General features: G+C 38.9%; 1 protein-coding gene and 3 non-coding genes across 5 annotated transcripts; 1 reads left to right on the top strand and 3 right to left on the bottom strand.

Moving 5' to 3' along the window:
- Positions 1-1,615: 1,615 nt before the first annotated feature.
- Positions 1,616-1,719, bottom strand: LOC148562384 (small nucleolar RNA R71). The gene has a single exon (XR_015887088.1). It is a non-coding gene; the product is annotated as a small nucleolar RNA R71 (small nucleolar RNA).
- Positions 1,720-41,744: 40,025 nt separating this feature from the next.
- Positions 41,745-41,852, top strand: LOC148562383 (small nucleolar RNA R71). The gene has a single exon (XR_015887691.1). It is a non-coding gene; the product is annotated as a small nucleolar RNA R71 (small nucleolar RNA).
- Positions 41,853-61,804: 19,952 nt separating this feature from the next.
- On the bottom strand, positions 61,805-61,911 carry LOC148562382 (small nucleolar RNA R71). The gene has a single exon (XR_015886436.1). It is a non-coding gene; the product is annotated as a small nucleolar RNA R71 (small nucleolar RNA).
- A 2,148-nt stretch (positions 61,912-64,059) lies between these two features.
- Positions 64,060-70,029, bottom strand: LOC110264082 (putative protein S-acyltransferase 1). Of its 2 annotated transcripts, XR_002349816.2 has the most exons (8): positions 69,430-70,029; positions 68,068-68,247; positions 67,669-67,974; positions 66,563-66,784; positions 65,576-66,049; positions 65,025-65,078; positions 64,772-64,910; positions 64,060-64,292 (listed from the first exon to the last, which is right to left on the bottom strand). XR_002349816.2 is itself a non-coding variant. In XM_088489383.1 (6 exons), the coding sequence occupies exons 1-5, from the start codon at positions 69,535-69,537 to the stop codon at positions 65,609-65,611; spliced, it is 1,257 nt and encodes a 418-aa protein (XP_088345509.1). In that variant the 5' UTR covers positions 69,538-70,029; the 3' UTR covers positions 64,567-65,078; positions 65,576-65,608. The 2 variants fall into 2 exon arrangements, 1 of the variants encoding a protein (XP_088345509.1); XM_088489383.1 differs by lacking the exon at positions 64,060-64,292 and having other exon boundaries at positions 64,567-65,078.
- Positions 70,030-72,089: the final 2,060 nt, after the last annotated feature.

Raw genomic sequence — 72,089 nt, 5'->3', positions numbered from 1 at the left:
GAGTAATTAGGAAAATATTTGATTTTGTTTTAGATTTTAATTTGTTTTTGAAATTTGAATTTGAATTCTGTTTTAGCTAGGTTAGTATTTAGGGAAGAGGGTTTTAACCTCTTCGGTACTTGGTCACTTTGCAATTTTAATTTCTTAATGATTTCAAGAACAAGCATGAGTTTCTAATTCTCCTCGGTTAAGGTTAGGAGCTCTGTTAGTCTATGGATTAATGCAATAACTTTTTCTATTTCTAATTTATGCAATTGATTCTTCTTTAAGAAATGGTTTTCGTTCTTCATCTCAAAGGGTTGGAATATGTTGGGAAACAATTCCTCTATGACTTGAATTTTTTTAATCTTTTAGAAAATTGATTAATTGAATTAAGCTTGAAAACCTCTTCTCATAATTTGTAAGTTTTGAAATTAGATTGATAAGTGACATAGAATCAACTAGGTTAAACTCTTATGAATTGTGTGGTTTTTTTCTTCAACTCTTTTCTTGATTAAGTGACTAAGGGATTACTATTTAATTAGGGTAAAGAGAAATTGAATCACCAAGGATTGGGGTTTAATTACTAATGATTTTCCATAAAAGAATCATTGCATGATTAGAATAGAAAGTGAATAGTATTGATACAAACAACTAACATCTCTGAAACCTTAGCTTTCTCAATCATATTATCTTGTTCATGCTCACTGTTTGTTTCTGTTTTGCCTTGTTTAGTTTCTGTTTATGTTCAAAAGCCTTCAAAATCCTAATTTGATTGTCTGACTAGATTAATCAACTGATTTTGCTTACTTAACTCGTTAATCCTCGTGGGATCGACCCTCATTTACCTAAGGTTACTACTTGATACGACCCAGTGCACTTGCCGGTGTTTTGTAGATTGTAAAAATTTGGCATCAAGTTTTTGGTGCCGTTAATGGGATTAATTGTGGATAACCAACTGACAATCAATTGATTACTTAGATTAGACCTTTTAAATTTTGTTTATTTACTGTTTTGCTTTTTATTTCCCCTCTGAGAATTCCCTTCGGTATTGTGAAGGGAGTTCCAATTTGATTTCCTTGTTGTTTTTGTCTATGCAGAAAAACAGGGATAAAGAACCGCTTCAGTACGATCCTGAAATTGAAAGAACTCTTCAACAGCAGAGAAAACAAGCTAGAAATCAATTCGTTGAAGAAGAGACAGAAGAAGTGGTTGAGGAAGAATTATCTGAGCCACATATGGCAGAGAATAATAATGCTAATCCACCAAGGAGAACTCTCGGATAATACATTAATCCTAATCCAGATAGTTGTAGAAGCAGTATCATTGCACTTACTGTCTGAGCCAACAATTTTGAATTGAAGCCACAACTTGTCATATTGGTTCAACAGAATTGCCAATTCAGTGGAAGCCCACAGGAGGATCCGAATTTGTTTATTTCTAACTTTCTGCAAATTTGTGATACGGTCAAGACAAATGGTGTCTCGGCTGAGGTTTATCGTTTGTTGCTCTTTCCTTTTACTGTAAGGGATCGGGCTAAGCAGTGGTTAGAGAATCAGCGCAAGGAGAGCATAGCTACATGGGAGGATTTGGTCACTAAGTTTCTAAACAAATTTTTCTACCACAGAGGCTTACTAAGCTCAGAACTGATATTCATACCTTCAGATAGCAAGAAGGAGAATCCCTATATGAAGATTGGGAGAGGCTTAAAGAGATGCTCAGAAAGTGCCCTGATGATATGTTTGCTGACTAGGTCCAGCTTCAGATATTTTATGATGGGATCACTCCCACCTCACGGATGGCACTGGACACTTCAACTGGAGGATCTTTATATATGAAGAAAACCATTGAGGAAGCACAAGAATTGATTAAGATGGTGGCCAACAATCAATATCTTCATGGAGTTAGGTGCTTTGGATACTCTATTAGCTCAAAATAAGATTATGTCCTAACAAATGAATGCAATTACTCAACACCTAGGAGGAATACAAGTCTCGGCAGTAAGCTCTCAAGAGAATTCTTATGGTATGAGTAATGGATTTTCTGAAGGTAAAGGAATGGAGTATGGACAATCCTCTCTAGAGCAAGTGAATTAAATGGGCAATCCTTTAAGACAACCTCAGAATGACCCCCTACTCTAACACCTTTACTCCTGGGTGGAGAAACCACGCAAACTTTGGGTGGGAAAACCAAAATCAGAGACCAAACCAGTTTAACAACACCCACTAACCCCATCAGTTTAATAACAACCAATAGAATACCTTTAGCCATCACAACACCAGTAACCTCTCTTTAAACCATTCCCACTGATGAGCGGATAATTTATACGCTTTTTGGCATTGTTTTTAGGTAGTTTTCAGTATGTTTTAATTACTTTTTAATATATTTTTATTAGTTTTTATTAAAAATTCACATTTCTGAACTTTACTATGAGTTTGTGTGTTTTTCTATGATTTCAGGTATTTTCTGGCTGAAATTGAGGGACCTGAGCAAAAATCTGATTCAGAGGTTGAAAAAGGACTGCAGATGCTGTTAGATTCTGACCTCCCTGCACTCTAAGTGAATTTTCTGGAGCTACAGATGCCCAATTGGAGTGCTCTCAATTGCGTTGGAAAGTAGACATCCTGGACTTTCCAGCAATATATAATAGTTCATACTTTTCCCGAGATTTGATGGCCCAAACTGGCGTTCCAAGTCAGCATAAAAATTCTGGCGTCAAAACGCCAGAATTGGCATAAAAGCTGGAGTTAAACGCCCAAACTAGCACCCAAGCTGGCGTTTAACTCCAAGAAAAGTCTCTACATGTGAAAGGTTCAATTCTCAGCCCAAGCACACACCAAGTGGACCCGGAAGTGGATTTCTGTATCATTTACTTATTTCTGTAAACCCTAGGTCACTAGTTCTCTATAAATAGGACCTTTTGCTATTGTATTTTCATCTTGGAATCTTTCAATCAATCTTTTAATCATGCTTTGATGATTGAACCCTCTTTGGGAGGCTGGCCTCACGGCCATGCCTAGACCTTTTGTTCTTATGTATTTTCAACGGTGGAGTTTCTACACACCATAGATTAAGGTGTGGAGCTCTGCTGTTCTTCATGAATTAATGCAAAGTACTATTGTTTTTCTATTCAACTCAAGCCTATTTCTTCTCTAAGATATTCATTCGCACTCAAAAACATGATGAATGTGATGATTATGTGACACTCATCACCATTCTCACCTATGAACGCGTGCCTGACAACCAATTCCGATCTACATGCAAACAAGCTTGAATGTGTATCTCTTGGGTTTCTAATCTAAGATTAAAACCTTCGTGGTATAGGCTAGAATTATTGGAAGCCATTCCTGAGATCTGAAAAGTATAAACCTTATCTGTGGTATTCCGAGTAGGATCTGGGAAGGGATGACTGTGACGAGCTTCAAACTCGCGAGTGTTGGGGCGTAGTGACAGACGTAAAAGGATCAATGGATCCTATTCCAACATGATCGAGAACCGACAGATGATTAGCCGTGCAGTGACAGCGCATTTGGACCATTTTCACTGAGAGGACGGGAGGTAGCCATTGACAACGGTGAAAGCCAACATACAGCTTGCCATGGAAAGGAGTATGAATGATTGAATGAAGGCAATAGGAAAGCAGAGATTCAGAAGGAACAAAGCATCTTCATGCGCTTATCTGAAATTCTCACCAATGAATCACATAAGTATCTCTATCTTATTTTCTGTTTTATTCATCTTTTAATTATCAATTCTCCATAACCATTTAAATCTGCCTGACTGAGATTTACAAGATGACCATAGCTTGCTTCAAGCCGACAATCTCCGTGGGATCGAACCTTACTCACATAAGGTTTATTACTTGGAAGACCCAGTGCACTTGCTGGTCAGCTGCACGGAGTTGTGTGAAAAGTGTGCGATCACAATTCCGTGTACCAAGTTTTTGGTGTCATTGCCGGGGATTGTTCGAGTTTGGACAACTGACGGTTCATCTTGTTGCTTAGATTAGGTAACTTTGTTTTATTTTTATTCTTCAGAATTTTTAAGAATGAATTCTAGAGTTTCAGATGATGTTTTTATCATCACAAAAGCTGATTGATTCTCATCAATTTGGCTGTTGTATGTAATATCCTGCTGAAGCTTGGCTAGCCATGTCTAATCTTTTTAGACTGAAGCTTTAGACTAACATTGCATGATTCTTGGAATTCTTATTAAGAATTTTGAAATCTTTATTTTCTTTTCCAATTAATTTTTGAAAAATTACAAAAAAAATTTATAAAATCATAAAACCAAAAATAATCTATGTTTCCTGTTTGAGTCCAGTGTCAATTTTTAAGTTTGGTGTCCTGCATGTTTTATTTAATTTCTTGCAATTTTCGAATATATGCATTATGTTCTTCATTAATCTTCAAGTTATTCTTGATGATTTCCTTGCTCTGATCTTTAAATTCTCTTGTCTTGTGTGTTTTGTTGTTTTTCATATGCATTCTCAATTTGTTAGTATCTCTAATATGAAAATTTATAAGTTTGGTGTCTTGCATGCATTATTTGTTTTGATCTTGATTTTTCATGATTAGTTTCATTTTATTGTTTCTCATCATTAAAAATTCAAAAATTTTCAAAATTATGTCTTTTCAAGTCAATAATACAGAGAATTGAAGATTCAGAACATGCAGCAGAGGAATTACACAGAAAAAGTTGGGCATTCAAAATGCCCAGTGAGGAAGGAAAACTGGCATTTAAACGCCAGCCAGGGTACCTGGCTGGGCGTTAAACGCCCAAAAGGGTAATATTTTGGGCGTTAAACTCCAGAATGGATACCATTCTGGGCGTTTAAAGCCAGGATGGCACATGAGGGAAGATTTTGTTTTCAATTCAAATCTTTTTCAAATTTTCATAATTTTTCAAAATCAAATCTTTTTCAGATCATATCTTTTCAATCATATCTTTTCAAAATCAAATTCTTTCCATTTTTTTAGTATTTTCGAAAATCCTTGCTACAATTAATGATTTAATTCAAAATTTTCAAGTTGTTACTTGCCTATTAAGAAATGATCAAATTTTAAATTCTAGAATCATGTCTTTCAATTTCTTGTTAGTCAAGTAATCAACTTTAATTTTAAAAATTTCTTTTAAATTGATTTTCAATCATATCTTCTCAATCACATCTTTTTCAAAATAATTTTCAATCATATCTTTTTTTTTTTGTTTCTGATTTCAAAATCTTTTTCAAAATCACTTAACACTTTCTCAATTTTAATTTTCGAAAATCATCAATCAATTTTTTTCAAAATTTCTTTTAATTATTTAAAAATCTTTCAAAATTTAATTTCAAAAAATTCTTTTCCCCTTTCTCTCCTTCTTCTATTTAAGGGACTAGCACTCTTCCTCAATGTGCAATTCGGACTCCCTCTCTCTATAAGTTTGAATTCTCTCCTTTCTACCTCCTCTTTCTATTCTTCTTTTCCTCTGACATCTTAAGGAATCTATATACTGTGACATAGAGGATTTCATACTTTCTTCTTCTCTCTTTCATATGAGCAGGAGCAAGGACAAAGGCATTCTTGTTGAAGCTGATCCTGAACCTGAAAGGACCTTGAAGAGAAAGCTAAGAGAAGCTAAAGCACAAGTCTCTGGAGAGGACCTAACAGAAATTTTCAAACAAGAAGAAGCCATGGCAGCCGAAAACAACAACAATGCCAACAATGCAGGGAAGGTGCTTGGTGACTTTACTGCACCTACTCCCGACTTCTATGGGAGAAGCATCTCTATCCCTGCCATTGGAGCAAACAACTTTGAGTTGACGCCTCAATTAGTTTCTCTAATGCAACAGAATTGCAAGTTTCATGGACTTCTATTAGAAGATCCTCATCAGTTCTTAGCTGAATTCTTGCAAATTTGTGACACTGTCAAGACCAATGGGGTTGACCCTGAGGTCTACAGACTTATGCTCTTCCCTTTTGCTGTAAGAGACAGAGCTAGGATATGGTTGGATTCACAACCTAAGGAAAGCATGAACTCTTGGGAAAAGCTGGTCAGTGCTTTTCTGGCCAAATTCTTTCCACCTCAAAAATTGAGTAAGCTAAGAGTGGAGGTTCAGACTTTCAGACAGAAGGAAGGTGAATCCCTCTATGAAGCTTGGGAAAGATACAAGCAATTGATCAGAAGGTGTCCTTCTGACATGTTTTCTGAATGGAGCATCATAGGTATTGTTCCGGGGGTTACCTGAAACTGGAGGTCAATCTCGGATGAGATCTTCTGTACTAGTCGGAGATGGCGTGTCCGGCTGGCTGGTGGCGGCCAGAGCTGTTGTGTCTGACTTGTTGGACTTGCTGCACTGCTGATCTTTGGTCACCGGAGGGTGGGGGGGTACCTGCAAGAGACTCCGATGCTTAAGTTAGCACGGGTATTACGTAGGTTTTTTGTAGAATTAGAGTATGAGTTATACCTGGGTGCTCCAGCGTATTTATAGTAGTTGTAGAGTGACATTTTTAGATAAGATAAGTTAGTTATCTTATCTTATCTTATCTTTTGGCGAGGTCAGCTTATCTTCAATGGAACCACCCTTATCTCTATAGGCTTGGACTGCCTTTGGATCTGGGTTGTATTCCTTGAGTTGGGCCTATTTTTCGGGCTTTCCTGTCGATTTGGCCGAGTTCTTTTGGGAAGAGGTCGGATAGTCTGACCTAAAGAGGTCGTTCGCTTTGTTGCCGATCATCCCGGGTCGGATAGCTCGACCCAGGGTATGAACAGTGCCCCTGCTCGAGCTCGGTCTTTCTTTTGGAGGTCGAGTCTTGGTTTTAGGACTTCGATCCTTCTCGGGTGAATCCGAACTCGAGTATTTTGTCGACTTCCTCTTTTGTAGAACCTTTTTGAATGTAGAACATTTTCCTCTAAAAGCGCGCGCTTTTGTATTAGCGCCTTGTTATGGGGAACGTGCGAGGGTTTAATGCCCCAATTAATTTGGCATTAATTGCCCCGTTTCCCTTAACTTTTTTATTTTTGAACTTTACACTCAGGAAACGGTTTCTCTTCTTCACTCTTTCTTCGTAACTTCTCCCTTTACTCTCTCGCTTTCTGTTTCTGGCTTGGAGTCCATAGCTCCTTCCTACGACGCTTGCTTTGTTGCTGTTTTCGTGGAAGAGGGGTGATTTTGGATTTCGCCTTCCGTTTTTCTGCTTTCTTTTGCAGCTTTTCTCCCATTTTTCAGGTTTGGTTCTTCTTCCTTCCTTCCTTTACGCCATTTATTTTGAGAAAGTTTTGATTTTGGTTGGAGAAAGTTTGGATCTTTTTGCCTTTGCTTATGCCTGATCGTGGTGTGTTATGTAGTTTCTTTGCCTCTTTGCATGATTTTTCGCTTTTCCTGTTGCTTGCTATTTTTAGGGCTTCTGCCTGTTGTTAGTTCTTTTGGTTTCGAAGCTTTGAGTGATAATTTTGTTTGATCCTAAAAAAGGAAGTATCTTTGACGCTTTCTACTTGTCGTGCTTTGATGTTTGGGGATGCATGCTTGTTCTTTACTGATAGACTGTAGGAAGATAGTGGTTTTGATGACTTTCTGTGCTTTTTGCGTTTTGTCTTTCTCCTATGAAAATGCTCACTGTTTGAGGTCTTCTATTCTTGTTTGAGAGATGCTGGAATGTAAGCGGTAGTTTTTTCCTGAAACGGTGCTTTGTTACTGCCTCCAAAGGATGCCCCAGGACTTTGGTTTGAGTCTTGGGGTTTTCCTTTCCTTTTTGTTCTTCTGTATCATATTGGTCGAGTTGTTTCACCCTTTGTCCGAGATGCTTTTTAGTAATCCATTCTTCTTTTCTTATTGTAGGATTAGTTGGTCTCATGTCTTCTCGCAATAACGTTGTAGAGATGTCTTCCCAGGTTCCTGAGGGCATGGCCGATTGGGTGGACTCAATGGTTCTTATGTGTGTCTCTTTGGTTGATTCCGAGTTTTGTGCGTAGCTTAGGCAGTTTCATAGGGTCTGTAGTAGTGCAGGTGATGAAAAGAATTATGAACTTGTCCCTCCCTCTTCTGAAGAGAGAGTTTGTTTCTCTACTCGGGTTGTTAGAGATCGCCCTTATTTCTATGCTTATGACTTCTTCTTTGGTCAGCTGGGTATCACCCTCCCTTTTACTGAATTTGAGACCAACCTGTTATGGTCCTGTAATGTTGCTCCCTCTCAACTTCACCCTAATTCCTGGGGTTTCATGAAAATTTTTCAATTGTTGTGTGATGGTTTCGGTATTCCTGCCTCGCAATCTCTCTTCTTCTATCTATTTGTCTTGACGAAGCCTGGAATAGTAAAAAAGAAGGCAGCTTGGATCTCCTTTCGATCTTCCCAGGGGAAGAAGGTCTTCTCCATGTTTGACAAATCGTTTCGCGATTTTAAAAATTACTTTTTCAAGGTCCAAGCTGTTGAAGGAGCTTGGCCCTTTTTTCTGGATGAAAATGATGAGCCCGCCTTTCCCTTGGAATGGCAAAAAGATGTGAGAGTGTCCAGATACACGTGGGAGATGTTGGATGAAACTGAGCAAGCTTTTGTGACCGTCTTGGAAGAACACTGGGGTCAACCTCCCCATCTTGATACAAAGAAATTTTTAACCAATCCTTCTCTTCTTCAAACCGAGTTGGGTATTTTGCGTTCCTGATTTTCCCTTTATTATCTGTTTATATTGCTTGTAAATGCCTTTCCGACTTGCAGCTTAATTTCTTACTGTTGTGTTTTATTTGCAGAGGCAATGAAGAATAATGAATCTATGAAGGCTTTTAAAAGAGCACAGAAGGCGACTGCTGCTAAAAACATCTAGACCAAGGCGGCCGGGGAGGGATCTTCCCAAGTGCATGTGAAGCCGTCCATGCCGAGTTCTCCTGGGGCGAGGAAGGTGATCCCCACTCCCTGAGTTCGTCTGGCTGACCCTCCACCAACTTCTGGCGCTCCTTCTGGCGCTCCTTCCAATAAGAAACAAAAAACGGCTGAGCCTTTCAACTTTGATGCTCCCGACTTCAATGTGATCGAATTCGTGGATCAGCAAATCGGTCCCTACGGTGCTCTTCCTATGGACGATGTGTCTATCCTTCGCCATCTGGAATTTATGGCCCAAAACAGTATAAAAATGGCGTATATGGGGGCTGCTTTGTACCGAACTGCTCAGAATATTCCTCTCCATGCCACCAAAGAGTTTATGGAGGAGGCGAAGCAGGAGTTCGACCGGATGAAGGGCCTTAAAGAGGAGCTTGAGGTAAAGGTTGCCAAGTTAGAGAAGGATTTGGAGAACGAGAAGGCGAATTCTCTTGCTTTGGCAGCTTCTGTGCGGCTGGCAGAGGACACGGTACTGATGCATAAGGATAGCTACGTTACGTCTTATAGGGAGGTGATGCGTTTGAGGGGGGAGCTGGAGAGTGCCCGGGAAGATTACTCTGAGCTTCAGGGTCATCTCGTTGGCAGTGTGACTGCTGCTTACGAAAACCTGAAGAAACAAGTTCGGGTTATTGCTCCCGAGGCCGACCTTACCCTCTTCAGCCTGGATAACATTGTCAGGGATGGCAAGATTGTCCCTGATGACAAGGATGATGATGTTGAACCTCCCCCTGTGTCCTCTGCCAAAGTGTCGACTTCTTCAGCTCCTCCGATTGTAGCCGATCCGGATTGCCAGATTCTGAACCGTGAGGAAGGAACTGTGGATGCTGTGCCTATTCAGACTCGCCCTCCTTCTCCCCCTAATGATGCTGCCAAGAAGGCTCCCGATGTTTGCTGATTTCTCTCTGAACATTTGTGTAGCTGGTCCGGCTTGTGGGCTTTTAAACTCTTTATTGTTTTGTTAACTATTGACACTTTCTAGTCACTTGCCTAGCAACTTTTATTTTGGAAAACAAAGGTATCTTTCTAGCTTTTTGAGGTAGATTTTGGTGGCCTCTGAAGCTTTCTAACTTTTGTAGGTTATATCACGCTTTTTTGCATTTAACTTGGTATCTCTTCTGGTTTTTGAGTGTTGAAATCTTGCGGCTCGGCCTCTTTGGATTGCTTTGTACTTATTGTTTGTAGCTTGGATCCTTTGAGGTTGTGGTTGTGTGGGTCCAACTTGTTTTTCGGTTTTCTCGCTTTTGCTTGTATCTTTAGCACTTTCATAACCGATTTCTTTACGTTAGTCCTCTTTCCAGTTATTTTTGTAGTCCTCTTTTTTGAATCTTTGCCAGATCTCTTTTTAAGGACTACTTTTATAACTTGGTTTTTGTAGGAGGCCGACTTCTTTACGTCGTTCTCTTCTAAGTTATTTTTGTAATCCTCTTTTTTGGACCTTTGTCAGGTCTCTTTCAGGGATTACTTTTATAACTTGTTTTGTAGGAGGCCGACTTCTTTACGTCGTTCTCTTCTAAGTTATTTTTGTAATCCTCTTTTTTGGACCTTTGCCAGGTCTCTTTCAGGGATTACTTTTATAACTTGTTTTGTAGGAGGCCGACTTCTTTACGTCGTCCTCTTCTAAGTTATTTTTGTAATCCTCTTTTTTGGACCTTTGTCAGGTCTCTTTCAGGGATTACTTTTATAACTTGTTTTGTAGGAGGCCGACTTCTTTACGTCGTCCTCTTCTAAGTTATTTTTGTAATCCTCTTTCTTGGACCTTTGTCAGGTCTCTTTCAGGGATTTTTATAACTTGTTTTGTAGGAGGCCGACTTCTTTACGTCGTCCTCTTCTAAGTTATTTTTGTAATCCTCTTTCTTGGACCTTTGTCAGGTCTCTTTCAGGGATTACTTTTATAATTTGTTCATTGTAGGAAACCGACTTCGTTATGTCGGTCTCTTCTAAGTTATTTTGTAATCCTCTTTCTTGGATCTTTATCAGATCTCTTTCCGGGATTACTTCTATAACTTTTTCATTTTGGGCTGACTTTGTTATGTCGGGCCCTTCTAAGTTAAAGTAATCCTCTTTAATAGGGTTGGCTAGACCTCTTTCCAGGGTTTACTTGTAACTTGGGTTGACTTGGTCCGACTTCTTTACGTCGGCCAGTCTTTAAGTTATTATTTAGCAATCCATAAGACCTCGTCAGGTTCTTTTTCGGATCACTTTCGATAACTTCTTACATTATTCTGTGTTCATCTTTGCCGATTTGTAGAAGGTGGTTGCTATCTTTAGATCGTCTTTTAGGTGAATCGCGTTTTCACCTTTATCGGACGATTGTCTTTATCGTGATCGTGCAGTGAAGTTGCTTTTCACTTTATGCCGATCTGTTGCTTTATAATCGGACGATGAATGCTTCAGATTAATGCGTCTTGAAAACTTGTAGAATATCTAAAATATATTTTATTAAAGGAAAGTGCAAATATATACATGTGGGAATTTTTCATCCCTTTAAGTCGGATAGTGTATGAGTCTCAACTTGGTGCCTCATTAAAAAACCTTTTCAGGAAAAAGAGTGCATCCGGTAGTGAGATCTTTACTTTTTTTAGCTGTAGTACCTTCTTAGGTTGCAGGCGTGCCATGATCTGGGAAGCTCTCGTCCATCGAGTTCGGACAGTCTGTAGTAGCCCTTCCCAAGTACTTCCACGACTCGGTAGGGTCCTTTCCAGTTTGCTGCCAACTTTCCTTCTCCTGATCGAGTTGTTCCAATAACATTTCGGATTAGGATAAGATCATTTTCTGCGAAACTTTTCGGCACTACCCTTTGATTATATCTGGAAGCCATTCGACGCTTTAGTGCTTCTTCCCTGATCCGAGCTCTTTCTTGGATTTCAGGTAGTAGGTCGAACTCTTCCCTTTGAAGTTGGGAATTTGCTCCCTCATTATAATGAACCACTCTAGGCGATCTTTCCTCAATCTCTACTGAAATCATTGCCTCTATTCCGTATGCTAACCGGAAGGGGGATTCCTTTGTGGTGGAGTGTGGCGTCGTTTGATACGCCCATAGAACTTGTGGAAGCTCTTCTGCCCAAGCTCCCTTTGCGTCTTGTAATCTCCGTTTTAACTCGGCCAATATGACTTTGTTGGCAGCTTCAGCCTGTCCATTGGCTTGCGGATGTTCCACAGAGGTGTACTGGTGCTTTATGTTTAAGTCGGCTACTAACTTTCTGAAGCCTGCATCTGTGAATTGAGTGCCATTGTCTGTGGTGATGGAGTGTGGAACCCCGAACCTTGTGACAATATTTCTATATAGGAATTTCCAGCTTCTTTGAGCAGTGGCGTTGGTTAGGGGCTCTGCCTCGATCCACTTTGTGAAATAGTCTACCCCTACTATGAGGAATTTAACTTGTCCTGATCCCTGGGAGAAGGGTCCGAGAAGATCAAGTCCCCATTTTACAAACGGCCAAGGCGAAGTTACACTGATGAGCTCTTATGGCGGGGCGATGTGAAAGTTGGCATGTTTCTGACATGGTGGGCATGTCTTTACAAGTTCTGTAGCTTCTTTCTGTAGAGTTGGTCAATACAATCCCGCCCGGAGTACTTTTTTGGCGAGAGCTCGTGCTCCGAGATGATTGCCGCAAATGCCGCCGTGTACTTCTTCTAGCACTTCCTTTGTGTTGTTGGTCGGCACACATTTTAGTAATGGTATTGAGATCCCTCTTTTGTACAGGATGTTGTTTATGATAGTGTAGTACTGTGCCTCCCTTTTTAACCTCTTTGCCTCCTTTTCTTCTGTGGGGAGTGTTTCTATTTTGAGGTAGTTAATTATGGGGGTCATCCATCCTTGGTCCTGACTTGTTACGGCTAGGACTTTTTCCTCTTCCAAGATTGATGGGTTCTGTAGCATTTCCTGGATGAGGCTTCTATTGTTGCCTCCTGGTTTGGTGCTGGCTAGTTTCGAGAGTGCGTCAGCTCGGGTATTTTGTTCGCGGGGTATGTGGCGGATCTTATATTCTCCGAGTTGTCCGAGTTGTTCTTTGGTTTTATCCAAATACTTTTTCATGGTGGGATCTTTGGCTTGGTAGCTCCCTGTTATCTGTGAGGTGACTACTTGTGAATCGCTGTAAATGTTGAGTTTTTGAGCTCCAACCTCTTTAGCCAGCTTCAAACCAGCTAATAATGCTTCATATTCCGCCTGATTGTTTGAGGCCGGGAACCCGAATTTAAGGGAGAGCTCAACTTGGGTTCCTTGGTTGCTTTCTATTATCACACCTGCGCCGCTTCCAGTCTTATTTGAAGAACCGTCCACATAGAGATTCCATTCTGTGGGGATTTCTGGGGCATCTGTGAATTCTGCGATGAAGTCGGCCAGATATTGTGATTTGATGGCCGTCCGAGCTTCATATTGGAGGTCGAACTCGGATAACTCGATTACCCATTGTAAAATTTTGCCTGCTAAATCTGTTTTCTGCAATATTCCTTTTATGGGCTGGTTAGTTCGAACCTTAATTGTGTGAGCCTGGAAGTACAGGCGAAGTCGTCGAGATGTTAGAACGAGAGTATAGGCAAACTTTTCTATTTTCTGGTAGTTCAACTCGGATCCCTGTAGCGCTTTACTAATGAAGTAGACGGGTTGTTGCCCATTTTCATCTTCTCTGACTAGTGCTGAGGCTATTGCCCGGCTTTCTACTGCGAGATATAATATGAGCGGTTCTCCTTTTCGTGGCCGAGATAGGATAGGTGGCCGTCCTAAGAAATCCTTGAAGTCTTGGAAGGCTTGTTCACATTCTGTTGTCCATTCGAACTGCTTTCCCTTTCTTAAAGTAGCATAAAAGGGGAGAGATCTTATCGCTGATCCTGCTAAGAACCTAGATAGGACGGCCAATCTCCCGTTGAGTTGCTGTACTTCTTTGACACAGGTTGGGCTTTTCATGTTGAGTATGGCTTGACATTTATCCGGATTTGCTTTAATTCCTCTTTGTGTGAGCATGAAACCTAAAAATATGCCCGCTTCTACTGCAAAGGTGCATTTTGCGGGATTGAGTCGCATGTCATGCTTCCTTATAGTGTCAAACACTTGAGCCAGGTCGGATAACAATGTCTCTTCACTTTGTGTCTTTATCAACATGTCATCCACATAGACTTCCATGATTTTCCCGATGTGATCTGAGAAGACTTTATTCATTAGCCTTTGATAAGTAGCTCCCGCATTCTTGAGACCGAAAGGCATCACAATGTAGCAGTAGTTTGCTTTCGGCGTTAAAAATGAGGTCTTTTCTTGATCTGGTGGATACATGGGGATTTGGTTGTATCCCAAATATGCGTCCATAAATGAGAGGTATCTTTATCCAGAGGAAGCATCGACCAGAGCGTCGATACTTGGAAGTGGGTAAGGATCTTTTGGGCAGGCTTTGTTGAGATCGGTGTAATCGGTGCACATTCGCCACTTCCCATTTGATTTTCTCACCAAGACGACGTTGGCTAGCCATAGTGGGTACTTGACCTCTCTTATGAATCCTGCCTCTAGTAATGCTTGTACCTGTTATTCCACAGCTTGGGATCACTCTGGCCCAAGTTTTCTTCGGCTTTGCTGTATCGGCCGAGATCCTGGATAGACCGCCAACTTGTGGCACATTAGCTTGGGGTCTATGCCTGGCATGTCTGCGGCTTTCCATGCGAAGAGATCGACATTATCTCGTAAGATTTGTACCAGTAATTATTTTGAGTCTCCTCTCAGGATTGTTCCGATATTAGTCGTTTTGTCCGAGGTGTCTCCGATCTGAACCTTCTCTATCTCACCTTCTGGCTGCAGACGGTGCTCTTCTCGTCTCTGAACTCCGCCAAGCTCAATTGTGTGGAATTCTTCTCCTCTGCCTCTGAGGTTTAGACTTTCGTTATAACAGCGGCGTGCCATCTTTTGATCTGCTTTTATTGTGGCTATCCCCTCTGTAGTTGGAAATTTCATGCATAGATGTGGAGTCGAGACTATTGCCCCGAGTTGATTTAGTGTGGTCTGACCTATTAGAGCATTGTAGGCTGAACTCACGTCGACCACAATGTAGTCTATTTTGAGTGTTCTGGATTGGTTCCCTTTTTCGAAGGTTGTATGTAGTGATACGTATCCTAATGGTTGTACCGGGGTATCTCCCAGTCCGAATAGACTGTTCGGGTATCCCTTAAGCTCCTTGTCTTCTAGGCCGAGCTTGTCGAAGGCAGTTTTGAATAAGATGTCGGCGGAGCTCCCTTGGTCTATTAATGTGCGGTGCAGATTGGCATTTGCCAGTATGATGGTGATGACCATGGGGTCGTCGTGTCCCGAGATGATACCGGATGTTGGGTGTTTCTTCCTTTCCCTCGACATGATATACTTCTTTGAGATATCTTTTGCGGGATGACTTGGAGATTCCTCCCCCTGCGAATCCGCCGTGTATCATGTGGACGTGTCTTTCCGGTGTACGAGGTGATCGCGCGGTTCGTCCGATATCTTCATCCCTTGGTGTCTTTCTTTGGTCGTCATCTCGGGTGGCTAGAAACCGATCTAGTTTTCCTTCCTTCACCAATTTTTCTATGATGTTTTTTAGATTGAAGCACTTGTTGGTGGAGTGCTCTCACACTCGATGATATTCGCAATATTCATTCCGGTTTCCTCCTCCTCTTTTGCCTTTGAGTGGTCGAGCTGGGGGTATTTTCTCCGTATGGCAGACTTTTTTATATACGTCGACTAGGGATGCCCTGAGGGGTGTAATTGTGGTATTTTTTGATTTTCTCTCCTTGTCGATCTTCTTTCCTTTTGGATTCCTTGTCTTTATCTCGGTAGGGGACCCCGGATTTTGAGGTTTCTCCTAACCGAGCGTTTTCTTCCATGTTGATGTATTTTTCTGCTCGCTCCTGCACTTCGTCTAAGGAGGTAGGGTACTTCTTTGATATGGATTGGCTAAAAGGTCCTTCTCGTAGGCCATTGATGAGTCCCATGATGGCGGCCTCTGTTGGCAAGCTTTGTATGTCCATGCATGTTTTGTTGAATCTTTCCATGTAGTTGCGGAGGCTCTCCCGATCTCCTTGCTTGATCCCTAGTAAACTGGGGGCGTGTTTGGTCTTATCTTTTTGGATGGAGAATCTGGCTAGAAATTTTTTGGCTAGGTCGTCAAAGTTTGAGATGGACTTTGGAGGTAGGTTGTCGAACCATCTGATTGCTGTCTTCATGAGAGTTGTTGGAAAAGCTTTGCAACGAACGACGTCTGAGGCATCGGTGAGGTACATTCTGCTTCTGAAATTGCTGAGATGATGGTTGGGATCTATGGTACCATCATACAAAATCATATCCGGGAGTTTGAAGTCTTTGGAGATTTTGGTTTTCATGATTTTCCTAGTGAATGGATCTTGCTCTTTGTGTGAACTTTCCTCGGGAGTTGTTCTGAGGGTTACCTGAAACTGGAGGTCGATCTTGGTTGAGATCCTCTGTACGGATCGGTATCGACGTGTCTGGCTGGTGGGAGACGGCCGGAGCTGTCGTGTCCGACTTGTTGATCTAGATACACTGCTGATCCTTCGTCACCGGAGGGTGGGGGGTACCTGCAAGAGACTCCAATGCTTAAGTTAGCATGGGTATTAAACAGGTTTTTAGTAGAATCAGAGTATGAGTTATACCTGGGTGCTCCAGTGTATTTATAGTAGTTGTAGAGTGACCTTTCTAGATAAGATAAGTTAGTTATCTTATCTTATCTTTATCTTTGAGTTGAGATTAGCTTATCTTTAAGGGAACCGCCCTTATCTCTATAGGCTTGGACGGCCTTTGGATTTGGGTCGTGTTCCTCTTCTTGGGCCCTTTATGGGCTTTCCTGTCGATTTGGCCGAGTTCTTTAAGAAGAAGTCAGTCCGCTTGACCTGAAGAGGTCGTTCGCTTTGTCGTTAATCATCCCAGGTCGGATAGCTCGACCCAGAGTATGAACAGTGCCCCTGCTTGAGCTCGGTCTTCTTTGTCGAGGTCGAGTCCTTGACTTCGGTCCTTCTCGTAGCGAAGCCGAACTCAAGCATTTTGTCGACTCCTTTTTGTAGCAGCTTTTGAATGTAGAACGTTTTTCTCTAAAAGCGCGCACTTTTATATCAGCGCTTTTTTTTGGGAACGCAAGCGGTTTTAATATCCGCTTTTAATTGGCATTTAATTGCCCCCACTCTCTCTTGGCTTTTATTTTGAATTTCTTGATCAAAAAAGGTTTCTCTTTTTCGCTTCTTCTTTGTAACTTCTCCTTTACTTTCTCACTTTCAACTTTCTTCTTTGATTTTTCTGAAGCCTCCGCCTGTAGCTTTCGCGTTTCAGCCCAGCGACGTTGCTTTGTGACTTTGCTTTTTCGTGGGGGAAGGGGTGATTCTGGATTTTGCCTTCCGCTTTTCTGCTTTTCTTTGCAGCTTTCTCTCATTTTCCCAGGTTTGGTTCTTCTTTCTTCCTCTCTCTACGCCATTTTTGTGTCTGTTTTGAGAAAGTTTTTATCTTAGTTGGGAAAAGTTTGGATCTTTCTACTTTTCGCTGTGCCTAATCACTGTGCGCCTCGTAATTTCTTCGTCTTTTGCATGGTCTTTTTCGCTTTTCCTGTTGCTTGATACCTTTAGGGCTTTTGCATGTTGTGAAATGCTTTTGATTTTGAAGCTTTGGAATGATAATTTTGTTTGATTCTAAAAAAAGGTTGCATCTTTGACGATTTTTGCCTGGTATGTTTGCTGTTGTTTCTTGCTGATAGACTGTTGGAAGATGACTTTCTGTTTTGTTTGTGTTTTATCTTTCTCCTATGAAAAATGCTTGCTGTTTGAGATCTTCTATTCTTGTTTGCGAGATGCCGGGACGTAAGTAGATTTTCCTTGATACCTCGCTTTGTACTGCCTCCAAAGGATGTCCCAGGAGTTTTAGTTTGAGTCTTGGGGTTTTTTCCTTTTCTGTGTATTCGCCCGCCGAGATATTTTTGAGTAATCCGTTCTTCTTTTCTTTTGTAGGATTTAGTTGGCCTCATGTCTTCCCGAAATAACGTTGTAGAGATGCCTTCCTGGGTTTCTGAGGGTATAGCCGATTGGGTGGACTCGATGGTTCTTATGTGTGTCTCTCTGGTTGATTCTGAGTTTTGTGCACAGCTTAGACAATTTCATAGCGTTTGTAGTAATTCCAGTGATAAGAAGAACTATGAGCTTGTCCCTCCCTCTTCTGATGAGAGAGTCTGCTTTTCTACTCGGGTTGTTGATGATCGCCCCTTCTTTTATGTTTATGATTTTTTCTTCGGTCAGCTGGGTATCACCCTTCCTTTTACTCCATTTGAAACCGACCTGTTATGGTCCTGTAATGTTGCTCCATCTCAACTTCACCCCAATTCCTGGGGTTTCATAAAAATTTTCCAATTGTTGTGCAATGGTTTTGGCATTCCTGCTTCCCAATCTCTCTTTTTCTATCTGTTTGTCTTGACTAAGCCCGGTGTGGTAAAAAAGAAATCGGCTTGGGTCTCCTTTCGTTCCACCCAGGGAAAGAAGGTCTTTTCCATGTTTGACGAGTCATTCCGTGATTTTAAAAACTACTTTTTTAAGGTCCGAGCTGTTGAAGGAGCTCGGCCCTTTTTTCTGGATGAAAATAACGAACCTGCTTTTCCCTTGGAATGGCAAAAAGATGTGAGGGTCTCCCGATATGCGTGAGAAATGTTGGATGAGGCTGAACGAGCTTTTGTGACTGTCTTGGAAGAACACTGGGGTCATCCTCCCCATCTTGACACAAAGAAATTTCTAACCAATCCTTCTCTTCTTCAAACTGAGCTGGGTATCTTGTGTTTCCTTTATTATCTGTTTATGTTGCTTGTAGCTGTCTTTCCGACTTATCCGACTTGTAGCTTAATTTCTGTTTTATTTGCAGAGGCAATGAAGAATAATGAATCCATGAAAGCTTTTAAGAGGGCGCAGAGGGCGACTGCTACCAGAAATATTGTGGCCAAGGCGGCTGGGGAGGGGTCCTCCCAAGTGCGCGAGAAGCCATCAGTGCTGAGTTCTCCTGGGGTGAAGAAGGTGATCCCTACACCCCGAGTCCGTTTGGTGGATCCTCACCCCACTTCTGCCGCTCCATCTGTTGCTCCTCCCAATAAAAAACAAAAAACAGCTGAGCCCTTCGACCTCGACGCTCCTGATTTTAATGCCATTGAATTTGTGGATCAGCAAATCGGTCCCTATGGCGCCCTCTCCATGGATGATGTGTCCATCCTCCATCACTTGGAATTTATGGCCCGAAATCACGTAAAGATGGCGTATATGGTGGCTGCCATATATCGGACTGCTCAGAATCTCCCTCTCTATTCCACTAAAGCGTTTATGGAGGAGGCAAAACAAGAGTTTGATCGGATGAGGGAGTTGAAGGAGGAACTTGAGATAAAGGTAGCCAAGCTGGAGAAGGACTTAGAGAACGAGAAGGCGAGTTCTCAATCACTGGCAGCTTCTTTGAGGTTGGCTGAGGACACAGCCATGATGCATAAGGATAGTTACGTTACATCCTATCGGGAGATGATGCGCCTGGGGGGGAGGAGCTCGACAATGTCCGGGAAGATTATTCTGAGCTCCAAAGTCATCTCGTTGGCAGCGTGACTGCTGCTTACGAGAACTTGAAGGAGCAAGTTCGGGTCATTACTCCCGAGGCCGATCTCACCCCTTTAGCCTGGATAACATTGTCAGGGATGGCAAGATTGTCCCTGATGATGAGGATGATGATGATGAGGTTGCCCCTCCCCCTGCGTCCTCTGCCAAAGTGTCGACCTCCTTTGCTCCTCTGGTTGCGCCTGACTCGGATTGCCAAATTCTGAATCGGGAGGATGGAACTGTGGATGCTGTGCCGATTCAGACTCGTCCTCCTTCTCCTTGTCCTGATGCTGCCAAGAAGGCTCCTGATGTTTGCTGATCTCTTTCTGGATATGTAGTTGGCCCGGCTTGTGGGCTTTTTAAAACTTTTTATTTAATTGCTGACATTTCCTGGTTGCTTGTTTAGCAACTTTTTATTTTGAAAAACAAAAGGTAGCTCGCTATCCCTTCACGGTAGGTTTTGGTGGCCTTCAGAGCCTTATAACTTTTGTAGAGTAAAAGAAGTAGTTTTTGACTTGGCATTTTTTCTGTTTTCTACTGATGTCTGAAATCTTGCATCTCGACTTCCTCGGATTGCTTTGTTTTATTGTTTGTAGCTTGGATCCTTTGAGGTTGTGATTTATGGGTCCAACTTGTTTCTCGGTGGTTCTTTTGCGCTGGTCCCCTTTTTAAGTTATTTCTGTAATCCTCTTTTTTGGACCTTTGTCAGGTCTTTTTTCGGGGATTACTTTTGTAACTTGTTTGTAGGGGATCGACTTCGTTAGGTCAATCTCTTTCTAGGTTATTTTTGTAATCCCTTTTCTTGGACCTTTGTCAGGTCTCTTTCAGGGATTGCTTTTATAACCTTTTTATTTTGTAGGAGATCGACTTCGTTAGGTCGATCTCTTTTTAGGTTATTTTTGTAATCCTCTTTCTTGGACCTTTGTCAGGTCTCTTTCAGGGACTACTTTCATAACCTTTTTATTTTGGGCTGACTTTGTTAGGTCGAGCCCTTCTAAGTTAAAGTAATCCTCTTTAATAGGGTTGGCCAGACCTCTTTCCAGGGTTTACTTATAACTTGGGTTGACTTGGTCTGACTTCTGGACGTCGGCCAGTCTTTAAGTTATTATTTTAGCTATCCGTAAGACCTCGTCAGGTTCTTTTTTGGATTGCTTTCGATAAATTCTTACATTATTCTGTGTTCATCTTTGCCGATTTGTAGAAAGTGGTTGGCATCTTTAGATCGTCCTTTGGTTGAATCGTGCTTTCACCTTTATCAGACGGTTTATCTTTATCGTGGTCGTGCAGTGAAATTGTTTTTCACTTTCTGCCGACCTGTTGCTTTATAATCGGACGATGAATTCTTCAGATTAATGCGTCTTGATTTCTTGTAGAATATCTAAATAAACTTTATTCAAAGTAAAAGTGCAAATATATACATGTGGGAATTTTTTCATCCCTTTAAGTCGGATAGTGTCTGGGTCTCAACTTGGTGCCTCATTAAAAAATCTTTTCAGGAAAAAGAGTGCATCCAATATTGAGATTTGTTACCTTCCTAACTGTAGTACCTTCTTAGGTTGCAAGCGTGCCATGATCTGGGAAGCTCTCGTCCATCGAGATCGAACAGTCTGTAGTAGCCCTTCCCAAGTACTTCTACAACTCGGTAGGGTCCCTTCCAGTTTGCTGCCAGCTTTCCTTCTCCTGGTCGAGTTGTTCCAATATCATTTCGGATTAGGATGAGATTGTTTTCTGTGAAACTTCTCGGCACTACCCTTTGATTATATCTGGAAGCCATTCGGCGCTTTAGAGCTTCTTCCCTGATCCGAGCTCTTTCTTGGATTTCAGGTAGTAGGTCGAGCTCTTCCCTCTGAAGTTGGGAGTTTGCTCCCTCATTGTAATGAACTACTCTAGGCGATCCTTCCTCAATTTCTACTGGAATCATCGCCTCTATTCTGTATGCTAACCGGAAGGGGGATTCCTTCATGGTGGAGTGTGGCGTCGTTCGATATGCCCATAGGACTTGTGGAAGCTCTTCCGCCCAAGCTCCCTTTGCATCTTGTAATCTCCGTTTTAACCCGGCCAATATGACTTTGTTGGCAGCTTCGGCCTGTCCGTTGGCTTGTGGATGTTCAACAGAGGTGTACTGATGCTTTATATTTAAGTCGGCTACTAGTTTTCTGAAGCCTGCATCTGTGAATTGAGTGCCATTGTCTGTGGTTATTGAATATGGAACCCCGAAACTTGTGACGATATTTCTATATAGGAATTTCTGGCTTCTTTGAGCGGTGGCATTGGCTAGGGGCTCTGCCTCGATCCACTTTGTGAAATAGTCTACCCCTACTATGAGAAATTTAACTTGTCCTGACCCCTGGGGGAAGGGGTCGAGAAGGTCGAGCCCCCACCTTGCAAACGGCCAAGGCGAAGTTACGCTGATGAGCTCTTCTGGCGGGACGATGTGAAAGTTGGCATGTTTCTGACATGGTGGGCATGTCTTTACGAATTCTGTAGCTTCTTTCTGTAGAGTTGGCCAATAAAACCCCGCCCGGAGTACTTTTTTGGCGAGAGCTCGTGCTCCGAGATGATTGCAACAAATTCCGCCGTGTACTTCTTCTAACACTTCCTTTGTGTGGGAGGTCGGTACGTATTTCAGTAATGGTACTGAGATCCCTCTTTTATACAGGATGTTGTTTATAATGGTGTAGTACTGTGCCTCCCTTTTTAGCCTCTTTGCCTCCTTTTCTTCTGTGGGGAGTGTTCCTGCTATGAGGTAGTTGATTATGGGAGTCATCCATCCTTGGTCTTGGCTTGTTATGGCTAGGATTTTTTCCTCTTCCGAGATTGACGGGTTCTGTAACATTTCCTGGATGAGGCTTTTATTGTTGCCCCCTGGTTTGGTGCTGGCTAATTTTAAGAGTGCATCAGCTCGGACATTTTGTTCTCGGGGTATGTGGTGGACCTTATATTCCCTGATTTGTCTGAGATGTTCCTTGGTCTTATCCAAATACCTTTTCATGGTGGGATCTTTGGCTTGGTAGCTCCCTGTTATTTGTGATGTGACAACTTGCGAATCGCTGTAAATGTTGAGTTTCCGAGCTCCAACCTCTTCAGCCAGCTTCAAACCAGCTAGCAGTACTTTGTATTCCGCCTGGTTATTTGAAGTCGGGAACCCAAACTTGAGGGAGAGCTCAACTTGGGTTCCCTGGTTGCTTTCTATTATCACTCTTGCGCCGCTTCCGGTTTTATTTGAAGAACTGTCCACATAGAGATTCCACTCTGTGAGGGTTTCCAGGGCATCTGTGAATTCTGCGATAAAAGTCGGCCAGATATTGTGACTTAATGGCTGTCCGAGCTTCATATTGGAGATCGAACTCTGACAGCTCGACTGCCCATTGTAGAATTCTACCTGCTAAATCTGTTTTTTGCAATATTCCTTTCAAGGGCTGGTTAGTGCGAACTTTGATGGTGTGGGCCTGGAAGTAAGGGCGGAGTCGTCGAGATGTTAGAATGAGAGTATAGGCAAATTTTTCTATTTTCTGATAGTTCAACTCGGATCCCTGCAGTGCTTTACTAATGAAGTAGACGGGTTGTTGTCCGTTTTCATCTTCTCTGACTAGTGCTGACGCTACTGCCCGGCTTCTTACTGCGAGATATAATATGAGTGGTTCTCCTTCTCGTGGTTGAGAGAGGATAGGTGGCTGTCCTAAGAATTTCTTAAAGTCTTGGAAGGCTTGCTCACATTCTGTCGTCCATTCGAACTGCTTTCCCTTTCTTAAAGTAGCATAGAAGGGAAGAGATCTTATCGCAGCTCCTGCTAAGAATCGGGATAGGGCGGCCAATCTCCCGTTGAGTTGCTGTACTTCTTTGACACAAGTTGGGCTCTTCATGTTGAGTATGGCCTGACATTTGTCTGGATTTGCTTCAATTCCTCTTTGTGTGAGCATGAAACCTAAGAATTTGCCTACTTCTACTGCAAATATGCATTTCGCGGGATTGAATCGCATGTCATGCTTCCTTATGGTGTCGAATACTTGGGCCAGGTCGGACAATAATGTCTCCTCACTTTGTGTTTTTATTAGCATGTCGTCCACGTAGACTTCCATGATCTTTCCGATGTGATCCGAGAAGACTTTATTCATTAGCCTTTGATAAGTAGCTCCTGCGTTCTTGAGACGAAAAGGCATTACAATGTAGCAGTAGTTTGCTTTTGGTGTTAGGAACGAAGTCTTTTCTTGATCCGGTGGATACATGGGGATCTGGTTGTATCCCAAGTATGCGTCCATAAACGAGAGATATTTATATCCGGAGGAAGCGTCTACCAGAGCGTCGATATTTGGGAGTGGGTAAGGATCTTTTGGACAAGCCTTATTGAGATCGATGTAGTCGGTGCACATTCGCCACTTCCCATTTGATTTTTTCACCAAGACAACGTTGGCTAGCCATAGTGGATATTTGGCTTCTCTTATGAATCCTGCTTCCAGTAGTGCCTGTACTTGTTCTTCCACAGCCTGGGATCGCTCTGGCCCAAGCTTTCTTCGTCTCTGCTGTACCGGCCGAGATCCTGGATAGACCGCCAACTTATGACACATCAGCTTAGGGTCTATGCCTGGCATATCTGTGGCTTTCCACGCGAAGAGATCGACATTATCTCGCAAGAATTGTATTAGTAATTCCTTTGAATCTCCTTTTAGGATTGTGCCAATGTTAGTTATTTTTTCTGAGGTGTCCCCGATCTGAATCTTTTCTATCTCACCCTCTGGCTGGGGACGAAGTTCTTCTCGTCATTGAACTCCGCCCAGCTCGATTGTGTGGAACTCTTCTCCTTTGCCTATGAGGTTTAGGCTTTCGTTGTAACAGCGATGTGCCATTTTTTGATCTGCTTTTATCGTGGCTATCCCTTTTGGTGTTGGGAATTTCATACATAGGTGTGGGGTCGAGATTATTGCGCCGAGTTGGTTGAGTGTTGTCCGACCTATGAGAGCATTGTAAGCTGAACTTACATCGACCACGATGTAGTCTATTTTGAGGGTCCTGGATTGGTTCCCTTTTCCGAAGGTTGTATGTAGTGGTATGTATCCTAGTGGTCGAACCGGGGTGTCTCCTAGTCCAAACAGACTGTTTGGATATGCTTGAAGTTCTTTTTCTTCTAAGTCGAGTTTATCAAAGGCTGTTTTGAATAAGATGTCGGCAGAACTCCCTTGGTCTATTAAGGTGCGGTGTAGGTTGGCGTTTGCTAATATGATGGTGATGACCATGGGATCGTCGTGTCCTGCGATGATGCCGGATGCGTCCTCTTTAGTGAATGTTATTACCGGGATGTTGAGTGCTTCCTCCTCTCCTTCGACATGATATACTTTTTTGAGATATCTTTTGCGAGAGGATTTGGAGATCCCACCTGTTGTGAATCCGCCATGTATCATGTGGACATGTCTTTCTGGTGTTCGAGGTGATCGTTCTGTTCGTTCGGTATCTTCATCCCTTTGTCTCTTTCTTTGATCATCATCTCGGGTGGCCAGGAATCGTTCTAACTTTCCTTCTCTCACCAATTTTTCTATGATATTTTTTAAGTTGAAACATTCGTTTGTGGAGTGTCCTCGGACTCGATGGTATTCACAATATTCCTTCCGGTTTCCTCCTCCCTTTTTGCCTTTGAGTGGCCGTGCTGGGGGAATTTTTTCTGTATGGCAGACTTCTTTGTATATCTCGACCAAGGAAACATGCTTATAGACTTGTAGAGGATGTCTTGGTAAAGGTTGAAGGCCACTACATCCCTGTTGATTTCATAATCCTAGACACTGGGAAGTGTAAGGATGAATCCATCATCCTTGGCAAACCCTTCCTAGCCACAGCAAAATCTGTGATTGATGTTGACAGAGGAGAATTGGTCCTTCAAGTGAATGAGGACTCCCTTGTGTTTAAAGCTCAAGGATCTCCCTCTGTAACCATGGAGAGGAAGCATGAAAAGCTTCTCTCAATACAGAGTCAAATAGAGCCCCCACATTCAAACTCTAAGTTTGGTGTTGGGAGGCCATCATCATGCTCTGAGTATCTGTGAAGCTCCATGAGAGCCCACTGTCAAGCTATTGACATTAAAGAAGCGCTTGTTGGGAGGCAACCCAATTTTATTTAATCATATCTATTTATTTTCCATTGTTATTTTATGTTTTCTGTAGGTTGATGATCATGTGAAGTCACAAAAACAACTGAAAAAGAAAAAACAGAATAAAAAATAGTATTAAAAACAGCACACCCTGGAGGAGAAGCTTACTGGCGTTTAAACGCCAGTAAGGGTAGCAGAATGGATGTTAAACGCCCAGTCTGGCACTATTCTGGGCATTTAACGCCAAAAATGGGCACCATACTGGCGTTTAATGCCAGAAATGGGCACAGAGCTGGCGTTTAAACGCCAAAAAGGGGAGAAAAGCTGGCGTTAAAAGCCAGAAATGGGCAGCAACCTGGCGTTTAATGCCAGGATTGGTAATCAAGGGGGCATTTACATGCCAATATGGTACAGGGATGAGAAATCCTTGACACCTCAGGATCTGTGGACCCCACAGGATCCCCACCTACCTCATCTCTCTCTCTTCTTCACACCTTCCCATAACACCCTTCCCCAAAAACCCCTCACCTATCAAATCCTACCCTCTTCTCTATAATCTATTTACCAATCCACATCCATCTACCATAGATCCCCACCTACCTCACCATTCAAATTCAAACCACTTTCCCTCCCAAACCCACCCATACATGGCCGAACCCTACCCCTCTCTCCACTCCTATATAAACCCATCTTCGCTCATTCATTTTCACACATTATACACACTACTTCTTCCCCTTGGCCGAACCACTAAACCCCCTCCATCTCCTCTATTTCTTTCTCTTCTACTCTTTTCTTTCTTCTTTTTCTCGAGGACGAGCAAACCTTCTAAGTTTGGTGTGGTAAAAGCATTGCTTTTTGTTTTTCCATAACTATTTATGGCACCAAATGCCGGAGAAACCTCAAGAAAGAGGAAAGGAAAGGCAAAAGCTTCCACCTCCGAGTCATGGGAGATGGAGAGATTCATCTCAAAGGTCCATCAAGACCACTTCTATGAAGTTGTGGCCAAGAAGAAGGTGATCCCCGAGGTCCCTTACAAACTCAAAAAGGGTGAATATCTAGAGATCCGACATGAGATTCGAAGAAGAGGTTGGGAAGTTCTCACCAACCCCATTCAACAAGTCGGAATCTTAATGGTTCAAGAGTTTTATGCCAATGCATGGATCACCAAGAACCATGATCAAAGTGTGAACCCGGACCCAAAGAATTGGCTTACAATGGTTCGGGAGAAATGCTTAGATTTCAGTCCGAAAAATGTAAGGTTGGCATTCAACTTGCCCATGATGCAAGGAGATGCACGCCCCTACACTAGAAGGGTCAACTTTGATCAAAGGTTGGATCAAGTCCTCATAGACATTTGTGAAGAGGGCGCTCAATGAAAGAGAGATTCAAGAGGAAAGCCGGTTCAACTAAGAAGACATGACCTCAAGCCCGTCGCTAGGGGATGGTTGGAGTTCATCCAACGCTTAATCATTCCTACTAGCAACCGGTCTGAAGTTACTATAGACCGGGCTATCATGATCCATAGCATCATGATTGAAGAGGAAGTAGAAGTTCATGAGGTTATATCCCTAGAACTCTACAAGGTGGCAGAAAAGTCCTCTACTTTGGCAAGGTTAGCCTTCCCTCATCTCATTTGTCACCTCTGCAATTCAGCTGGAATTGACATAGAGGAAGACATCCCCATTGATGAGGACAAGCCCATCACTAAAAAAAGGATGGAGCAAATAAGAGAGCCCACTCATGGACAAGAGCATGAGGAAATTCCTCATCATGAAATCCCTGAGATGCCTTAAGGGATTCATTTTCCTCCACGAAACTATTGGGAGCAAATCAACACATCCCTAGGAGAATTAAGTTCCAACATGGGACAACTAAGGGTGGAGCACCAAGAGCATTCCATCCTCCTCCATGAAATTAGAGAAGGCCAAAGAGTCATGAGGGAGGAGCAATAAAGACAAGGAAGAGACATTGAGGAGCTCAAGGACTCCATAAGATCTTCAAGAGGAAGAACAAGCCGCCATCACTAAGGTGGACCCGTTCTTTAATTTTCTTGTTCTTATTTTTCTATTTTTTGAAAATTATGCTTTATGTTTTATTTATGTTTATGTCTTATTACATGATCATTAGTGTCTTAGTGTCTATGCCTTAAAGCTATGAATGTCCTATGAATCCATCAACTTTCTTAAATGAAAAATGTTTTCTGAAAAAGAAAAAGAAGTACATGAATTTCAAATTTTAAAACAGATTAATTATTTTGATGTGGTGGCAATACTTTTTATTTTTCTGAATGAATGCTGGAACAGTGCATATTTTTGAATTTGTTGTTCATGAATGTTAAAATTGTTGGCTCTTGAAAGAATGATGAAAAAAAAGGAGAAATGCTATTGATAATCTGAAAAATCATAAAATTGATTCTTAAAGTAAGAAAAAGTAGTGAAAAGCTTGCAGAAAAAAATATATGCGAAAAAAAAGAGGCGAAAAATAAAAAAAAAAGAAGAAGAAAAAAGAGAAAGAAAAAACAAACAGAAAAAGCCAATAGCCCTTTAAACCAAAAGGCAAGGGTAAAATAAAAAAAGATCTAAGGCTTTGAGCATCAGTGGATAGGAGGGCCCACAAGAATAAAATCCTGGCCTAAGCGGCTAAACCAAGCTGTCCCTAACCATGTGCTTGTGGCGTAAAGGTGTCAAGTGAAAAGCTTGAGACTGAGCGGTTAAAGTCGTGGTCCAAAACAATAAGAGTGTGCTTAAGAGCTCTGGACACCTCTAATTGGGGACTCTAGCAAAGCTGAGTCACAATCTGAAAAGGTTCACCCAGTTATGTGTCTGTGGCATTTATGTATCCGGTGGTAATATTGGAAAACAAAATGTTTAGGGTCACGGCCAAGACTCATAAAGTAACTGTGGTCAAGAATCAACATATGAACTAGGAGAATCAATAACACTATCTAAATTCTGAGTTCCTATAGATGCCAATCACTCTAAACTTCAAAGGATAAAGTGAGATGCCAAAATTGTTCAGAAGTAAAAAGCTAATAGCCCCGCTCATCTAATTAAGATTGATCTTCATAGATATTTTTGGAATTTATTGTATATTCTCTTCTTTTTATCCTATTTGATTTTCAGTTGCTTGGGTACAAGCAAAAATTTAAGTTTGGTGTTGTGATGAGCGGATAATTTATACACTTTTTGACATTATTTTTAGGTAGTTTTCAGTATGTTTTAATTACTTTTTAGTATATTTTTATTAGTTATTATTCAAAATTCACATTTCTGGACTTTACTATAAGTTTGTGTGTTTTTCTGTGATTTCAGGTATTTTCTGGCTGAAATTGAGGGACCTGAGCAAAAATCTGATTCAGAGGCTGAAAAAGGACTGTAGATGCTGTTGGATTCTGACCTCCCTGCACTCGAAGTAGATTGTCTAGAGCTACAGAAGTCCAATTGGCGCGCTTTTAATTGCGTTGGAAAGTAGACATCCTGAGCTTTCCAGCAATATATAATAGTTCATACTTTGCTTGAGATTTGATGGCCCAAATTGGCATTCTAAGTCAGCATAAAATTCTGGCGTCAAAACGCCAGAACTGGCATAAAAGCTGGAGTTAAACGCCCAAACTGGCACCCAAGCTGGCGTTTAACTCCAAGAAAAGTCTCTACATGTGAAAGCTTCAATGCTCAGCCCAAGCACACACCAAGTGGGCCCGGAAGTGGATTTCTGCATCATTTACTTATTTCTGTAAACCCTAGGTCACTAGTTCTCTATAAATAGGACCTTTTGCTATTGTATTTTCATCTTGGAATCTTTCAAACAATCTTTTAATCATGCTTTGATTATTGAACCCTCTTTGGGAGGCTGGCCTTATGGCCATGCCTAGACCTTTTGTTCTTATGTATTTTCAACGGTGGAGTTTCTACACACCATAGATTAAGGTGTGGAGCTCTACTGTTCTTCATGAATTAATGTAAAGTACTATTGTTTTTCTATTCAACTCAAGCCTATTTCTTCTCTAAGATATTCATTCGCACTCAAGAACATGATGAATGTGATGATTATAGGACACTCATCACCATTCTCACCTATGAATGCGTGCCTGACAACCACTTCCGTTCTACATGCAAACAAGCTTGAATGTGTATCTCTTGGGTTTCTAATCTAAGATTAAAACCTTCGTGGTATAGGCTAGAATTATTGGCGGCCATTCCTGAGATCCGGAAAGTCTAAACCTTATCTGTGGTATTCCGAGTAGGATCTGGGAAGGGATGACTATGACGAGCTTCAAACTCGCGAGTGTTGGGGCGTAGTGACAGACGCAAAAGGATCAATGGATCCTATTCCAACATGATCGAGAACCGATAGATGATTAGCCGTGCGGTGACAGTGAATTTGGACCATTTTCATTGAGAGGACGGGAGGTAGCCATTGACAACGGTGAAACCCAACATACAGCTTGCCATGGAAAGGAGTATGAATGATTAATGAAGGCAATAGGAAACCAGAGATTCAGAAGGAACAAAGCATCTTCATGCGCTTATCTGAAATTCTCACCAATGAATCACATAAGTATCTCTATCTTATTTTCTGTTTTATTCATCTTTTAATTATCAATTCTCCATAACCATTTGAATCCGCCTGACTGAGATTTACAAGATGACCATAGCTTGCTTCAAGCCGACAATCTCCGTGGGATCGACCCTTACTCATGTAAGGTTTATTACTTGGACGACCCAGTGCACTTGCTGGTTAGTTGTGCGGAGTTGTGACAAAGAGTTGAGATTACAATTGTGCGTACCAAGTTGTTGGCGTCATTGATGATCACAATTTCGTGCACCACCCACTAATTACCATCCAACTCACAACCAACCCAACAAAATGCCCAGAGGCTTTCTAATCTTGAACTTGCCCTAGAAAAATTATCTCAGAGCACACTAGCATGCATGGAAGAAACCAGAAGCTTTAGGGAGGAAACAAGAACTAATTTCAAGAATCAAGGTGCCTCAGTTAGGAATTTAGAGGTGCAAATAGGCCAGATTGCTCAGCAATTAGAGAAAGTCACAAATGTTCTTCCCAATGACACAATTCCAAACCTAAGGGAGAAGTGGAAGGCTATTTACTTGAGAAATAGAAAGGTGGTAGGAGAAGAAAAGAAGGAAGAAGCCAAAAAAGAGGAGTTCACTGATGGGGCAAGGAATGGAGCTCCAGAGGATATTAATCTTCATGAAGAGCACGTAAAGCCCACTGTCCAGCAACCTATTCAATCCATAGAAGTCCCACCAAAAGAGAGAATCCTGATTCCTGAGTACGTGCAAAGAATTCCATATCCTCAAAGGCTTTGAAAGGAAAATAAGGAGAAGCAATATTCTAAATTCTTGGAGATATTCAAGGCTTTACACATCAACATCTCATTTATAGAAGCTCTTGAACAAATGGCCTTATATGCAAAATTCATGAAATATTTGCTGTCCAAGAATAAGTCCTTGAAGGGAGGCCAAACAGTGGTGATGACTAAGGAGTACAGTGCCATTAATCAGAGGAACTTGTCAACAAAGAAGAAAGATCTAGGGAGTTTTCAAATTCCTTGCACTATTGGCAATACTACCTTTGACAGAGCTTTATGCGATTTAGGGGTAAGTATTAATCTAATGCCTTTATGTGTGATGAAGAGGTTGCAAATTCAAGAGTTGAATCCCACTAAAATAGTTCTACAAATGGCAGACAAATCAATCAAGCATGCACATGGAGTAGTTGAAAATATCTTGGTCAAAGTGGAAAAATTTTTCCTCCCAGTGGACTTTGTCATTCTTGATATGGAGGAAGATGAGCATGCCTCAATCATTATAGGAAGACCTTTCCTAGCCACTGGAAGAGCCCTTATTGATGTTGAAAAGGGTGAGTTAATGTTGAGGGTTTAGGGTTTAGGGTTTAGGGTTTAGGGTTTAGGGGGGAATTACACTTTGCTAATGAACCAGCAAGTGCATTGGGTCGTCCAAGTAATACCTGAGTGAGTTAGGGTCGATCCCACGAGGATTATGATTTGAAGCAAGCTATGGTTATCTTGTAGATCTTAGTCAGGCGGACAGAAGAGTTGTTTGTTTGTTTAATTCGCATGAAAATAAAATAAATAAAACGTTACTCAGTTGATGGTGAATGCAATGATATGAAGATGGTTAAGGCTTGGAGATGCTTTATCCTTCTGGATCAATCCGGTCTTACTGTCTTCTTCAACTGTGAATGATTTCTTCTATGGCAGGTTGTATGTGATCAATGCCTTTCTTAAAGGATCACCAATACTCTTCCAGATCTGAACCCCAGGGTTAGTGCGAATCCAGTCTAATTGAGAGTGAAGCTCCTGCAGTTCATTCTCCTTAGTGATCCTACTCAAAACACCATAGACAAGGTCGAATCTTCCGGATAAGAGAATACTGCGCCTTTGGTTCTAGCCTCTACCACAAAGACTCTAATCTCCCCACACCTCGGCTGAACTGGTGTCTCGAGAAGTCCCTAATGAAGTTATGGATTAGCTGTCTAGGAGATGTATAATTAAATTAATGGTTCATCATTGTCCGATGAAAGACTCACCTTGAACCCATGTAGAATGAGATAATCTTGTACCAGTTCAACGCATTCATAATAATGAAGAACGGATATACATCTTAGAATAGAGAATCAAACACGTATTGAGATAGAACAGTAGTACTTTATTAATCCATAAAACTTAGCAGAGCTCCTCCCTTCAACCTAGGAGGTTTAGACACTCATACTGATAGAAAATACAATGTAAAAACGTGTAAAGTGTCAAAAAGATTCTCAAAAGTGTAAAAGTTCTCAAATAAATACTAGACTAATGACTAAGGATTACATAATAGGGGTATAATAGTCTTTTAGTGCTAAAATCTACTTCTGGGGCCCACTTTGTGAGTGTTTGGGCTAAGCTTGATTGAGATCCACGCGCTAGGAGGCGTCTAGGGCATTGAACGCTGGCTAGGGTGTCCTTTATGGGTGTTGGACGATGGTCTCTTCTCCTTTGGGTGCTGGACGCCAGAAATGGGCAGATGGCTGGCGTTGAACGCCAGTTTTGGGCCTTCACTTTTGAAGCAAAGTATAAACTATTATACATTGCTGGAAAGCTATGGATGTTATCTTTCCATAGCCATTAAGAACACTCCATTCAGACTTCTGTATCTCTAGAAAAGCTCTTTCGAGTGCAAGGAGGTCAGATTCAGATAACATCTGTAGTGCTTTCTCTGTCTCTGAATCAGACTTTTGCTCCAGCTCCTCGATTTTAGCCAGAAAATACCTGAAATTGCATAAAAACACACAAAATCAAGTAGAATCCAAAAATGTGAATTTTTCACTAAAACCTATGAAAACTTAATAAAACTAAAACAAAACATACTAAAAACTATATGAAAATGATGCCAAAGAGCGTATAAAATATCCGCTCATCAATGAATATCAAGTTTTTCATGTCTTCAAAGTCATGCATCATTCAAGTGATCAAAAGGATTGTATAATGGTTGAAGCCAAGGATCTGAACTTGAAGGAAGAACTTAATGAATCATTTCCAAAGATCCTACCTTCATGCCTAAGCAGAATAGAAGAGAAAAAGGAGGTACATCAAGCTGGAAATTCAATTGAAACTAACAAGTACTTGCAACCAAAACCTCCCTTTGAAATCAAAAAACCTTTTGACACCAGCCTTAAGTTTGGTGTTGGGTGTACATCAAATACAGAAGAGGCCCCAAAGAAGAAAGCTCCTAGAGAGTGGAGGAACAAGAAGATTCCTACTGAAAACTTCTCACCAGGAGACAAAGTAGTGTTATCTCACCACCCACTGCTGCCATACACAGTGAGTAGAGTTCTTTCCTTTGAGCATCTTAAGCTAACATATGAAGACACAGGAAGGAAATTCAAGGTGAGAGAGGAAGAGGTGAAGCACTTTCAACCTCAACTTTAGCAAGGAACAACCTTCAAGCTAGTGAAGTTAAAGAAGCGTTTATTGGGAGGCAACCCAACGTTTGGTATCTCTTTTCATTCACATCTTTTTTTGTTTTTCTTTATTGAATTCTTAGCAATGATCTATTTTACATTATGTATGAACACTAATACGAAGTTTGGTGCAGGAGATTCAAATATGGACACATGATTTCCCATTAAGTTTGGTATGGTGAAGCCCTAACGTTGTACGTGAAGGCACTGCGTACTACGCCAAAGAGGAGTTGTGCGTACACATGCATGTGTGCGTACGCAAAACTGGGAATTCTGGAGAGTGTGCGTACGCACAAGCCTGTGCGCACACACAGAAAGCCCTCACGTACAACGTGGGAATTTCACGTATAACGTGATAAAGGGGCTCGCTCCCAGGATACTAATTTTTGTGAACTATGCGTACGCACAAAAAATTTTCCACATATAACATGGAGGATCTCACGTACTACGTAAAAGCCAAACGTTTAATTTTATGGAAGTGTGCGTACACATAAAACGGATTTCACGTATAACATGAATTTTCTCACATATAACGTAATAGTGCTAACTTGCTTCAGGGAATGAATTTAAAATCACATATAACGTGAAAAATATCAAGTAGTACTTTAGGGCATAAAATCATAGCTACTTCATTCACTTCGCTCTACTGTACCATGTTCCACCTGAGCCACGATCCAATCTTCATATCTACATGCATGCTTATGCTTAAGATCATTATTCTCACACCACATCCAAACCTGAGTTTGGTGTGGTGGTATCTATGCATGCAAGATAAAGGGATACACCTCACTCTCTCCCTGCTGCATCTCATGCATAAGTCCTTCATTCTATTTTATCTTATCATACTTCTTTTTCTGGTGTTTCATAAATATTTTCCACAATAACTATCACTTGAGCTTGTTTGTATAGGCAGTATTTGTGACTACTCAAGAATTAAGGAAATCTGTGCCAGCTCCATCATCAAGACTATTGCTCCAATCAAGGTTGCATATGTGTTCATGGAATAAGTTTGGTATGCTACACCAAATTCATATACCACTAGGTACTTGACCTAGTTCACATAGATGGTACGACACTAAGTTTGGTGTTCTCATACTAATAAGTTTGGTGTTGCCACATTCACCATGCAAATACAGTAACAATGTAAGGTCCCACATTGGTTGGGGAGGAGAACGAAGCATGCCTTATAAGGGTGTGGACACCTCTCCCTAGCATGACGCGTTTTGACGAGTGAGTGTGTGTGGGGGGGGGCTTCGGCTCTCATCCCTATCATCAAAAGCAAAATTGTGAGACCTTGTGTGCCAAAGTGGACAATATCGTGTTAGCGGGTGGTTTAGGCTATTACAGATAGTATCAGAGTCGGAGCCTGGATCGATGTGCCAGTGAGGGTGCTAGGCTCCCTTAGGGGGGTGGATTGTAAGGTCCCACATCGGTTGGGGAGGTGAACAAAGCATGCCTTATAAGGGTGTGGATACCTCTCCCTAGCATGATGCGTTTTGACGAGTGAGTGTGGGGGCTTCGTCTAACATCCCTATCGTCAAAGGCAAAACCGTGAGGCCTTGTGTACCAAAGCGGACAATATCGTGCTAGCGGGTGGTCTGGGCTGTTACAGATGGTATCAGAGCTGGAACCCAGATCGATGTGCCAGCGAAGGCGCTGGGCTCCCTTAGGGGGTGGATAGTAAGGTGGTCCCACATCGGTTGGGGAGGGGAACGAAGCATGCCTTATAAGGGTGTGGATACCTCTCCCTAGCATGGCGCATTTTGACGAGTGAATGTGGGGGGCTTCGGCTATTGGTGTGGGAAATCGTGATTCACACTTTTCACAACTTCGCACAACTAACCAGCAAGTGCACTGGGTCGTCCAAGTAATACCTTACGTGAGTAAGGGTCGATCCCACGGAGATTGTCGGCTTGAAGCAAGCTATGGTCATCTTGTAAATCTCAGTCAGGCGGATTCAAATGGTTATGAGGTTTTGATAATTAAAAGATAAATAAAACATAAAATAAGATAAAGATACTTATGTGATTCATTGGTGGGAATTTTAGATAAGCGTTTGGAGATGCTTTGTTGCTTTTGAACCTCTGCTTTCCTATTGCCTTCTTCCAATCATGCGTGCTCCCTTCCATGGCAAGCTGTAGGATCCTCTTAGTGAAAATGGTCCTCTACGGTTTCTGCATGGCTAATCAATTGTCGGATTTCTCGTCTCGGATGAAAAATACCAGGCACAGCTACCGTATGGATAATCATCTGTCGGTTCCCGCTAGCGTCGGAATATAATCCATTGATCCTTTTGCACACTGTCACTGCGCCCAACATTCGCAGGTTTGAAGCTCGTCACAGTCATCCCTTCACAGATCCTACTCGGAATACCACAGACAAGGTTTAGACTTTCCGGATCCCAGAAATGCTGCCAATTGGTTCTAGCCTATACCATGAAGATACTAATCTCACAGACTCGGTACGTGTATTAGATATCCAAGAGATACGCACTCAAGCTGTCGCCCAATGACTACGTTGAGCTCAGATAGAACGGAAGTGGTTGTCAGGCACGCGTTCATAGAATTGAGAATAATGATGAGTGTCACGAATCATATCATTCTCCAGATTGAAGTACGAGTGAGTATCTTAGAATAGAATCAAGCGTGATTGAATAGAAAAATAGTAGTTATTGCATTAATTCATGAAGAACAGCAGAGCTCCACACCTTAATCTATGGGGTGTAGAAACTCCACCGAAGAAAATACATAAGTGAAAATAGTCTAGGCATGGCCAAATGGCAAGCCTCCCAAATGTGAACAATGGTCTCAGCTCCAAAGTATGAAAACTAGATCCAAAAGATCCGAATACAATAGTAAAAAGTGCTATTTATACTAAACTAGTAACTTACGTTTACAGAGAATGAGTAACTAAGTGCAGATAGTGCAGAAATCCACTTCCGGGACCCACTTGGTGTGTGCTTGGGCTAAGCATTGAAGCTTTTTCATGCATAGGCTGTTCTTGGAGTTAAACGCCAGCTTGGGTGCCAGTTTGGGCGTTTAACTCCAATTCTGGTGCCAGTTTGGGCGTTTTATGCCAGAAAGTTTTTAGCTGGCTTTGGACGCCAGTTTGAGCCATCAAATCTCGGACAAAGTATGGACTATTATATATTTCTGGAAATATCAAGATGTCTAATTTCTAATGCAATTGAGAGCGCACCAATTGGGCTTCTGTAGCTTCAGAAAATCCACTTCGAGTGCAGGAGGGTCAGAATCCAATAGCATCTGCAGTCCTTCTTCAGCCTCTGAATCAGATTTTTGCTCAGGTCCCTCAGTTTCAGCCAGAAAATACCTGAAATTACAGAAAAATACACAAACTCATAGTGAAGTCCAGAAATGTGATTTTTGCATAAAAACTAATAAAAATATAATAAAAATTAACTAAAACATACTAAAAACTATGTAAAAATAATGCCAAAAGGGTATAAATTATCTGCTTATCACAATACCAAACTTAAATTGTTGCTTGTCCCCAAGCAACTAAAAACAAAATAGGATAAAAATAAGAGAATATACAATAAATTCCAAACTTATCAATGAACTTAGTTCCAATTAGATGAGCGGGGCTGGTAGCCTTTTTGCTTCTGAACAGTTTTGGCATCTCACTTTATCCTTTGAAGTTCAGAATGATTGGCATCCATAGGAACTTAGAATTCAGATAGTTTTATTGATTCTCTTAGTTCAATATGTTGATTCTTGAACACAGCTACTTTATGAGTCTTGGCCATGACCCTAAGCATTTTTTTTTCTAGTATTACCACCGGATACATAAATGCCACAGACATATAACTGGGTGAACCTTTTCAGATTGTGACTTAGCTTTGCTAGAGTCCCCAGTTAGAGGTGTCCAGAGCTCTTAAGCACACTCTTTTTGCTTTGGACCATGACTTTAACCGCTCAGTCTCAAGCTTTTCACTTGACACCTTCACGCCACAAGCACATGGTTAGGGACAGCTTGATTTAGCCGCTTAGGCCAGGATTCTATTCCTTTGGGCCCTCCTATCCATTAATGCTCAAAGCCTTGGATCCTTTTTACCCTTGCCTTTTAGTTTAAAGGGTTATTGGTTTTTTCTGCTTACTTTTTCTCTTTTTTTTTTATTTTTTCGCATCTTTTTTTTGCAAGCTTTGTCTATTCACTGCTTTTTCTTGCTTCAAGAATTAATTTTATGATTTTTCAGATTATCGATAACAGTTCTCTTTTTTTATTATTCTTTCAAGAGCCAACAATTTTAACATTCATAAATAACAAATTCAAAAATATGCACTGTTCAAGCATTTATTCAGAAAACAAAAAGTATTGCCACCACATCAAAATAATTAAAGTAATTTCAAGATAGAATTCGAAAATCATGCACTTCTTGTTCTTTTGCAATTAAAAACATTTTTTTCATTTAAGAAAGGTGAAGGATTTATAGGACACTCATAGCTTTAAGACATAGACACTAGACACTAATGATCATGTAATAAAGACAAAAAACATAGAATTCGAAAAACAGGAAAATAAGAACAAGAAAATTAAAGAACGGGTCCACCTTAGTGATGGCGGCTAGTTCTTCCTCTTGAAGATCTTATGGAGTGCTTGCGCTCCTCTATGTCTCTTCCTTGCCTTTGTTGCTCCTCCCTCATGGCTCTTTGGTCCTCTCTGATTTCATTGAGGATAATGGAGTGCTCTTGGTGCTCCATCCTTAGTTGCCCCATGTTGGAGCTCAATTCTCCTAAGGAGGTGTTGATTTGCTCCCAGTAGTTGTGTGGAGGAAAGTGCATCCCTTGAGGCATCTCAGGGATTTCTTGATAAGGAATGTCCTCATGCTCTTGTTGAGGTCCATGAGTGGGCTCTCTTGTTTGCTCTATCCTCTTCTTAGTGATGGGCTTGTCCGCCACCTTGTAGAGTTCTAGAGGTACGATCTCATGAACTTCTACTTCCTCTCCAATCATGATACTATGGATCATGATAGTCCGGTCTATTGTAACTTCAGACCGGTTGCTAGTAGGAATGATAGAGCGTTGGATGAACTCCAACCATCCCCTAGCCATGGGTTTGAGGTCAAGCCTTCTTAATTGAACCGGCTTGCCTCTTGAGTCTCTCTTCCATTGAGCTCCTTCCATACAGATGTCCATGAGGACTTGGTCCAACCTTTGATCAAAGTTGACCCTTCTAGTGAAAGGACGAGGATCTCCTCTCATCATTGGCAAGTTAAATGCCAACCTCATATTTTCCGGACTAAAATCCAAGTAATTTCCCCAAACCATTGTGAGCCAATTCTTTGGGTTCGGGTTCATACTTTGATCATGGTTCTTAGTGATCCATGCATTGGCATAGAACTCTTGAACCATTAAGATTCTGACTTGTTGGATTGGGTTGGTGAGAGTTTCCCAACCTCTTCTTCGAATCTCACGTCGGATCTCCGGATATTCACTCTTTTTTATCATGAAAGGGATCTCGGGGATCACCTTTTTCTTGGCCACAACTTCATAGAAGTAGTCTTGATGGACCTTTGAGATGAATCTCTTCATCTCCCATGACTCGGAGGTGGAAGCAATTGCCTTCCCTTTTCTCTTTCTAGAGGTTTCTCCGGCCTTAGGTGCCATTAATGGTTATGGAAAAACAAAAAAGTGGAGCTTTTTCCACACCAAACTTAAAAGGTTTGCTCGTCCTCGAGAAAAAGAAGAAAGAAAGGAGTAGAAGAAGAAGAAATGGAGGAGATGGAGGGGGGTGAGCGGTTCGGCCAAAGGGGAAAGAATTGTTTGTGATGTGTGAAAGTGAAGGTAGTGATGAGGGGTATTTATAGGATAAGAGAGAGAGAGGGAATTTGGTCATGAAAGGGTGGGTTTGGGAGGGAAATTGTTTGAATTTGAATGGTGAGGTAGGTGGGGTTTATGATGAATGGATGTGAGTAGTGAAGAGAATATGGGGAAGAGGGTAGGATTTGATAGGTGAATGGTATTTGGGGAAGAGGTATTGATGTGATTGGTCAAGGGTATTTGGGGAAGAGTGTTATGGAAAAGTGTGAAGAGGAGAGAAGAAGAGTTGGGGTAGGTGGGGATCCTGTGGGGTCCACAGATCCTGAGGTGTCAAGGAATTCTGCTCCCTACACCATTCTGGCATTCAAACGCCCTCAGTATGCCAATTCTAGCTTTAAACGCTAGCTCTGCTACCTTTCCTGGTGTTAAACGCTAGTCTGCTGCCTCTTTCTGGCGTTTAACGCCAGCCAGACACCCTTGTCTGGCGTTAAACGCCAGTCTGTCTGCCATTTCTGGCGTTTAATGCCAGCCAGACGCTAGACACCCTTTTCTGGCGTTAAACGCCTAGAGTGCTGCCCATTCTGGCGTTTAACGCCCAGAATGCTGCCAGGCTGGGTGTTAAACGCCCATTCTGCTATCCTTACTAGTGTTTAAACGCCAGTAAGCCTGTCCTCTAGGGTGTGCTGTTTTTTATCCTGTTTTTAATTTTGTTTTAATTCTGCAGTTGTTTTTATGACTTCACATGATCATCAACCTAAAGAAAACATAAAATGACAATGGAATATAAATAAATATAATTAAATAACATTGGGTTTCCTCCCAACAAGCGCTTCTTTAATGTCAATAGCTTGACAGTGAGCTCTTAGAGAGCTTCACAGAGACTTAGAGCTTGATGATGGCCTCCCAACACCAAATTTAGAAGTTGAATGTGAGGGGCTCTGTTTGACTCTATATTGAGAGAAGTTTTTCATGCTTTCTCTCAATGGTTACAGAAGAAGATCCTTGAACATTAAACATAAGGTAGTCCTCATTCAATTGAAGGACTAACTCTCCTCTGTCCACATCAATCACAGCTCTTGCTGTGGCTAGGAAGGGTCTTCCAAGGATGATGGATTCATCATCTTTCTTCCCAGTGTCTAGGATTATGAAATCAGCAGGGATGTAAAAGCCTTCAACCTTCACTAAGACATCCTCTACAAGTCCATAAGCCTGCTTCCTTGAATTGTCTGCCATCTCTAGTGAAATTCTTGCAACTTGTACCTCAAAGATCCCTAGTTTCTCCATTACAGATAGTGGCATGAGGTTTATACTTGAACCAAGGTCACACAGAGCCTTCTTAAAGGTCATGGTGCCTATGATGCAAGGTATTAAGAACTTTCTGGGATTCGCTTTCTTCTGAGGTAATTTCTGTTGAACCAAGGTATTTAATTCATTGATGAGAAATGTAGGTCCATCCTCCCAAGTCTTACCAAATAACTTGGCATTTAGCTTCATGATTGCTCCTAGATACTGAGCAACTTGCTCTTCAACAATATCTTCATCCTCTTCAGAGGAAGAATACTCATCAGAGCTCATGAATGGCAATAGTAAGTTCAGTGGAATCTCTATGGTCTCTATATGAGCCTCAGATTCCTTTTGTTCCTCAATGGGGAACTCCTTATTGGCTAGTGGACGTCCATTGAGGTCTCCCTCATTGGAAATCACTGCCTTCTGACTCTCTCCATGTTCGGCCATGTTGGGTATATTGATGGCCTTGCACTCTCTTTTTGGATTCTCTTCTGTATTTCTTGGGAGAGTACTAGGAGGAGTTTCAGCCACTCTTTTACTCAGTTGACCCACTTGTGCCTCCAAATTTCTAATGGAGAACCTTGTTTCAGTCATAAAACTGAGAGTGGTCTTAGATAGATTAGAGACTATAGTTGCTAAGTCAGAGAGGCTCTGCTTAGAATTCTCTGTCTGTTGCTCAGAAGATGATAGAAAAAGCTTGTTATTGCCAAACATATTTCTCCCACCATTATTATTATTATTATTGAAGCCTTGATTAGGCTTCTACTGATCCTTCCATGAGAAATTAGGATGATTCCTCCATGAAGGATTGTAGGTGTTTCCATAGAATTTTCCCATGTAATTCACCTCTTCCATTGCAGGATTCTCAGGGTCATAAGCTTCTTCTTCAAAGGAAGCTTCTTTAGTACTGCCGGTTGCAGCTTGCATTCCAGTCAGACTCTGAGAAATCATATTGACTTGTTGAGTCAATATTTTATTCTGAGCCAATATTGCATTCAGAGTATCAATCTCAAGAACTCCTTTTTTCTGAGTTATCCCATTATTCACAGGATTTCTTTTAGAAGTATACATGAACTGGTTATTTGCAACCATTTCAATGAGTTCCTGGACTTCTGCAGGCATTTTTTTCAGATAAAGAGATCCACCAGCAGAGTGATCCAATGACATCCTAGACAATTCAGACAGACCATCATAGAATATACATAAGATGCTCCATTCTGAAAGCATGTCAGAAGGACACCTTCTGATTAATTGCTTGTATCTTTCCCAAGCTTCATAGAGGGATTCACCTTCCTTCTGTCTGAAGGTTTGGACTTCCACTCTAAGCTTGCTCAACTTTTGAGGTGGAAAGAATTTGGCCAAGAAAGCATTGACCAACTTTTCCCAAGAGTTCAGGCTTTCTTTAGGTTGTGAGTCCAACCATATCCTAGCTCTGTCTCTTACAGCAAAAAGGGAAAAGCATGAGTCTGTAGACCTTAGGATTAACCCTATTGGTCTTAACAGTGTCACAGATTTGTAAGAATTCAGCTAAGAACTGATGAGGATCTTTTAATGGAAGTCCATGAAACTTGCAATTCTGTTGCATTAGAGAAACTAATTGAGGCTTAAGCTCAAAGTTGTCTACTCCAATTGCAGGAATTGAGATGCTTCTTCCATAGAAGTCAGAAGTTGGTGCAGTAAAGTCACCAAGCATCTTCCTTGCATCTCCACCATTGTTGTTATTTTCGGCTGCCATGTCTTCTTCTTTTTCGAAAATTTCTGTGAGGTCCTCTCCAGAGTGTTGTGCTTTAGCTTCTCTTAGCTTCCTCTTTAGAGTCCTTTCAGGTTCAAGATCAACTTCAGCAAGAATGTTCTTATCCTTGTTCCTGCTCATATGAAAAAGAAGAGAACAGAAATGAAGAGAAATTCTCTATGTCACAGTATAGAGATTCCTTTATATGAGTAGAAGAAGAGAAGAATAAAATGAAGAAGGGAGAAGAATAAGAATTCGAACACAGAGAGAGGGGGAGGGTTCGAATGTTAAGAAGAAGAGTGTTAGTAAATAAATAAAATAAATAGAAAGAGATGAGAGAGAGAGAGTATTCGAATTTTAATTTAAAAGAAAAGAAAAATATTTTTTTTTATTTTAATTATTAGTTAGAATTCAAATTTATTAAAAGAAATAAAATAAAATTAAAATTTAAAACAATTAGTTAATTAAAAAAATTTTTGAAAAAGTTGTTAGTGGTTTTCAAAAATTAGAGAGAGAAAAGTAGTTAGGTGATTTTGAAAAAAATAGTAAACTTTTAAAATTAAAACAAAAAGTCAAGTAGTTAATTGAAAAAGATTTGAAAATAAATTTTGAAAAGATAAGAGGTTAGAAAAAGATTTGAAAAGGAAATTAAAAAGATTTAATTTTTTAAATTAAAGTTGATTACTTGACTAACAAGAAACTAAAAGATATTATTCTAGAATTTAAAGATTGATCCTTTCTTAGTAGGCAAGTAACAAGTTGAAAATTTTTGAATCAAAACATTAAATGTTGGTAATAAATTCGAAAATATGAAGTAAAAATAAGAAAAAGATTTTGAAAATTAATTTTGAGATTTTCGAAAACATGAAAGAAAAATGAAAAAGATTTGATTTTTGAAAAAGATTTGAAAAGATAGAATTTTTAAATTGAAATTTTGACTTGACTAACAAGAAACAACTAAATTTTAAAAATTTTTTCCTAAGTCAACCCAAAATTTCAAAATTTATGAGTAAAATAAGGGAAATATATTTTTTTGATTTTTGAATTTTTTAATGAGGAGAGAGAAAAACAACAAAAAGACACAAGACATAAGAAATTAAGATCAAAACAAGAAATGCATGCAAGAACACTTTGAATGTCAAGATGAACACCAAGAACACTTTGAATGTCAAGATGAACACCAAGAACATATTTTTGAAAGTTTTTAAGAAAAGAAACACATGCAAGACACCAAACTTAAAAAATTTTTAATGTTTAGACACTAAGAATTTGAAAATGCATATGAAAAACAAGGAAAGACACAAAACAAGAAAATCACAAGATTAAACAAAGAAAATCATCAAGAACAACTTGAAGATCAAGAAAGAACACATGATGAATTTTCGAAAATTTAAGAAAATTTTAAAAACATGCAATTGACACCAAACTTAAAATTTGACACTAGACTCAAACAAGAAACACAATATTTTTTTTTTTAGTTTTTATGGTTTTATTAATTTTTTTTTTGTAATTTTTCGAAAATTATTTGGAAAAAGAGAATAAAGAAATTCAAAATTTTTAATAAGAATTCCAGGATTCATGCAATGCTAGTCTAAAGCTTCGGTCCAAAAGAATTAGACATGGCCAAATGGCCAGCCAAGCTTCAGCATATCAATTACAGACATGTCCTTTCTACAATGGAAAGTAGAAACCTTGGTCCAAAAGATTAGACATGGCTTAACAGCCAGTCAGGCTTCAACATATCTTAAGAAGCTCTAGAATTCATTCTTAAAAATTCTGAAGAACAAATTTTTTTTCTTTTTTTGAATTTTTTTGAAAACTAAATTTTTTTTTTCAAAAATAAAAATAAAAAGCTTAAACATAAAAAAAAAAATTACCTAATCTAAGCAACAAGATGAACCGTCAGTTATCCAAACTCAAACAATCCCTGGCAACGGCGCCAAAAACTTGGTGTGGAAAATCGTGATTCACACTTTTCACAACTCCGCACAACTAACCAGCAAGTGCACTGGGTCGTCAAAGTAATACCTTACGTGAGTAAGGGTCGATCCCACGGATATTGTCGGCTTGAAGCAAGCTATGGTCATCTTGTAAATCTCAGTCAGGCGGATTCAAATAGTTATGAGGTTTTGATAATTAAAAGATAAATAAAACATAAAATAAGATAAAGATACTTATGTGATTCATTGGTGGGAATTTCAGATAAGCATTTGGAGATGCTTTGTTGCTTCTGAACCTCTGCTTTCCTATTGCCTTCTTCCAATCATGCGTGCTCCCTTCCATGGTAAGCTGTAGGATTCTCTCAGTGAAAATGGTCCTCTACGGTTTCTGCACGGCTAATCAACTGTCGGTTTTCTCGTCTCGGATGAAAAATACCAGGCACAGCTACCGCATGGCTAATCATCTGTCGGTTTCCGCTAGCATCGGAATAGAATCCATTGATCCTTTTGCACAATGTCACTGCGCCCAACATTCGTAGGTTTGAAGCTCGTCACAGTCATCCCTTCCCAGATCCTACTCGGAATACCACAGACAAGGTTTAGACTTTCTGGATCCCAGGAATGCTGCCAATTGGTTCTAGCCTATACCACGAAGATACTAATCTCACGGACTCGGTCCGTGTATTAGATATCCAAGAGATACGCACTCAAGCTGTCGCCCAATGACTACGTTGAGCTCAGATAGAACGGAAGTGGTTGTCAGGCACACATTCATAGAATTGAGAATAATGATGAGTGTCACGGATCATATCATTCTCCAGATTGAAGTACGAGTGAGTATCTTAGAATAGAATCAAGCGTGATTGAATAGAAAAACAGTAGTAATTGTATTAATTCATTAAGAACAGCAGAGCTCCATACCTCAATCTATAGGATGTAGAAACTCCACCATATAAAATACATAAGTGAAAATAGTCTAGGCATGGCCGAATGGCCAGCCTCCTAAATATGAACAATGGTCTCAGCTCCAAAGTATGAAAACTGGATCCAAAAGATCCGAATACAATAGTAAAAAGTGCTATTTATACTAAACTAGTAACTTAGGTTTACAGAAAATGAGTAACTAAGTGCAGATACTGTAGAAATCCACTTCCGGGGCCCACTTGGTGTGTGCTTGGTCTGAGCAATGAAGCTTTTTCGTGCATAGGCTATTCTTGGAGTTAAACGCCAGCTTGGGTGCCAGTTTGGGCATTTAACTCCAATTCTGGTGCCAGTTTGGGCGTTTTATGCCAGAAAGTTTTTGGCTGGCTTTGGACGCCAGTTTGAGCCATCAAATCTCGGGCAAAGTATGGACTATTATATATTTCTGGAAAGCCCAAGATGTCTAATTTCTAACACAATTGAGAGTGAACCAATTTGGTTTCTGTAGCTTCAGAAAATCCACTTCGAGTGCAGGAGGGTCAGAATCCAACAGCATCTGCAGTCCTTTTTCAGCCTCTGAATCAGATTTTTGCTCAGGTCCCTCAATTTCAGCCAGAAAATACCTGAAATTACAGAAAAACACACAAATTCATAGTGAAGTCCATAAATGTGATTTTTTCATAAAAACTAATAAAAATATAATAAAAATTAACTAAAACATACTAAAAACTATGTAAAAATAATGCCAAAAAGGGTATAAATTATCTGCTCATCAGCTATCATCCCTATCTTCAAAGGCAAAACCGTGAGACCTTGTGTGCTAAATCAGACAATATCATGCTAGCGGGTGGTCTGGGCTGTTACAGATGGTATCAGAGTCGGAGCCCGGATCGATGTGCCAGCGAGTGCGCTGGGCTCCCTTAGGGGGTGGATTGTAAGGTCCCATATTGGTTGGGGAGGGGAACGAAGCATGCCTTATAAGGGTGTGGATATCTCTCCCTAGCATGATGCGTTTTGACGAGTGAGTGTGGGGGGCTTCGGCTATCATCCCTATCGTCAAAGGCAAAACTGTGAGGCCTTGTGTGCCAAAGCGGACAATATCGTGCTAGCGGGTGGTCTGGGCTGTTACAAACAACCTCATTATCTTATTTTATTTGGGCATACCTTTCATTCTATTATGATTTTGATTCTTTTAATTGAATAAGCCTATGCATTAATTGAATTATTTTACTTAATAAACCTGTTTCCATCACCATTACTTTTTCTTTTCTTTTATTCTTGAGGACAAGCAATCATTCTAAGTTTGGTGTTGGAGGCTATGTTCTACATAGCCGAAAAGGTGATGAAGAAAAAGATGATGAAGAGAAAGGCATCAAGAACTAAGGTTGTCTCATTCCTTTTTAATAATATGCATGCGTATCAAATGTTTTTATCTTATATAATGCATTTAAGACTTCTAATTGTCAAGTACATATTTTCACATTTCCATCACAACACACAACTATAATTGTGCTTGCTTCTGAATGTGAGTAATTAATCATTGATGCCAGAGTATCTTGGCTAGTTTTACAAGCCATTTTTAGTATGTTTTAGGTTAGTTTAATGCATTTTCTTAGTCAATAAGCAAGCATTTGGATGAGTTATGTATGCATGTCTTGATTCAATCAAACATTGTGAATTATAAATATTTTCATGAGATTAATGCAAATAACTAATTGATACAATGAATAATACATTATCTTGTAATTATAGCAAGGCTTTGATGCACTTGTTTGATTGATTGCAGGAAAGGAAGAAGTAGAGACAAGGTGGCGTTAGTGGCTAAGTTAGGCACACTAACGCCAGCACCAACGTGGACCAACCAAGGATTGGTGGCATTAGTGGCCAAGTTAGGCACACTAACGCCAGCAATAACGTGGGCAATGGATGTCTTGGTGGCGTTAGTGGCAACGTTGATGCCACTAACGCCAGAACTAACGTGGAGAACTCAAGTAAAAGTGGCGTTAGTGGTGTCTGGTGCACGATATTGTGATCTCTGAAACGGTGCCAAAAACTTGGTACGCACGATCTTAATCTCAACTCTTTTCACAACTTCACACAACTAACCAGCAAGTGCACTGGATCGTCCAAGTAATAAACCTTACGTGTGTAAGGGTCGATCCCACGGAGATTGTCGGCTTGAAGCAAGCTATGGTCATCTTGTAAACCTCAGTCAGGTAGATTCAAATGGTTATGAGGTTTTGATAATTAAAATATAAATAAAATATAAAATAAGATAGAAATACTTATGTAATTCATTGGTGAGAATTTCAGATAACCGTATGAAGATGCTTTGCTCCTTCTGAATCTCTGCTTTCCTACTGTCTTCATTCAATCATTCATACTCCTTTCCATGGCAAGCTTTATGTTGGGGGATCACCGTTGTCAATGGCTACCATCCGTCCTCTCAGTAAAAATGGTCCAAATGCGCTGTCACCGCACGACTAATCATCTATCGATTCTCGATTATGTTGGAATAGGATCCAATGATCCTTTTGCGTCTGTCACTATGCCCAACACTCGCGAGTTTGAAGCTCGTCACAGTCATTCCTTCCCAGATCCTACTCGAAATACCACAAACAAGGTTTAGACTTTCCGGATCTCAGGAATGGCCGCCAATAATTCTAGCCTATACCACGAAGACTCTGATCATGAACCAGGAGGCTAAGAGATACACACTCAAGCTATTGCAGATAGAACGGAAGTGGTTGTCAGGCACGCGTTCATAGGTGAGAATGATGATGAGTGTCATGGATCATCACATTCAACAGGTTGAAGTGCGAGTGAATATCTTAGAATAAGAATAAGCTTGAGTTGAATAGAAAAAAAATAGTACTTTGCATTAATTCATGAAGAATAGCAGAGCTTCACACCTTAATCTATGGGGTGTAGAAACTCCACTGTTAAAAATACATAAGTGAAAGGTCTAGGCATGGCCGTGAGGCTAGCCTCCAAACGTGTACAAAGGTCTCAGTTTTGAAATATGAAAACTGGATCACTCGATCAAAAGACATAAAATAAATCTCTAAAAGTAGTTTTTATACTAAACTAGTAACTAGGGTTACAGAAAATGAGTAACTAAGTACAGATAGTGCAGAAATCCACTTCCGGGGCCTACTTGGTGTGTGCTTGGGCTGAGCATTGAAGCTTTCAAGTGTAGAGACTATTCTTGGAGTTAAACGCCAGGTTGCAGCCTGTTTGTGGCGTTTAACTCTGGTTTGTAACCTGTTTATGGTGTTTAACTTCAGAATAGGGCAGGAAGTTGGTGTTTGAACGCCAGTTTGCGTCGTCAAAACTCGCGCAAAGTATGGACTATTAAATATTGCTGGAAAGCCCTAGATGTCTACTTTCCAACACAATTGAGAACACGCCAATTGGGTTTTTGTAGCTCCAGAAAATCCGTTTCGAGTGCAGGGAGATCAGAATCCAACAGCATCTGCAATCCTTTTTCAGCCTCTGAATCAGATTTTTGCTCAGGTCCTTCAATTTTAGCCAGAAAATACCTGAAATCACAGAAAAATACACAAACTCATAGTACAGTCCAGAAATGTGATTTTTATTTAAAAACTAATAAAAATATACTAAAAAGTAGCTAAATCATACTAAAAACTACCTAAAAATAATGCCAAAAGCGTATAAATTATTCACTCATCAGTGTCGTTACCCACCCACTGACGCCAGCAATGGCAAGGGCTTCAAGGAGGAGTGGCGTTAGTGGCAACATTAGTGCCACTAACGCCAGTGCTAACGTGACAAAAAGCGGCTTTGTGGCGTTAGTGGTGGCGTTGGTTCCCACTAACGCCAGCGATGGTGTGATCAAAGGCAAATTGGTGGCATCAGTGGCAACGTTAATGCCACTAACGCCAGGAGCAACGTTGGCTGAGGCAAGGTGTGGCATTAGTGGCCATGTTAGTGCCACTAACGCCAGGGGTAACATGGATTCAAGAGGTTTTTAACGTTAGTGACCACATTGGTGTCACTAACGTCATCAAGCCGTGCAACTAAACATGACGTTACTCACACTAACGGCCACACTAACGTGACTATTGCCTCAACTAAACCCTTTTCAGAAAGCTAAGAAAGGCCCAAAGAGTTTGTTAACTGCTTCAACTAAGGCCAAGGGCCCACATTCAAATACTTGAAGACTCACCTGAGTATTAGAGAGGTAGTATATATAGGAGTAGTTTTGAACTAGAAAAAGGGGATTGAAAAATCTGGGAATCTGGAATTGTAAACACTCATTTATTCTTCTCTATAGTTAGTTTACTTTGGATGCACTTTACATTTCTATTTTCATTTCCCAGAGCTATGATCAACTAAACCCCACTTCATTGGGGGAGGGAGCTCTGTTGTAATTCAATGGATCAATAATAGTTCTTATTGTTCTTCTTCTATTCATTCTCTTTGATTTGCTTGAAAGCTTTCGCACTTCATCCAATTGTGCAATTGTCTTGGAAGAGAAATTGTTCATACTTGGATTCCCTTGGAATTTGGAAGAAGAATGAGAGAATCATGCTAGAAATGCTTTCTCATGCTGGACTGGATTGGGGGTTGGTCGGATATAGTGACATATAATCCTCCTGATGCTTTGATCTAGAAAAGTATGTGGTATAATCAGTGATCGTACTTCATCTCTTCCCATGAGCAATTAGATCAAGAAATTGGGTAATTGTTCAAGCTTAGAGAGATTAAATTGTCAAGAAATTGGGATTCAATCACCTAAGATTGCCAAGAGATCAATGAGTTGCATGGATTGAGGAAGAGATGAGAATGAACTTAATCCGGAGAATGCAACATCTCCTGAACCTAATGAGCTTCCCCATTCTCATCTTCCCATTCTCTATATTCTGTTTACTTTGATGTTCATCACTCCCATTCCCATTTAATTTCTTGCTATTTACTTTCTGCACTTTGCATTCAGCAATTTACATTCCAGCAGCTTAATTCATCTATTTACCTTTCTGTCATTTACATTTCTTGCTATTTATGTTTCCCGCCATTTAAATTTCTGCAATTTCAACTCAATTATGTTCAGTTCAACTAGACCATCCCTCTGATTAAAGTTGATCAACCAATCAATCCCTGTGGGATTCGACCTCACTCTATTGTGAGTTTTTACTTGACGACAAATTCGGTATACTTGCCGAAGGAAGTTTGTAGAGATACAAATTTTTCGTATCAAGTTTATGGCGTCGTTGCCCCAGGATTGATTTTGCATTGACAATGATTAAATCAAGAGATAACTAGATTGAATATTTTGCTTTTCTTTTGTTAATTGGTTTACTTTTAGTTAGTCACTTTAATTTCCAGCAATTTCACTTACTTTTTATTGTTTATTTACATTCTTATGCACACTAATCCACTAACTGTTTGACAATTTGAATCAATCACTCTAACCACACTCTTTTCACAAGGGTGGATTCCTTCACTGTGCTCTTTTGTATGTTGCTATCTTGTGTATGATAGGTAGAAGAAGAGGAGCTTCAACCTCTTTTGAGTCTGAACCTGAGAGGACTCTCTTTAGACGAAGGAGAGAAGTAAGAGGCAAGAGGGCTATTGGTGAAGAAAAAGAGGAAGAGGATCTGGATATAGACATGGTTGATGATATGAATAACCATCATGGAGAAGGTATTGGAAATCATGTTGGAGAAGGTGCTGGTAATCATGTAGTGCATGAGAGAAGAGTCCTAGGCTCTTTCATCAATCCCAATCCTGGGAATTATGGGAGCAGCATCTTGAAACCTTCTATTCATGCCAATAATTTTGAACTTAAGCTTCAACTCATCACCCTAGTCCAGAATAATTGCTCATTTGGAGGGAGTGCCCAAGAAGACCCCAACCAACATCTATTTACATTCCTGAGAATCTGTGACACTGTGAAAGCCAATGGTGTTCACCCTGACACCTATAGGTTGCTCTTGTTTCCCTTTTTCTTAGGGACAAAGCATCTAAGTGGCTTGAATCCTTTCCCAAGGAAAGTCTTACCACATAGGAGGATGTTGTCAACAAGTTTCTAACAAAGTTCTATCCTCCACAGAGGATAATCAAGCTGAGAACGGAGGTTCAGACAACTAGATGGAGAAACCTTATATGAAGCATGAGAAAGGTATATGGAGCTAACAAGAAGATGTCCCCCTGATATATTCAACGAATGGGTGCAACTGCACATTTTCTATGAAGGCCTTTCTAGAAAAGCAAAGAAGGCCATGGACCACTCTTCAGGAGGCTCTCTCAATACCAAAAAGACCATAGAAGAGGCCATAGATATCATTGAAACTGTGGCTAACAATGAGTACTTATATGCCTCATATCGGAGCACCAATAGAGGAGTGATGGAGTTGAGCCAGATGGATGCTCTATTAGCTCAGAACAAACTGATCACCAATCAATTGGCAGTGCTCACCAAGCAAATGGAGAAAACTCAGGTGGCAGCAATCAACACCTAACCAACAGTTCAAGAAGAAAGAAATACAGAGGAAGGATATGATTGGGAACAAGATAATTATGTTGGAAATACATCAAGTCAACTCTATGATCCCCATTCCAAAACCTACAATCCTGGTTGGAAGAACCACCCAAAATTTAGGTAGGGAGGCCAGCAAAGCCAAACCCAGGATCACAAACCACAAAACCCCAACCATTACAACAACCTCAATCATCAATCCTCCAACTAAAGACCATATCAAGCCCCACACAACACTTCCTTCCAACCTCACTACCAAGCACAAAATGGCCATCCTCAACCTTCAATTTCCAACCCAATTTCATACTCTCCTCCTGAGGACAAGCTATCAAGAATAGAGAACCTACTGGGAAAGCTTTTGGAGGAATCTAAGGACAACAACGCTTTCAAGGAGGAAGTAAGATCCAATCTACAAAATCAAGGAGCTGCCATTAAGAAGTTTGAGACACAAGTGGGATATCTTTCTCAACAGATAACCCAAACTACAAACAGCTTTTCAAGTGATACTGAAAAGAACCTAAGAGGAGAAATAAAGAACCTGAAATGGGAAGAATGTAAGACAATCACTCTAAGGAGTGAGAAGACCTTGGAAGAAGAAACTATCAAGTCAACAGAGCACAACGAAATTCCCCCAAAAGAGAAGTTGGGAGAGCCAAAACAAAGAAATAACCCTGCACAGAGGGAGGATCTAATGGAGAAGGAAGTCTTGAAACCTTACGTGCCACAAGCACCATATCCTCAAAGGCTCAAGGGTGGTGACAAAGAGAAGAAGTCCTCTAGGTTTCTAGAGATATTCAAATCCCTCCATATCAACATCCCCTTCATTGAAGCACTCCAACAAATGCCTTTATATATCAAATTCATGAAAGAGTTGCTAACAAAGAAGAATCCCTTGAAGGGTGGACAGACAGTAGTGATGACTAAAGAGTGCAGTGCCCTTATTCAGAAGGACTTACCCAAAAAGAAGAAGGATCCAGGAAGCTTCCATATCCCTTGTGCTATAGGGGATATGTTGATTTATAGAGGGTTTTATGATCTTGGAGCGAGTATAAACTTGATGCCCCTGTCTCTCATGTGGAAGCTGCAAATAAATGAATTAAAACCCACAAAAATAGTCCTTCAGTTGGCTGACAATACTTACAAGCAAGCACTAGGAGTGGTGGAAAATATGCTGATAAAGGTAGGGAAGTACTTCCTCCCTACAGATTTTGTTATTCTTGAGATGGAAGAAAGTTATCTTCAACCAATCATTCTGGAGAGACCATTCTTAGCCACAGCCAAAGCACTAATAGATGTTGAGAAAGGGAAGTTGATGCTTAGAATACATGATGAACAGCTAATCTTTTATGTCTTCAAACCCTCACATGATTTAGACCAAGAGAACAAATGCATGAAGGTTGATTATGAGAAAGTAATCTTGGAAGAAGCAATCAATAAACCACAAGCAGAGCCTCTAAAGGCACCTTTGGTGGAAAAACAAGAAATACAAGTGGTGCAACAAACTAGAGGACTCAAGGAGGAACTAGAGCTACAATCTTCACAAGGAACAATCAACAAAAGTCCTTCTGAATTCAAACCCAATGAAACACCACTTGAAGGAGAAAAGAGGCTTGAGAAAAAGGTGCCAAAAGGGTGGAAAAATAAGAAAATCCCTACAGAAGATTTCTCTCCAGGGGAAACCAACCACCAATACCACCCCATTTTCCTATGATCCCATCTCAGTTACCTCAAGTGTACACAATCAATAGAGTCTTCTCGTTGGAGCATGTAGAAATTCTCAAGGAAGGAAGTGGAAATAAATTCACCATGAGAGGGGAAGACCTGAGACACTACCATCCTCCCTGACAAAGGACAACTGTCAAGCTAGTGACGTTAAAGAAGCGCTTGTTGGGAGGCAACCTAACCAGAGGTAAACCTTTTTTTGATTCTTTTCTTTGTTTAATAAAGGGCAAGTTAACCTTTTGTGCATTGCAAGGAATTAAGTTTGGTGTTTCACACTAAAAGTGATTATCCCATGAGTCAATAATTCAAGGATGAATGTGTGATACTAAGTTTGGTGTTACACCATTAATTTCACATGAACACACTGCAACCCTTCAATTAGCATAAGAAATCACTAAATCCAAACAACCACAGAAGCCATTTGATTTTAGAATTTCTCTTAAGTTTGTTTTCTCAAAAAGACTAAAGGCACATGATGGCACATTGCATGCACACAACACATTGCATACAGAAGTAAGTAAGAAACTAAGTTTGGTGTTTACACATCAAAGTAAGTTCAGAAGCTTACAAACATACATGAATGCTAACCACTCAAGTGCTTGGAGAGCAAGCAACTTTCAATACCTTTGCAAGAAGACAGTCAATCTCTTGGAATGAATATGCACCATCATCTAAGGAGATAAAGAATGATACAAAAGCTAAAGATGGTGATGACAAAGAGGAAACAAGAGGGCATCAAGAGGTTGTATTGTAATTTGACTGTTTCTAGATTAAATTTGTCAATTGAAAGTGCAATTGTACCCCTGTTGATCAATGTCCCTTCAGTCTTTAAGTCATTGGCATTACTTTGTTTTCTTTAGGTTTGTTTTGGCTTGCTAGTTTAAGTGACCATATCATTTCACCTTGCTTAAATTGTATGCTTTGTTCTTGAGTTCAATAAAAGAAAATGTTGTGAAAAAGAAGAGTGAAGTCCAAGTTTGCAGAATAAAGTCCTAGCATTTGTGGTGGTAAATGCTTAACTAATTAGTGGTTCACCAATAAGGTTGAAGGTTAGAATATCTCTTGAAATATAAGCTTAATGTGCACTCTATGAGACTTAGATGAATAAAAAGATCATGGGAAGAAAAAGAAAATGAAAAAGAAAGAAGAGAGCAAGCAATAAAGCTAGGCACCAATAGCTTGAATCTTGAGATATGTGCCTGTGGTGTTTTGTACAAGGATATGCTTGGATGATTAGGTTCTAAGGAGTGCATCATCACTTGATAACTTGGGCTAACTTACCCGAGATTATCAACCAAAAGTCCACTATCAAGAGCAACCTTGTCACAAAGCATTTAGTAACCCAAAGAGGTGCTGGGCACCAAGGTCTCAGGGATGAATAACAAGCCATGTGCCTGTGGTGTGTATGTGTTGAGGAGATGCTTGAGTAAGTAAGTCCTCAGGGGCATTTCAACACCTAGAACCTTGAACTAACTGGTTCGGGAGTGTTGGCTAAAAGCTTATCATAAAGAGTTGCCTTAACACAGAGCACTTAGCTAAACAAAGTAATAAACCTCTAGCAAGAAAAAAAAAGAAAACAAAAAGTTAAGCTAAGGATCAAGGAATAAGAGTCTCATAGAAGGCAACAGACTGAGTATATAAGAGCATATTATGGCCTAGAAACCAGTAAGAATATGAACTTAAGTTGTCATGCATGAAACTCCATGAACTAGGATTGAAATCTCTCAATAAGGACTCATATCTCTTTATGTTTTCATTCATTCTTCTTATGTTTTATCACTTGCTTGGGGACAAGCAAGATTTAGTTTGGTGTTGTGATGCTAGGGCATCTTGGCTAGTTTTACAAGCCATTTTTAGTATGTTTTAGGTTAGTTTCATGCATTTTCTTAGTCAATAAGCAAGCATATGGATAAGTTATGTATGCATGTCTTGATTCAATCAAACATTGTGAATTATAAATATTTTCATGAGATTAATGCAAATAACTAATTGACGCAATGAACGATACATTATCTTGTGATTATAGCAAGGCTTTGATGCACTTTTTTGATTGATTACAGGCAAGGAAGAAGCAGAGACAAGGTGGCGTTAGTGGCCAAGTTAGGCACACTAACGCCAGCACCAACGTGGACTAACCAAGGATTGGTGGCATTAGTGGCCAAGTTAGGCACACTAATGCCAATAATAACGTGGGCAATGGATGGCTTGGTGGCGTTAGTGGCAACGTTGATGCCACTAACACCAAGACTAACGTGGAGAAGTCAAGAAAAAGTGGTGTTAGTGGTGGCGTTACCCACCCAGGGATGCGTTAGTGCCACTAACGCCAGTGCTAACGTGACAAGAAGAGACTTTGTGGCATTAGTGGTGGCGTTACTGCCCACTAACGCCAGCGATGGTGTGATTAAAGGCAAATTGGTGGCGTTAGTAGCCACGTTAATGCCACTAACGCCAGGAGCAACGTTGGCTGAGGCAAGGTGTGGCGTTAGTGGCCACGTTAGTGCCACTAACGCCAGAAGTAACGTGGATTCAAGAGGTTTATAACGATAGTGACCACGTTGGTATCACTAACGTTATCGAGTCGTGCAACTAAACATGACATTACTCACACTAACGGCCACACTAACGACCACACTAACGTGCTCAACTAAACCCTTTCAGAAAGCTGAGAAAAGCCCAAAGAGTTTGTTAACTGCTTCAACTAAGACCAAGGGCCTACATTCAGATACTTGAAGACTCACCTGAGTATCAGAGAAGTAGTATATATAGGAGTAGTTTTGAACTAGAAAAAGGGGATTGAAAAATTCGGGAATCCGGAATTGTAAACACTCATTTACTGTTCTCTATAGTTAGTTTACTTTGGATGCACTTTACATTTTTATTTTCATTTTCCAGAGCTATGATCAACTAAACCCCACTTCATTGTGGGAGGGAGCTCTGTTGTAATTCAATGGATCAATAATAGTTCTTATTGTTCTTCTTCTATTCATTCTCTTTGATTTTCTTGAAAGCTTTCGGACTTCATCCAATTGTGCAATTGTCTCGGAAGAGAAATTGTTTACACTTGGATTCCCTCAGAACTTTGGAAGAAGAATGAGGGAATCATGCTAGAAATACTTTCTCATGTTGGACTAGATTGGGGGTTGGTCGGATATAGTGACATATAATCCTCCCGATGCTTTGATCTAGAAAAGTATGTGGTATAATCAGTGACCGTACTTCATCTCTTCCCATGAGCAATTAGATCAAGGAATTGGGCAATTGTTCAAGCTTAGAGAGATTGAATTGCCAAAGAATTGGGAGTCAATCACCTAAGATTGCCAAGAGATCAATGAGTTGCATGGATTGAGGAAGATATGAGAATGAACTTGATCTGGAGAATGCAACATCTCCTAAACCCAATGAGCTTCCCCATTCTCATTTTCCCATTCTCTATATTCTGTTTACTTTGATGTTCATTACTCCCATTCCCATTTAATTTCTTGCTATTTACTTTCTGCACTTTACATTTAGCAATTTACATTCCAGCAGTTTAATTCAGTTATTTACCTTTCCGTCATTTACATTTCTTGCTATTTACGTTTCTCGCCATTTAAATTTCTGCAATCTCAACTCAATTATGTTCAGTTCAACTAGACAATCCCTCTGATTAAAGTTGATCAACCAATCAATCCCTGTGGGATTCGACCTCACTCTATTGTGAGTTTTTACTTGACGACAAATTCGGTATACTTACCCAAGAAATTTTGTAGAGATACAAATTTTTTGTATCAATCATGTGCTGGGAAGTTTAATAAAAGAGCAGGACAATTTGGGTTTGGGAAGCCAAACTAACTAAGAATGCTCAACATGATCTGAGCAACATTGCTTGAGGCTTTAGTCTAGAGGACCATTATGGAGTCCTTATACTTGACAAAACCTTGAAGAAGCAACAACATAAGAAATAAAAAGTAAGAAAAAGAGGTTATAAGAGAAACCAAAGGCTCTGAGCACCACTGACTAAGGAAATTGAGAGAAAAATAAGCTCAAAGAGCATCCTAGTCAAGTGCTTGTGGTGCTTATGTATCAAGCTAGAAGCTTGAAGAACAAAGCATTTAGAAGTTACGGTTAGACTTATAATTCAAAGCACCCCCCTAAAAAAAGTGAAAGCCAAAGGCTCTGAGCACCAATGGTGGGAAAGAATGAAAAGACAGAATAAGCTCAAAGAGCTCCCCAACTATGTGCTTGTGGTATTTATGTATCAAGCCAAAAGAAAACATTAAGAGTCACGGCTAAGCTCAAAGTGCAAAGCACCCAATGAACTTAAATGATGGAAAGAAAGTAAAAAAGTTTGCTTCAAGTTGATGATTCAATAAAGGATTCCATAATCTAATCCGGACAAAAGTCTTGAAAGATTCTAATCAATTGTTGAACTGTGCATAAGTGAAACGGTTGTCCAGACTTATTTAGATTGCAATCCTTTATTCCTATATCATAGGGTTAAGAATTTTGATTAAGCCATGATTCTTCGCTTGCTTGAGGACAAGCAAGATTTTAAGTTTGGTGTTGTGATGCGTGCACATCTTTAGTGTTTTTTCTTCTTAATTTCAAGTGATTTATTAAGAATTTCTGTTAAATAATCAATGAATTTAAGGTTAGAATGAATATTACTTTGATTAGTTGAATTGATTGATTATAGAAAGCTTTAGAAGGAAAACAGAAGAAACAGAATGAAAAGCATGCAAACAGAAAGCTTCCTGGAACAGAAGAATCATGAAAATAGAAAGCTCTCTGAAACAGAAAGCTTCTGGAAAGCAAAAAGGAAAAAAATGGGCATTGTACGCAAACAAGACTACATACTACGTGAAAGGAGGAAAAGAAAGTGTGCGTACGCACACACCTGTGCGTACGCACAACCCACAAACATTAAAAGGTTCACGTAGTGTGTAGGCAATCATACGTACTATGCAGAAGATGTGCATACACACACATGCATGCGTACGCACAAAATAGAAGAATTTGGCAAAGTGTGCATACGCAAAGGTTGAATTTCAAGTAATACATGGAGTTTCTCATGTACTACGTTAGGGAAAGCAACTTAAGGAAATTGGCTCACGTACAACGTAGCTATTTCACGTTGTACGTGAGCCCATAAATGACACTCCAGGAGCACACTTTCAAGTCAAGTATAACGTGGATTGAGCCACGTACAACTTGGGACTCATTGCCTCTTCCAGAACCTCAATTCAAGACTTTCTGTTCTTCAAAAATTTCAACTCTAGAGGATCATTCACAATTAATGTTGACAGTTATTAAAGATCACAAGGAATCAAGAAAGATATCTTCTCGGTGGAGAATAATTAGGAAAAGATTTGATTCTGTTTTAGATTTTAATTTGTTTTTGAAATTTGAATTTGAATTCTATTTTATCTAGGTTAGTATTTAGGGAAGAGGGTTCTCACCTCTTCGGTAGTTGGTCACTTTGCAATTTTAATTTCTTAAGGATTTCAAGAACAAGCATGAGTTTCTAATTCTCCTCGGTTTAGGTTAGGAGCTCTGTTAGTCTATGAATTAATGCAATAAATTTTTTCTATTTCTAATTTATGCAACTGATTCCTCTTTAAGAAAAGGTTTTTGTTCTTCATCTCAAAGGGTTGGAATATGTTGGGAAACAATTCCTCCCTGACTTGAATTTTCTTAATCTTTTGAAAAATTGATTAATTAAATTAAGCTTGAAAACCGATTCTCATAATTTGTAAGTTTTGAAATTGGATTGATAAGTGATATAGAATCAACTAGTTCAAACTCTTATGAATTATGTGGTTTTATAAATCAGAAATGTTCTTCAACTCTTTTCTTGATTAAGTGACTAAGGAATTAGCATTTAGGGTAAAGAGAAATTGAATCACCAAGGATTGAGGTTTAATTACTAATGATTTGCCATAAAAGAATTGCTGCATGATTAGAATAGAAAGTGAAAAGTATTGATACAGACAACTAACATCTCTGAAACCTTAGCTTTCTCAATCATATTATCTTGTTCATACTCACTGTTTGTTTCTGTTTTACCTTGTTTAGTTACTGTTTATGTTCAAAAGCCTTCAAAACCCTAATTTGATTGTCTGACTAGATTAATCAAATGATTTTGCTTGCTCAACTCGTTAATCCTCATGGGATCGATCCTCATTCACCTGAGGTTACTACTTGATACAACCTGGTGCACTTGTCGGTGTTTTGTGGATTGTAAAAATCCGGCATCAAGTTTTTTGGCGCCGTTGCCGGGGATTAATTGCGGTCAACAAACTGACAATCAATTGATTACCTAGATTAGACCTTTTTAATGTTGTTTATTTACTGTTTTGATTTTTATTTCCCCTCTGGGAATTTCCTTCGATATTGTGAAGGGAGTTCCAATTTGATTTCCTTGTTGTTTTTGTCTATGCAGAAAAACATGGATAAAGAACCGTTTCAGTATGATCCTGAAATTGAAAGAACTCTTCGGCGGGAGAAAAAACAAGCTAGAAATCAATTAGATGAAGAAGAGACAGAAGAAGTGGTTGAGGAAGAATTATCTGAGTCACACATGGCAGAGAATAATAATGCTAATTGATGAGCGGATATTTTAAACGCTTTTTGACATCACTTTCATATAGTTTTTAGTAGTTTTTATTTAGTTTTTATTAAGTTTTTATAGGTTTTAGTGTTAAATTCACATTTTTGGATTCTACTATGAGTTTTTGTGTTTTTGGGCAATTTCAGATATTTTCTGGCTGAAATTGAAGAATTGGAGCAGAAGGCTGATTCAGACACAGAGAAAGCACTGCACATGCTGTCCAGATCTGACCTGCCTGCATTCGGAAGAGCTTTTTTGGAGCTACAGAAGTTTAAATGGAGTGCTCTCAACGGATATGGAAAGCTAACTTCCAGAGCTTTACAGTAATATATAATAGTCCATACTTTGCTTTGGATTAGAAGGCCCAAAACTGGCGTCCAACGCCAGCTTCCTGCCCCCTTCCAGGCGTCTAGCGCCCAAAGAGCAGAGCCTAGCGTCCAAAGGCCCAAAGAGGACCCCCTAGCTGGCGTTCCATGCCCAAGGAGCCTCATAGCACGTGGATCTCATCAAAGCTCAGCCCAAACACTCACCAAGTGGGCCCCAGAAGTGGATTTTAGCACTAAATATAATGTTTTACCCTTACTAATCATCTGCTTAGTATTTAAAGTGTTTTACATGATTTTCAGAGACATCATACACCATTCAGCCCTATTTTCGTTTTTACTTTGTTTTTACTTTCAGTATGAGTTTCTAAACCTCCTAGGTTGAGGGGAGGAGCCCTGCTGAGTCCCATGAATTAATAAAAGTATTACTGTTTCTCTTCGATCCGTGTTTGATTAATTCTCAGACGTATATTCGTTCTTCATCAATATGAATGCGTTGAACTGGAATAAGGTTATCACATTCTATATGGGTTCAGAGTGTGTCTTTCATCGAACAATGATGAACCACCAACTTGAATATACGTCTCTCAGACGGCTAATCCACGATTTCGTTGGGGACTTCTCGAGACATCAATTCAGCTAATTTCTGGGGAGATTATGATCTCTGTGGTAGAGACTAGAACCAAAGATACAGAATTCTCTGATCCGGAAGATCCGACCTTGTCTGTGTCATTTTGAGTAGGATCATGAAGGAGAATAGACTGTACACGCTTCACCTTCAAGAAGATATAGATCCGCACTAAACCTGGGGTTCAGATCCGGAGGAGTATTGGTAGCTGCTCAAACTAGTGTCAATCACATACAGCCTGCCATTGAAGAAATCACTCACAAACAAAGGAAACAGTACTACCATATTTAATTCAGAAAGACAAAGCAACTCCAAGCCTCATCCATTACAGATATTCATCTAGGTTTTAAGATTATCATTATAATTCCATCTTCCAAATCCAATTCTTCTATCTGCTTGACTAAGACCTGCAAGATAACCATAGCTTGCTTCAAACTACAATCCTCGTGGGATCGACCTTGACTCGCTCAGATATTACTTGGATGACCCAGTGCCTTTGGTGGTACTACTGTACGGAAGTGCGGGGTTTGCGTACACGCACCACTAAATCCACCAAGGAAGACTCTCGGGTCATACATTAATCCTAATCCAGATAGTTGTGGAAGCAATATCATTGCACCTACTGTCCAAGCCAACAATTTTGAATTGAAGCCATAACTTGTCACATTGGTTCAAAAGAACTGCTAATTCAATGGAAGCCCACAGGAGGATCTAAATTTGTTTATTTCTAACTTTCTCCAAATTTGTGATACAGTCAAGACAAATGGCATCTCGGCAGAGGTTTATCGTCTGTTGCACTTCCCTTTTGCTATAAGGGATCAGGCTAAGCAGTGGTTAGAGAATCAGCGCAAGGAGAGCATAGCTACATGGGAGGATTTGGTCACTAAGTTCCTAAACAAATTCTTTCAACCTCAGAGGCTTACTAAGCTCAGAACTGATGTTCAGACCTTCAGACAGTAAGAAGGAGAATCCCTATATGAAGCTTGGGAGAGGTTTAAAGAGATGCTCAGAAAGTGCCCTGATAATATGTTTGCTGACTAGGTCCAGCTCAAATATTTTATGATGGAATCACGCCCACCTCACGGATGGCACTGGACACTTCAACTGGAGGATCTTTATATATGAAGAAAACCACTGAGGAAGCACAAGAATTGATTGAGATGGTGGCCAACAATCAATATCTTTACTCTTCTGAAAGATCATCAAAGAAAGGAGTCATAGAGTTAAGTACTTTGGATACTCTGTTAGCTTAAAATAAGATTTTGTCCCAGCAAATGAATGCAATTACTCAACACCTAAGAGGAATGCAAATCTCGACAGTAAGCACTCAAGAGAATTCCTATGGTATGAGTAATGGATTTTCTCAAGGTAAAGGCATGGAATATGGACAATCCTCTCTAGAGCAAGTGAATTACATGGGCAATCCTTCAAGACAACCTCAGAATGACCCCTACTCCAACACCTTTCACCCTGGATGGAGAAAACACCCAAACTTTGGGTGGAGAAACCAAAACCAGAGACTAAACCAGTTTAACAACACCCACCAACCCCATCAGATTAATAACAACCAACAGAATACCTTCAACCATCACAACACCAGTAACTCTCTTTAAACCATTCCCACCAATCACCATCCAACTCACAACCAAACCAACAAAATGCCCAGAGGCTTTCTAATCTTGAGCTTTCCCTAGAAAAATTATCTCAGAGCACACTAGCATTCATGGAATATGTTGGAAAACAATTCCTCTCTGAATTGAATTTTCTTAATCTTTTAGAAAATTGATTAATTGAATTAAGCTTAAAAACCGATTCTCATAATTTGTAAGTTTTGAAACTGGATTGATAAGTGACATAGAATCAACTAGGTTAAACTCTTATGAATTGTGTGGTTTTATAAATCAGAAATGTTCTTCAACTCTTTTCTTGATTAAGTGACTAAGGGATTAGCATTTAATTAGGGTAAATAGAAATTGAATCACCAAGGGATTGTGGTTTAAATACTAATGATTTGCCATAAAAGAATCGCTGCATGATTAGAATAGAAAGTAAAAAGTATTGATACAGACAACTAACATCTCTGAAACCTTAGCTTTCTCAATCATATTATCTTGTTCATACTCACTGTTTGTTTCTGTTTTACCTTGTTTAGTTACTGTTTATGCTCAAAATCCTTCAAAATCCTAATTTGATTGTCTGACTAGATTAATCAATTGATTTTGCTTGCTTAACTCATTAATCCTCGTGGGATCGACCCTCATTCACCTGAGGTTACTACTTGATATTACCCGGTATATTTGTCGGTGTTTTGTGGATTGTAAAAATCCGGCATCAATCATGACCTTGCCTTAACCCTAAAGAATCTTCATAGTGGACTCCCCACGTTTTGTCTTGCCTTGGTCTCCAAATTCCACATTCTTGCATCGTGCTCAAATTTATCCACGTAGTTTATCTAGTTTCGAACTCAATTCTCGACTCATTTTAAATCATCAAGCCCTCAACTTCGACTATCATTCCTATCGTAGTCGAAAGTGAATTTCTCTATAGTTGAATATCTGATCCATCGATCATATCCTAAATTCTTATTGATTGTAGCCGAATTTTTTCATAAGTCGAAATTCGTACCAACAATTATATATCTAGTAAAAACAAACAAGTTTACTTTGCCTCGCTTATATTTTCTTGAAAGGCAGATGATAGTTATCCTTCCTATCCATTTGAACAAATAGAATACCTATTTTTGGGAAATAGCCTCCAGTATGTTGTTCACAAATATGGAGAATAATTCTGACTCTAAACGCCTATACTTCTCTTAAATCCATATTCTAGGATCTCGTCCACGTTGTTGCAACTTCCAACCCCTACCCCTCCCTGTATCTCAAACTAATTAAATCCCCCTTCGAGATTCTAACTAAATGTTTTATTATATTATGTTGTGATTTTTTTTTTCTTATTATGTGTTATGATTTGATTAGTTTTCAATGAATTATGATAACGTGTGCGAGTACGAAACATTATGAGTTCCTTAAACTTTTTTTTCTTTTGATAGAGTTCCTTAAACATTTAGTTAGAAGTTCGAACACTAACAGACCGGTATAAGAGTTTCTTGGTCATTACTCTTCTCTCTGAGAAGTCTACGATGCAAAAGGATTTACTCATTATATTGTGTCGACAATGAATAACACCAAAAAAAATTTAAAAATGTATTGAATTGTCATTTTCCTCAAATTCAACATTATCTGTTATCATTAAAATGTAATTTTTCTTATCTTTACAAATTAAATTTGAATATGTTGCGGCCAATGAAACTCTAATACGATTGAGAATTGAACTTTGAAACCCTACTCTTGAATCCTTTATCTCATCTCTTTGATTGGTCAATGAAGATTTCTCCTTTTCATTGTCGTCGTTGCTGCAACAAAATGATTTCTACTATTTTAGAAGTTGGGAACTCATTATTACTCCTTATAAATAGAATTTAACAACAACAACAATAACAACAATAATAATAATAAATCATGAAATCACTTATGCATTGTATCCTAAAGTTTTAAATGTTAGTCTAGATATATTGCTCTGGAAAAACATAGAAACTAATCCATTAAGTTAAATCCTTGAAGAATTTAATTGATTCATGTGTGCGGTTACATATTACTAGCAAGGCTAATAAATTGTTTCTAATGAAATAGAAATAATCAAGATATGTATCATTATCTTAGATGCATTTGTTCTGTAATATACAAAGTGCAATGTAATAACGACTTACTATAACAAGTAATGAAGGAGCATGCTTAGATAGAAAACACAAATTTATGGATTGCAGACAAAAAAAACTCTAAAATCCATATTTTGCTGAGATAAAGAAGAAAGAATAGGCATCACACATCATACATTAATATAGCTGCTTCATTATTCTTTTATGTGAGTCTCCATTCCTTCCAGTGTTATCTGACGAACATGTTTTGAGCCAAGTTTTTGTAACTTAGCTTGCGAAACTTTTCTCCATCTTTGAGTAGAATGAAAAATAAATCTGAATTTGCATTTGAAATATTAACATTTGTTTACAACTTCTCATTACAAAATCATGCCACAGCTACCCTTTAATAGCCACCCCTTCCTTTGAAAAAAAAAACAACAGCCTAACCTTAAAATTCGTTGTCTATAAACATTTTCCTCTCAAGAAATTGCTCAATTGGATCTGCACAAAAAATAGTTGAAAAAATATAAGGTGATCCTAGCCATGGAATCAGTTAAGACTAACAACTGCAGATAACATAATCTGATAGATTACCCTTATCTTGGTATTTCATTAAATCTATTCTAGGAATAAAGCAAAAACATATACTAACTATTACCTTTCACTCAAAAGATAAAAAAATACGAGGTGTTAACTGCTATCCAAATTGTTCAAGTCTTCAATCTTTTGAAATAACTAAGAAATATTATAAATACTTCATTTGTTTCTCTTTCTTGTATTTAAACAATCAAACATAAGAATTATATAGAGTATATTTTTTATGGACAAATAACACTAATCGCCTACACAGTTTAGATAACATTTGTTAGGACATCCTTCTATTTGTTCAAGTTATTAATAAAGAAGATCAAGTTGATGAATTTAACCAAATCTTAGAGGTAAGTATGATTCATGATTTTTTACATGTACAGAGAGTAAAGCTAAAATCAAAATGGTACCTATGTAATCCCATGTAGGGTAACCCGAAGGAGCTATAGCTTTCCAATTTCTCCAATGTTTGCATTGGGTGCAATTTTGGGTTTCCATTGGGAATACTTTAGATCTTGATCAGCAGGAACAAAAATATCAAATGTACCATCTTTTGCTCCTACTTTCTTCTTTAGATTATCATCAATGCCACTATAATCCAAATCCTTTAGAATATTAGGAACTCGCATACTATCTTTGCCGTACATTGTTCCCATTTCCATGTCAAATTTCTGTTTTGGGTTCACAAAACCTTTATCAAACTCTGAATTATATGTCCTATAGGATTCATCTTGATAATCATCCTCTTCCACAACCCACTCTCTAAAATTGACCAATGAAGTTGGGATCCTAGCACAAGATAGTTCTTTAAAGTTTGACACTAGTCCCTTTCTATATGGATTTTCCTTCCTATCATAGCGGTACCGGAAATTCTCATAAGTTGTCTGTAATAACGCCAACAAAAAGGTGAATGTAATACAAATATATCATGTAGTAACTTCACATATTAGAAAATATATAGAGGAAACAACTTTAATAATATATAGATTAAACACCAAAGATGGACTTGGATTTTCCTAACTGAATATACAACAAGAATTTCTCATGTACAATGTTTATGTCTCGAGTCATCCATTACATCCTTGTCGTCGTTTGTAAGAAAAGGACAAAATGTCCATTCAAGAATTTGTCATTTGCTTCCATTTTCTCAAATCTTAGGATTGTATATAACAACATATACAATATAATAATAACCAATTCTACTGAAGAATTATAATAAGCTTCCAAGTTTCTAATAATAACTAATGACCAATTTTAAAATTTTCCAGGCAATGATAAATTAAAGAAAGAAATAAACTAAGAAATATTCCTATGGATTCTCAAAAGAACTAATGGAAGGGGAGAAAAATACAAAATAGAACACTAGAAATAGAAATAGAGATAGAGAAAGAGATTACCTGATTGGTAGAAATCAAATACAAGTGAAAAACTGTGAGTCCACCCACAAACCAAATGGCTATGAAGCAATATACAATGAGAGCAACTGATATGAAATCATGTGACATGGCGAACCACAAGCTACCCTTTTGCCGAACAAGGTTAACCCAAGAAAATGAAAAAACATACAAACACAACAAAGTTGATGATGATATGAACAATATGAAGAATGGATAGTTGCGCTGCAAAAACATCAATATGAGTAAAATTATTAGGTTCTACTAAAGGAAGTTGGGAAAAGATAAAGGTAGTGGATTGAAAATACAGAGTAAAGTTAAGTTAAGCAATATGGCAAAAATTAGCACTTGTCTTTCCAAATTATGATGTAGTGTGAAAAGAAAATAAAATGATGCAAGAAAAAAAGTCTACCAAGCCAACAAAAGTATTGCGAAAGGTATCGAAATAAAGCTTTAACAAAGGATGAGTCAAGTGATATAGTATTGAATCTTGCATCAAAATAAAGCTTTCTTAAAGGATGGATCAATTGGTATAACATAGAATCATGTATTAACCTTGCAAATCAGATAATTTCTTCTTCTTTTTTCTACATGTACATATTTATGGATACTATTAGAAATGAAAAACTTGGCTTCTTTTTAAGAGGTATTTGCATTTTCCATTTAGATGGATGCTTTCTTAAATCATATGACCAAAATTAGTGATGTTAGAGTCACTTTGTGCTTGAACTATTGTGCATATTTTTTAGTAGAATAATATTTTGTCTACTAATCAGCACCAAACTCAACATCTCTCATAAATATATATAACACCTTTTTATCTCAACAATATTATCATCAAACTCAACATCTCTCATAAATATATATAACACCTTTTCATTTCAACAATACACTTGACAATGACATATATTGTCCTATTCTATGTTTTAACCTAATATATGTTCAAATATTATTCCTCTTTGCAGCATTTGAAATTCAAACTAAATTAACTTACTACAAATTTATTAATTTACCTTATTTACCGATGAAAGTAAAAGGAGAGACATTAATTTTCCTAAATAAATAGTGAAAATTTTCTTGATTTCTATGAGATGGTGTGGACAACTTACTAATCCAATACATTGACCAACCCAGGGACAATGATGATCAAACTTCTGCACACAATTGTTGCAAATAGAACAATGGGAAGCACGTGGCGGACGATACAATAGGCATGTGTCACAAAATTTCACCTTTACCGTCATGCCATTTACTTTAACATCCTTAATTCTGGGTATTTTCACATTAGGGGTTTTATTGCTCATCCAGTCAAGATATGGTGTACTCAGGTCAAATGCTTCATCTTCAGGTGGACGTGAATTCCTCGGAATAATTCCTGGATCTCTACCGGATGTTAGGAAGAGAAAAATAAAATCCTGTAGTCAAACAATGAAGTGTCATGTTTACAATATCATAACCAGGCCAAGTATTTTTCATTGATTAAAATAGCTTATATATTTTTTACCAACCAAAATTGTGAGAACTGCTGCTCCAATCAGTATAGGCTGGCTAGCAATAGGATGTCCATGTTTCAATGCTACTAGCATTTTTATACAAAAGGTTATTGCAGGACCTCCAATCAGGAACGATGTTAAAAATAGAGACGATGCATCGTGACCAAAGACTAACCTTCCACCACATAGAAATTTCTAAAATGAAAAAAGAAGCTTTATCACAAATTATTTTACATAGTATTTCATATAGATTCAGACTCTAAAGCCCTGTAGAGTGGATTACGAAAGTACAATACATTTACTCTTCAAATACTTTTTATCCATTTGCCACACAATGACCATACACTATTAAATTAGCAATTTGTATGTGTTAGATATATTTAAACTAAAATAGATCATTTAAAAAAGAAAAAAGAATATTTTCTGTGAAGTTTTATTTGCTTTATTTTGGTCTTTTTGCAAGGATGAAAAAGTACGAGATAAATGTATTAAATAGATATGCCAGTATAAAATACAAAAGACTAATAAATAGATATCTCCAATCAACTTTCTTTCAATCTTCCTTTTCTTTTGTTCTCAATTTTCTATTCTCAAGCACCAATTAACACTTTGATCCAAAAATAAATGGATTAATAAAGTTGGAACAAGAAACTCAAGAAATCTATTGTGTCGGAAAGAAATATTTTAAGTTGTATATGTCTATGGTAAAGATGAATAAATTTGATATCACTTTTTCTATCCAAATTCTTACTCAACCCCCTTCAAAACTCACCTTCAATCAAGAGAACCAATTCCCCTGACTAACCACCCTCTTCTTTATTCGCAGTTTATGAAAAAAACTACGATGCCTTGAACCATTCAAAGATGAAAATCATATTCTACCAACATATCTAGCTTTTTTCTTGTAAAAGTATACCAAATTTCATAAGTCCAACTTTTGTTCTCTAACTTCACAAATCATAGTTACCTAGTGTTACTCTTCATACTGAACTTTAGCATGGTTTTAGCCATATAGATAATTAGTGTCAATACACTACTATGTTTTGCTAATTTATAAAGCACTTCAACATTGAAAATGGTTTAAACTTTCTTAAGAAATAAATTTTGGACCAAGTGTTTTCCTATTCAAACACCAAGTCATTCTTATTTCACTAATACAACTCCCATAAAAAAACACTCTTCTCTTTTATTACTATGATAGAAAACAACAAAATTACCACCATAAAAATGAAAAATTACATTTGCATAAAGAACAAACATAAAAAGAACAAAGGATACTACATCACAATCAAAAGGAGCCAACATAAAAACAAGCCTACGTTAAAATGTTGAAAACATTACTAAGATAACAATAACAATAACAACAACAATGCTTACATTGTTCCCTGGCCAAACTTGGTAAAGCCTTTTAGTTTTTGGAGGTTCGGCCGAGGCGGCTATGGAAGGGGAAGGAGTCACCATGTTCTGATTGGAGGTATTGTTCATATTACAAATGCAATGCAATTAACACAATCAATTTTTCTTTTTTCTTTAATTTTTTTTTGTTTTTGGTATTTTTTCCCAAACCTAGATCTGATTTTGATTACTCTTTCTTTCTCCTATTTCTTATGCAAATACAATAATCATCTCCTCCAATACTGTTAAAATTGCACGTATTGAAAATTTGTGCTTCTTCTTTCTCTTTTTCTTTACCTCTTTTCCTCAATTTCGTTTTTCCTTTTCTCAATTTTCCCTCGCCACTCTTGGGAGGGAGAACTAATTCAATAAAGGAAGATGAACAATGGATGGGGAAGGGTGGTAGAAGGAACAAGGAGAAGGGAGTTGAATGTCCCTTCTCAGAGGTTCCTTCGATTTCTTTTTGTTTTCTTACATTCTCTTTCTTTTTTTTTCACCTCTTTTTTGCCACACTTTCTCTCTCTATTTGTTTTTCCATTTTTTTCTCTCTCTCTTGCTCTCTCTCCATGAAACCAGTAATGTTCCAACAATTTTTCAAACTTAACCGGTATTTTCGCAAGTGCTACCAACTGTTTTAAAAACGCACGTCATTCAAATAAAGATTTTAGGTTTGTTTATTTAACTGGGTGTTTATCCAATTATCCATATGTTTTGTAGATAAAAAATGTAATCACACCATAATATCTTTATGGATTTGGATTATTTACATGCTAAGGAGGACCGAAGTGAGTTTATCTGTGTAGTAACTAAATACTCATCATAGATGTGTCATTCGAATCGTGTACAAAATTATGAATGGATCAATCCAAAAAAACCTAGGATATCGGACAAACAAATAAACAACAAAAAAAAAACATTAAGAAGTGAAAATCATAACATAACAGAGAAGTTAAAAAAAGTTGTGATTTACTCCTAAATTTTTATTTAAGTGAAAATTGTCACTGAATAGAAAAGTTAAATGCATTTTACTCCCGAATTATGATTTATACTTAGTTCGACTTTTAGATTTTTAAAATTTGACATTATAATTTTTGAAAGAATCATGTTAGTTATACATAAAAAATTTAGTTATTAATTAATTATTGCGTATAAATATACTTATTTCGTATCTCATAATTTTCATATTATACTACGGTAAATAAATTTAAAATTCATTTATTACAAATTTGATTATTATACTATGACAGATTCAATTATTTTAGGAGTTTATTATTTAATTAAAAAATATACGAATCAATATGTATAAATATAAATAAATAGATAATGGTTAACTTAGTAACTAATTTTTAGTATATATGGAAGAGTTAATATTCAATTTAGTCTTTGAATTTATATGTAAATTTTAATTTAGTCCTTAAAATTTCAATTGTCTCTATTTAATATTCAAACTTTGTAAATGTGAATCACATTAGTTCTTGAGATAATTTTTGACACAAATGTTAATGGAACGCTAACATGAATAGTAAAATGCTACACGGAAACTGATAAAACGACATTGTTTTGAGTCCAAAAATAATGCCAGATCACTTACTTTAATTTGGAAAGAAAAGTTTTAAAAAACACCATTTACGATATTTTTTTTGGGTTATTTGAGTGTCAAAACAAAAATGACGTTATTTTATAGAGTTCAATGTAACATCACTGTTTACATCAATGTGCTGTTAACATTTGTGCGTCAAAAATTATCCAAAAAACTAACGTGAATTATATTCACAAAATTTAAAAAATAATTAAAATTTTAAAAATCAAATTGAGTATTATCTTATACAGACATGAAGCATTATCGTTTTTAAAATTATTAAGGTAGATAAGATAAAGTAGAGTAATGTTGCTTGATAATAAAGTAGTATAATTTGACAAGTGATATTTTAGTTAATAATTGAATAAGTTTGACGAATTAAAAAAAAAAAAAAAAACATTATTCGTCCCTTTTTATTGGTTTACGGACATACTTCTGCAAATAATAAATACTAAAAAGAATATTAAGGCTGCCGTATAAAGAAACTTTACATTATATCTAACTATATGTCTATTTATAATAAGTTTTTTTTTTTTTTCTGGTGACTAATTATAATAAGTTTAAAGTAAAGTGTAGTGCCTCGTGTACTTTTTAATTTTAATATTGGGGAGACATATGTATATTTGTAACGTTATTAGAGTGAGTGGTGTTTTAACCACGGTATAAGGACAACTAACATCAATTTTGATAGTAAGATTCGGAGGGGAAGAAATCGAATAGTCTAGTGTCTATGTTTGGTATCCAAATCAAATTCTATATTAGACTAACTTGATTACTTAAAATAACTTGGTTATGTAATATTATCATAATTTTTATAAGTAAGTGATAGAAAAATATTAAATCACTTTTAAAATATTTAAGACACAAATAAGACAAAACATAATATTGATACTTATCCAAACATTTGAAACAAAAATAATGCTTTACCTGTATAAACTACAAATATTTATTATAAAATTTTTACGGCAAAGGTATGTCAAAATTAAAATCTAATTTTTATAACTAAATAAAAAGTTCTATTATCTTAAACGAAGTATACTAATGGCCTTTTGAACTCCTATAT

The sequence above is a fragment of the Arachis ipaensis genome, chromosome B6 (assembly GCF_059453495.1).
Source record: "Arachis ipaensis isolate K30076 ecotype BB chromosome B6, ASM5945349v1, whole genome shotgun sequence".
Classification (NCBI taxonomy): Eukaryota; Viridiplantae; Streptophyta; class Magnoliopsida; order Fabales; family Fabaceae; genus Arachis; species Arachis ipaensis.
The sequence above is the reverse complement of the archived record's forward strand: the minus strand, read 5'-3'. Positions and strand labels throughout refer to the sequence as shown.

What these genes read in the sequence shown, in the direction of transcription:
- LOC110264082 (XM_088489383.1), bottom strand. Translation starts at nt 69,537, where the DNA reads ATGAACAATACCTCCAATCAGAACATGGTGACTCCTTCCCCTTCCATA. An exon ending in CAGCAGTTCTCACAATTTTG is followed by an intron (nt 67,975 to 68,067) that starts GTTGGTAAAAAA and finishes GTTTGACTACAG; the next exon opens with GATTTTATTTTTCTCTTCCT. An exon ending in TTGGTCAATGTATTGGATTA is followed by an intron (nt 66,785 to 67,668) that starts GTAAGTTGTCCA and finishes ATGTTTTTGCAG; the next exon opens with CGCAACTATCCATTCTTCAT.